A 72,089-nucleotide genomic window follows, 5' to 3' on the forward strand; every position below is an offset into this window, starting at 1 on the left:
GTTGAACTAGATGCTAATGTCAGCACGCTAACATTTTCACAATGTTAATGTTAACGTACTGATATTTAGCAGGTCATTTTTAATACGGTCGCCATCATTTAGCCTGTTCGAAATGCTAACATTTGCTAATCAGCAGGGGACACGCACAACAGCTAGGACTGACTGAAGTGTCATTATTTGACCATAAACCGAAGTACCGGACACGGTGAAGTTCGACTAGATGTTGGCACTGGATGGAACACCAGGGGACGGCTAGTATTTATCCCGACACCTGATCCTGGATTAAAGACGTGGACCAACTGGCCAAGCGACTAAGGTCACTAGTCCTAGAGCCACATTGCTAGTGCAGCTGAAATAATAGCCTGTATCTTTTCCGGTTTTAACCTGGACACGCAAAAGAGTAGAAAAATAAAAAAGAATTGACAGAACATCCCTTAGCAAACTACCCAGTGGGTAATTTGTCAGTGTTTTTGTGTGAGCAGCAGGGAATGAAATTATATGTTGTATATCTTTTTGACATTTTTGTGTGCACGCGTAGAGATGGCACTTTGGTCCTTTGATTCTCTGGTTTGCAGCGAGTTTCAATTAAGTGCACTCTTCCTCCCGTGTTTCGCTTCTATTTTAATGTTTTCTCGTACATCGTACAAATATTTTGATTAATGTTTCCCCCTGGTGAGTCAAGTCATATAAAATGGTGACTGTTCAGTAAAAAACTGATACAGAAAAAGGGCAAATAAAGAGAGATGTATCTCACAGAAATTACAGAGCAGCATTTGGCTGCTGTGTTGAGATAGTTCTGTAAAGCTTTATAGAGATAAGAGTGTGTGTGTGTGTGTGTGTGTGTGTGTGTGTGTGTGTGTGTGTGTGTGTGTGTGAGAGTGTGTGTGTGTGTGTGCAGTACCAGGACACAGTGATATGTGGAGACACGGTGTGATTTCCGATGAAACGACCTCAATTATCATTAAATTCCCCGGCTGCTTTTTATCAGACAATAGGTGAGGGAGAACTTGAAGGAGTGTGTGTGTGTGTGTGTGTGTGTGTGCGTTGTGTTTTTGTTTCAAGGCATCGTTGTGAGGTCCTCACAGCTTCAAAGGGCTGTCTGAGGGTTAAGACTTGGTCCTAGGGTTCAGGCTGGAACCAGGTTTAGGTTAGGGCTAAGGCAAGGGTTGAGGTTAGGCATTCAGTTGTGATGGTTGAGGTTAGGGTACGGGGATAGGGAATGCATTATGTCAATGAGTGTCCTCACAACAGCGGCAAGACAAGTGTGTGTGTGTGTGTCCGTGTGTGTGCATTTGATGGTCCCTTTTCAGGGAGGAAGTTGATGAGAAGCGATTCTTCACCCCCAACCTGCCTCCCATCCTTCGAGTCTTTTCTCAGTCATCTCTCTCCTCGTTGGAACCGATCAATAAACCACTTCAAGTCATTTCCATCTCTTCCTCTTTCTACATTGTATCCCAGCTCTCTCTGTGTCTCCTCCACGTCTTCCTCATTTCCCTCCCCCTTTTCTCCGTTCATTCTTCCTATTTTTTATTCATTCCTTTCTTTTTTTTCTCTCTCCTAACATCAACCGGAAAACATTACATGTCAAAAAACAACCTTTACCAGAAACCCCTGTAGTAGACCGGTACAGCATTGCGTCATTTTATTAAGCCAAAATTGCTTCGCAAAATCTCACAAAAACACTGAGCCCATTCTGAAAGTAAATGCATTTCCCCGATTTAGTCGGACACTTAAAATTTCAGATTACTTGGAAGGTACTGATAAGTTTTTTTTAAAAAAGGTTCCCATCTGGACGTGTTATTGACACGTCCAGATGGGAACATCAATCTTATTTGATTATCTGTGTCTTAGTATCTGTTCCTTCATGGCTCAAATTCATTGTCATAGCACTGCAGTGACACCGAATGTAGTTTTTTTTTTTTTTTTTTTTGGTTTTGCAGTGTGCGATGCTCTGTTAAAGAGCCGCAGACACGCTCAGTTACAAGGTTGCCGCTGACTTATTTTCATGTTTGCTGGATTTGCCTGCTGCATAGATTTAGAAATACACTCTCCAAATAAAAAAAACAAAAAAACCCCCAAACACACACAAACATTTACGCATGATGTTGTCATCAGGCTGCTTTGCCCTTTGTCGTACCGCCATGTTGCATCATCTGCATCGTGAGGTGAAAAAGCCAAGTGCGCTGCTGTGTGTGTGTGTTTGTGTGTGTGTGTGTTTGTACTTGGTCATGCTCATCTCTCCTCGTGAGCCACCACAAGCAACGCGTGTTTTTCCTTCGGATTTCCGTGCGGAGGCTAACGATGAGTGATGTCTCCGCAGAAATCGTGTCACTGGTCTTTCAGTGCAACACTGAAGCAGGTTTACATCCATCAGAAGTTGCCTGAGCGGTTGAGATGCTGTTACAGTGCCACAAAATGTTCTTGGGGAGCTGGGTCTCGGGGGGGGGGGGTTTAAGAGGTGGAGTCCTACTTCCCCCCAGGTGCAAGCCCACTACAGGCGCCAAACGAAGGCGACCCGCCGTGGGTAATTTGTGTGCAATTTGCACAATGCAAAGCCCCACATTCCCAGCAAAAACAAAACAAAACAGAGAATATGAACTTTGTGTCCTCAGTGATAGCAAGCTGTTAAACAGAGGGTTGGAGTTGATGGTTGAGCTCACAGGGAGAGCGAGACTCTGACTGCAGCCCCGTCTCTCACAGTCAGCGCTGGTTTCTGGTAACAGCAACACAAAAACAGAAATGAGTGGAACATGTTTTAGGAATGCTGGTGGTGTCCCACTTCATATTTCACAGTCGGTTAGACGACTGTTTTGAGATTGACAGTACTTCTGCTATTTGGTAGGCTTGGATTTTGAGTACCTTTGGTTTTGTTTCTTATAATTTACCAGCGTTATTACGTCATATTTCACACCAGTTGGGTATTGGTGATGATCATTCTTTGAACGGATGATTTTGTGTCTGTTTTTCATAATGACTTATTGAGAGATTGATTATTCGGTTGGTTTGTTGTTTTTTATTTTTTCAGGAACTTTCGCTACCGTTTGTAACTTGGGTTTTTTTTTTTTTTTTGACAATGCTTTGCCTCTGTCTGATTAATTGGTAGAAAGATCAAACATAGTACCCAAATGAAGAGGGTAAAGGTGGGTATCAGAGTAAAAGCACAACCTGGAGACCAATTCTTATCCAATCAGTGCCCTTGCTTATGAAGAAAAAAAGATGCGGAAGAATGTTTGTGTGTGTTAATTTTTGTGTTTGTCCTGAATAGCTGTGGACAGCAGCCTTCAACAGCAGCAGCAGCAGGGCCGATTCCAGTGGCATCCACGCATGAGTGGGCAGCTGCAGGGAGGACGCACACAGATACACGCATGTAAATACACTCACAAACCCACACACACACAGATTCAGACGCACACACGCGCACACACACACACACACACGGGTGCATACAGATGACTTGCATTTGTATAAAAACACACATACTGTACAGTCACACGCACACATTCGGTCACAACCAAATAGATCCAATTATACACAAAAAACCCACGTGCAAGTCCACACGCGCGCACACACACACACCGACATATACCGAGGCCCACACATACGGTTGCCTCTATGTTTTAACATGTGATGACATTAACGAACAGCGGCGTGCCAGACACTGAAAAGGCAAGGAGCGAGGGAGACAGAGAGAGAGAGGATGGAAAGCAAAGGATAACCACTATGCTGTGACAGGAAAGACACAACACACACCGTAGCACTGATGAGCGGGAAAGAGAAACAGAGAAAATGACCACTGAGATGTGGTACAGAGAGGGGGGAGGGAAAAGAGAGATGTGGCCCCGATGTAAACAGAGAGCGGAGGGAGAGAGTGAACCCAAGAGAAACAGGTCGGGGAGGACGGATAGAGAGAGGAGACAACCGGACAGAAGGGCATACTGTCGTTGTCGGACCGGGTACTAGCATTAACAGAAGAGGGTCTGCGTTCAAATCTTTGTTGGAAGGCGAAACCCGGAGCAACACCTGAACAGTGAAGTCTCAACCGGCCTCACGGGTTCCGCATTTCATAACGCTGCGTCTCGTTACAATGTGGTAGAACGTCTCTGAGAGGGGACTGACGATGTCAGTAAAGCTCGTGATGTGGCCCCTTGTCAGAAAACAGGAGCGTGTTTTAAGCTGCAAACTGAATGGGTGATAGCGCGCTAATATTAGCATTCTGCTCAAAGCGCACAAAGTGCAAAATAGACAACTGAAAAATGAGCGAAGTTGGACAACGTAAGGCTGAACCTGACGTGTGTGAGTCCGTGAATCAGTCCTGGCCTGATTGTTACTCTTAATAGTTACATCTATGGTTGCTAACATGCTAAACGTTACATACTAATTGTTTGAATCTCAGCATCCTAACTTAATATGCTAAAATTAGCACATGAGCTTAAAGGGCAGCCTAGCCTGATGCCTCGGTGTTTCCAAGTGTCTGGTAACCGCATGACATGAATGCTGTGTAAGCAGAGCTGAGGCAGAGCGACGGGCGATCAGAGTCTGACAATGCAGAGTGTGTGACATCCTGAAATGTCCCTAGTGCAGAAGATAAAAAAGTGGCCGTAGAAAGCTGTGCCGTGCTTCAAAATGGGACTCCGTTCATCCCCTTCATTTCTCTCCGGGCGCCAAAAATGATGAAAATGTTTCTCAGGCTTCTGCTTTTTTTGGGGGGCACATTCAGAGACTTCCCTCTGCCCAGCCGAGGGGCGTCCTGCTCACACATGAACAACGTGAAAACGGTGCAGCTCTCTGACCTGATCTCTCAAACGCCGATACGAAAAGTCCGTTTGTTAGACACACACAGATTGTTAATTCATTCATAATTATTCATTGTTTGACGGCCATTCCCTCAGTAATGATTGCGTTTTGTTTATCACTTGCCCCGGGCACGGTCTAGTGCTGTGAGGATCACGGTGCGGTGGCCACTAGAAAAAAGAGGGGCACAAGCGCTTAGAAATGTATTTTTGTATCATCACACATTATGAGCGGTAAAAAAAAAAAAAAATCTCAGAGTTGTGTCACTAGTTTTTATTACATTTAGCTGATTTTATTTGCTATTAACATGTATGGCGAGTCAGCAGGAAGTCAGCCAGTGAAGAACCATGTCCTCATGCTCTGTGGCGCTAAGTCTGGAGAGCGTATGGAGGGAAAAGGCCGCCAAGATGGCCCAGCCATGGACTAAACCCCCTTTGATTTATATAAAGACATGACCATTCTTCTGGTGCCGCCCCGGGCCAGACTTTTACATCGCCGCTCCACCTGCGGCAAAGGGGTGCAAGAATCGCAAAGTTGTCTCCTCACCTTGTCCACGTATCCAGCCAGTTTGTTTTCTGTGTTCTTTTGGTGTAATAACCCTCATGGGGCTTTTTTTAGTGCTTGTTTTTATCACACGTCTGAGTAGGCCTGGCCCAGAGGAGTAGCAGAGGCTTACAGCCACTTTATCAATACCATAGACAGAGAGACATTTTATTACATTTTAATAGGTTTTACATCATGTGGCAATTATGACATTATCAGCTGAGGGGAGAGAAAGAACTGCACTGGGGAAGAGAAAACAACCACACACACACACACATTTGTGATGTGCCTGTACTTCCTTGCTTTTTTTTATTTTATTTATTTATTTATTTATTTTTATCTGTATCCTCGCTGATCTCCGTAAAGCACCGTCTGACAAACCTGTCCGCTAAAAGCACATTAGGAATAAATCGGGCTTGGCTCGCAGATGAGGACAAGGAAAAGCGGGGAGAGCCAGAGAGGCAGATCGAGTGACGTGAGACGAGGACTGAAAGAGGAAGGATAAAACCATGAATCAGATGAACGGGAGAGGAGTGATGAGGGGAGAAGGGTTGGATGACTTTTTAGAAGACGCAACAAGTAGAGGAGGGGACCTCTCGTTTGTCCCCACAAATTGTTGTGCACCGCAGGTACTCAGTTTCTGCTATTTCATTACGTTACTGAACTCTGCAGTGTCCGCAGGCAGCACTGGAATATCAGAACTGACCCCTGGATGAGTCTTAGTGGCTCAGTGGTTTTCACGTGTGTCCTGTAACAAGGTGCGAGTCCCCGGGTGTAGAAACGATAGGCTGCATCCATGGCACCGGTGCGTTTTGGGAAAAAACAGCGGTACTTTGGCTCCACCCACAACGAGGTACAAAACGGGTTTAACCTACAGAGCAGCTCAGCCTCCGAGACGACATTTGTGGTCCTGAGACTCCCGTCTGTGGCCCTTAATGTAACGGTCCAAATGCTCCAGCGGAGCTGATCAGCGGCCGACAGCAGGAGACTGCAGCGGGACCAGTCAGCTCCCGGGTGTCAATGCTGTGTGAATGCGAAACCGGATGGTGCAAGAAAAAAAAAAAAACAGTCTTCCCTTGACCTAATGCTTTTTTTTTTTCTTCCTTTTTTTTTTTAAGGGAGAAGTGGGGAGAAAACGCGAGCGAAAACTTCATTAAAAATCCTCTGAGAGTTTTACTTTGATGTCAAAAATCGTTTTGTCAGAGTCTGAGCAGCAGTGTTCGGCTGCTGGATATCTCAGTTTTGAAGGGGAACCGCTTTTAAACACAGACGAGGCAGAAAATGATGCAACCGTGCGTCCGTGTGTGCGTCCGCGTGAGTTGGAGACTGTTTGTCGGGCTACAAAGATATTTGCGCGGCATATATCAGTCCGTCCGTGTTTATAGGAGCCGCACCAGCAGACCGGTGTGTGTGAGTGTGTGGAAGAGAGATACGGTGGATCCAAACACAAAGACGTGACAGGGATGACCCGCCATGAATGTTATAGCCAAGACAGAGGCAAACTCTGTGCTCTGTCTCTTCCTCTTTCTCCCTCGCTCTCTCAAACGCACACACACACACACACAGACAGACACGCTTGGTGTCACACAGCTAATTAAGTACCAGTGATCCGCCTGTTTTGTTCTTGCTAATGCATATTTTTTATTGCCGTCCTCTTTCCAAATCACATGCCTGGGCAATTTATTAGCACTTTAACCACAACCGCAGAGCCCATATGTTGTGATTAAAGTCCCCGGCAAATAAAGCACGTCCAGAGATCACAACGAAGCTAATAAATTACTCGTTGAGATGCTCGATTCATGGTAACATCATTCTTCTTCTCGTCAGAGGTGAGGAATTCTACAGGGGAAGATTGAACGGCACTTGATTTTGTGGAATTGCTTTATTACTGACGTACTGAAAAGAATGATTATGTAATATATGAAAAACACATTTACATATAAAAGGACCCAATATGCAGTATAGTTTGTGGCTGATGTTGTTCATGTACTGTGATCAGGACTGGGTGTTGTTTGAAATTTTCTGATAATAATACCAATATGATACCTGAGTCTTGTAATGATAACGAAATAAATCTTAATTTCAGGAAAGTAATCAGCACAAATTCGATTAAACTGTTTTAAAAAAAAAACAAACAAAAAAACAAGCCTATGAATGTGAGCAGACACGCAGTATGGTGACAGCTTTTGGTACAGGATAGTTTTCGAAAGTCCGCGTCTCAGGCCCATTTCAGTCGGTATGAAAAAATGTGGAAGTTCGAAACCCAGCTCAAACCGTGATCACCCGTTTTCTCTCTGGTTTCAGACAGTAAACGTCGGGTAAACACCCACGAAATATGTGCAGGTACATTGTTACGTTAGGACGAGAAACCCATCGTCCTAAGCCAAAATTCAGCATCCACCATTTCCGCGGTTACTGCGTCACTTTACAAAGCGGTGGTTTTTAGAAAAGAAGGCGTCGTTTTGTTGTTGGTGTCGGTGGTTATCTCAGCTTGGAACAACATTCTTCATAAGCTGTTCCTGTCAGCGGGGACAGTTTAGTCAATAAAAAGCCGGGACAGTTTGTCACTACCTGCCAGAACTGTCATCAGTAAACAAGTTTGTGCCCTCTCAAAAGGGAACCTGGTTGCTTTTTTTTTTTTAATGTCATTGTTGTCGTCTGTGAAATGTGAGGTCGGGTTTTCGTGCTTGAATTTTGTCCAGAGCATGTGATGTTCTTGTTCCTGCTTGCTTTTATCACCCCCGTACGCTCTCCTGTATTAGCTGTTTTTAATAAGGCCCTGTGTGGTGCGCTTCATTATTAGAAGGGCTGTGTTAATACGTCGGCTTACATCCTAGGATAAGGACACGAGAGAGCGAGGGAACGATCAAGTGAGACAGAATAGATGTTAAGTGAAGATGACAACACTTGAAAATCATGCTATAATAGTTATTCTGCAACGATTTTGAAACTCCAGCTCGAGATTTTTAGTTTCAACGGGAATTCATTCCCACTCCTTTTTCATGATCTTCAGGCTTAGCTTAATAGTTAACTTTAAGGGGTTCCCAACTGAGGGTTTTTGCATGCCAGCATCTGCGGTTTATTATTACATTTGATATTTGGACAATCTTTTATTCGAAGCTTATATGTAGAGACTAACATTTTCTTTTACCACCACGAGAAAGTGTCAGCTTTGCAGGGCTACCCTTAAGGCATATTAACACGAATGATTAATCTGGAGGATTGGGTTGCAGCTTCTTTCCAGGAAACGGTTTATATATGCAGATTGTGTTTTAGTGTGAATTGTCCCTTCTGGGCCTCTGTCTCCGGCCCATATGTTTCATCATCTGCTCCACTGTTGGTGTCAGATGAAACCATTAGCATATAGATTCATTGGCACTGGACTCTCTGTCCTTAAAGTGATATTTTAGTTTTGCAGGATATGCAGTATTGCTTTCAATTTCCTTTATTTTGCCACCACTGACATGTACAGATAATGTTTCCCGGCTACTGCTGATCGCATTGGAGGGCACATAACTGTCAGCACTTAGCTGCTCTTATTTTAAAAGAAGTCAAACGTCACACTTGTGTCCCATCGTCATACGGAGAGAGGCGTACGAAGCCGGTTGCGGAATGGCGGCGAAATCTTGATTGGGAAATTAATGAGCGATGCCTCGGGCAACGCTTTAATTTGACTCCAGCCGACTGCTGTTAAAATAAGAGTAGGAAGTAAAGCTAATGTAATTCTATGTTTAGACATTGATGGAAAACTGTGACTAAGTAATGAAACTTAAATATTTAAAACGACAGGGGAGTCTGAGATGTTGCTGTGTGTCTTTCAGACCGTCTTCAGTCCAACGCTGGAACAATTCTGTCCACCTGAAGATTTTTTTTTTTAATGTCAAATGCTGCTCTAATAGAAAAAAATACACGCTGTCTATTCTGTCCAGTATTCCTGCATGTACTACAAAGGGCTTTAGCACAAAGATGCAAACTCGCTATGTGTTTGAAAAGTTGCTCACCTAGAACAACCAGTCCTTATTGTCTGGGTTGTCTTGTTCTGTGGAGCTAGCGTGGGGCCAGTGGGTCGGGTTGGGACAGAGTTTGGAACATCTGCTCGTATCCGCCAGGCTTGCTGCTGATCCATTGCTGTACAGAGAGTCTTGAAAGTATGTTACAGCCGAGCCCAGAAATATGAGGATCCCTAAAGATGTTTATGTCCGCCATAGATGGCAAGAATCTCAGCGCCTGGGTGAGCTTGTCTTAAGTTCCCGGAGGCACAGAGGAGAACTTGGAAACCCTGTCAAATGGACTTTATTCTGAGGTAGAAAATAAACAAAACATCAGCAGTGTTAGACCCATTATGCACACTGCATCTTGTAGACGGAGCCTGCTGTCACTCAAAGTGAACCCCTGTCAAACTCTTCGACTAATTGTTTTGGTTTGGATCCAAGTGGGAGTGCTGTGTTGTCATGAGCCCAAACGGACTGAGCCGAGGGTGAAAAACACTGGGTGTAAATCAACTGCTCTAACAAGCATGGAAACAAGAAATGAAATGCGCTCAGTAAAGACAAAACTGGAGTTGTGAAGACGGCAACAAGGAACATTAGGCAATTCTCCATGGATGCAGCCATTTTTTTTATGAGTAAATAAGATTGATTGCTTCCTCAAAAGGAGGAAAAAGGGAAACTTATCAGCTTTTGTCATGTAAGTGACCCCGGTTAAAGATCTTGCAGATTAAAACAAAATTCATTCAAAATGTTCGTTAAAATAGCTCGTTGGCAGCTTTCATCATCGGCTTTTCCGCTCCGTAGGGATGCCATCACGTTACCATAAGAGCATTACTTGGCCCATTTTGGGGCTTAGGAGATTAGTTCAGTCATTTGCCATTTAAGTAAATAAAATCTTAATCATTTCCCAGTTAACTTTATCCAAATAAACTAAACGTACCTGGCCATAGAAGTAACATGATCTGAATGAAAAGAAGAAAATAAAAAAGACGACTTATAGATGATCCACTGTCAGTTTTTTTTCCTTGTCCATCTGCCGCACTGACCATTTCTTAGCCGACGCGGCGAAAGCACCCTGGACCGTCCAAGGCCGGGCGGCATCGACGTTTCCCCTCTGCTGCATGCTCCGCCGCTGTCGGAGCATATCGATGTGAATGGACACACACATTCTGTGCTTTCGCACATAACACGCGGACAAAAAGCGCTCAGACAGGAAGTGGTAGGAACGTGCAGAAAACCCTATTACATGCAAGCGCACTTCAAGAATACACAACCGGCACAGAAAAGACACACACACACACACACACTATGAGGTAGAGGATTCACCAATTGTACACACACACACACACACATTAGGTATAGTCAATGAATACACAAATTCTGAGCTGCCAAACATGTTGCAACATTGCACATTGCATCCACAGATGTACAAACCATGTGCACATAGAATAAATGCATACTGAACACAACCCCACACACAGACACACACACACAAACGCTGTTGATTGGCATTGGCTGCTCCATCGATGACAACCGCCACATCATTTGCATAAAGCACAGAGGCAACGCACCTTTCCCTCGCTCTGCTCCACAGGAGAATGATTGGCAGTGGCTCGTGCGCAGCCTGAGATGCGACTCTGCTATAACTGAATTCAAAACAGCCGCTGGCCTCGATGGCTCTGAGGGCTACAAAGCTCCCCTCAATTTCACCTTTTGCGTAGATCCAATTTTTTTTTGACTGGCATTTCTGAATGTGACCCACATCTGCTGTCAGTTTGATGGATGCATCCCGAGATAATCCTCTGTGTGCAAACTAATGCCAAACGCCTTTGAATTCGGACCTCTTGTTACGACGACCACTGTATTTACAGTCCGATCCACTGAAGCAACACAGTCGACATGCTTTCAGACTGCCTCTCGCGCAACCGTCTCCAAACTGATTTAACTGTGAGGTCAAACGGCAAAATTCGGCCTTTCACACTCAAACACCATCCCCCCGGGGAATGGGGTGTTGCGGCTATTTGACTGACCGACATGATGCGTTCCCAGATGGTGTTTCGTTGCACTGCAGCGATCTTTTTACTTCCGGATGACCCTGAGTTTCTTTGGAAGGGTCCTATGCGTTGGGACCCCTGCTGTGCCAACACAGCGAGCCGACTAAAATTACGTAGGGGGCTCCATTTATCTCACACAACGTTAATGTCAGTCTGAACACGGTCTTTGCCTGACGCATCACGTAAACACTCTCAAAAGCTTGCTGCTGGAATTATACCGCATACTCTACAAGTACAATAATGTACCTTGGTAAAGTACCCTTACCATTTGGACTTTCACGCCGTAAGTACAATTAAGATCCCAAATGATCGAAATATGTTTTTTTAAACATAACATGTCACGTTAAGGCAGACTGCGATGGAAAGTGTCAGAAGTGGGAATGTGAAAAATGCGAAGCAAAGAACATGCAGAGCACTTGGAGCGCTGCCCGGTTTCACGGCCGTGAACATCTGGCCAATCACAGTAAAATGCAGGCACGTGTATTGTATTGCCAGTTTTCTCGATTTACAAAAATTGGGTGACACGGTGCCGACCTTTCTCTGAATGTCAAAAAAGGGGCTTTGATGGTATCTGAACGGTGCATCTGAAGAGGCTTTGTGCCAGCTTTAGAAGGGCTTAGTTGTCAATACAGTTAAAAAAAAGACATGAAAAGATCAGTAAAGTGCACCTTTCCCCCTTTTTTTTCCCTTTTTTTTTTTTAAACACCGCTCGTATGCTTTGGTGACACAACCCATTGTAACTGCTACGTTTTTAGGACGTTTCGTATGCCAGGTCACAAGGAAGCAACTACGCACAGCCCCAATTTCACAGGGTATTTTACACCCAAAAATAGGAATTTAGGGGAAAAAATACACTTGAGTAATTAAAATAACCTGGTAGTCTGTTAATTCCCCCTAGTTTGAGAACATAAGATCATGATGATTTGTTTCTATGTTTAGCAATTAAGAAAGAATCGAGTTACTGCAAATTGGTCACACAGAGGTGGACTCTACTCATGTGTAAAGGGGGATTTCTACTGTGAGCCATAGTGTAAATAACAAAATATTAAAAACTATAGCTATTAATAAAACCCAGAATTTTCCCTGTCACTAAAAAACAAGACATTTTTCCCTCTGTAGTCAGGAGCCTGCAGCCCATTTCATCTCCCTCTTCCTGTCTCAACTGACTGCTGTCTGAGCATAAAAAAAACCCACCAGAAAAAACCCAATAATCCAATCAACTGAAAAAATCACATACTAATACATTGGAAATGGACTGAGAAGGTGTGAAAGTGCATTTATACTGTATATTTATTTCTCAACGTTACATCACTTCGTTGAGCCCTGTGGGCGGCTTGATTAGCATAATAATTAAGCCAGCGCTGTAATGCACTGTTTGTTCCTATATTGCTGCACACTGCAGTAGGTTTTGAAGTTTCACCCCCCCACACACACACACACACACACAGCTCACCCTCCCCTATCCAAGAAATTACCATGCTTTGAGACAATGGGAGTGAATTAACAGAGAGCTAATTTCTCCCGGACTCCTGTATGTGTAGCTGATTGTCGCGAGGAAACCTCTGAGGCTTCGGCCTATACTGTATGTGTGTGTTGGAGTGTGTGTGTGTGTGTGTGTGTGTGTGTGCGTACACTTCTCCTCACTTTCTCATTACATGCAGTGATTGACTCGGGCGGAGAGAGAGAGGGTAGTGCGATATAGAAAGTAGAAGGAGGGGGTAGATTAGGGAAACCTTCATTATGAAATTGAGAATGAGGATTCAATCAGCCTTCATTTAAAAACTCATGTTACTCCTCTCCTCCCTCTCCCTATCAGGTATGTTTGCGCGGATTGACATGATTTATAGAGACCTGCGACGAGAGCATAATGTTGTTCTCGGTAATGAATTGATTAGCATTTAAATAGTTGGGATGGTGCAGAGCAGTGGGGACTTGGATTTGTTAGGGGTGAAGGTGCAGAATGCATTTGCTTCTCAAACGGAGAAGGCGATGCACAGTCTTGTAGTTTTGGGGTCATATAGGAGTCACGGGCTTCTTATTTCTGCTCTCTTGTAATTTTGTTAATGTGGAAAAGAAAAAAGGTGATGTGAATGCTGTAAGCTACTGTGGATGAGTGGCTGGTACGGTTCACTCCCAAAATGTCGGCAGTGGAGTTCAGAGAAGTTGTAGAAAAAATAAAAATAAAAAAAAAGACAGGGCCAGATTGACAGACTGTCTTCTCTGAGTGGGACACGAGTCCAATCTTATAAAAGTTGAAAGTTTCCCTTGAAGTTGGAACTAATCAGAAATTCATTACTGTCACACGTGATCTGCCGATTTCTGATTAGTGTCTGATTAATCAGTCGGCCTGATTTATTGGTAAAGCCAAGCCATTAAATGTTTTCAGTTCTGCAGGGAACAAATGACGTTTCGCCAAACATAATTTAAGAGGAGACAATTAATCAACTCAACTCATTTTAAATGTGGCAGTGATCTACGATATATTTTATCAAAAATCTGACTAATCTGTATTAGTTTTTTTATAGTCACCTGATTATTAGTGCTGCCGGTTACTGCTACTGTTTGAGTTGATAATAGCACTGAAGAGAACCATTTTACTGCCACTGCTAATACTATGCGGCGTTTCCTCAAGTCATCATGTCACATGTGCTGCCTCTTATTAGGGATAATACAATTGTAGCTGCTAAGTTTGTACATCATTTGAATGAAAGGACTTAGAAAACAACACTAACAGCCAGATAACATAATTAAAAAAAAGGGCCTGCACTGCTGATTCCGCTAATGCAACGATCAGAGTTGACACTGAAGTGAAGACATTAAAAAAGCTAATGCAAAATAATTAGAGTAGCACAAAAGTATACATGTTAAAATACAATTTTAGGAAAATGAGTTTTCAGTTGCTTTAACGTGCACTTATTGCCCCCCAGTGTCCCTGGAGGTCTGCCCAGTAGAGACTTACATGAGCAGTGTAAAGTAGAAAGTAGCTGCGTTTTTTTTTTTTTTTTTTAAATAATAGCGTTTGGTGCAAGAGCACGAAGTAGTGTGATGCTTCTGTGACATGCTGAAAACCAGAGACCGGGGTTTGCGTTCCCGCCTAACAATCCACATCGCGTTCCGTGACTCCACCCCAGCCTCGACCAAATCATCTGAACTGCTAATACTCTCTCAGACCGGAACCAAAGAGGCCGGTCACGTTGAAAGGCAAACGCATGTTGTTGTGCAGGCTTCAGATGACCCACGAAAGGAGGGTGCAATGAAAGTAAACGTGCAGTGTTCATTCTGTTGTTCAGGTGATGTCAGACGAACGTTTCACAGCAGCAACTCTGACCACGTGACACGCGAGGCGACCAAAGCACGTCGGTTAAGGTTGGTTTTCAGCGTGTCTGAAGTCATTGTGAACCTTTCCTGTATTAAACCAGGATCTTTACCCAACTTCAACCAAGTGCTGTGAGAGTCTACACAGAACCATAAAAAATGTATCTGCAAGATCGGGTCGTTTGGGCGGGAAACAAATACGTCGTCTGTGAACATTTTACTCATACGTTCAGCATGAACTTAATCAATATGGAAATGAAAAACATGGCCTCCTTACGTTAACAGAAAACATAATCCGGTCGCAATTCAATTACTTTTCCTGCAAAACAAACTTGCTGCTGCAGAAATGTCATTTTTAGGAGACAGGGCTGGTGTGTGTGTGTGTGACGGGTTTCATCATTCCTAGACACAACAAACAACTGGATGATGCCGTTATACTTCCACGGGAAAGATGCGCGGGTGAACAGCACAACACGGACCTTCCACTGCCCAGAAGATGAAGAAGCAGCGACATACAGCCGCGGACTTTCAGCTGTTTTCTTGTCTCGATTCGGGCTCGTGCGTGGACTAACCTGATCGAGCGCTTGCGCATGGCTGCGTGTGGATTCCTTTAAGCAGAGCGGAAGACTGCTCAACTTGTAATTCTCTTTTAATAACAGTAATCTCGTCACAGCTCTGCTCCGCATCGATAGTCACTGAGCTATTATTCTGAAAAGCTCTGGCAGGAAAAGGAGGAAATGGCAGAAGAGGAGAGTTTGAAGAGAAGACGACAGGCGATGGCAGTTTACAGACACAATGAGCCGTCATTAAGTGTCCGCTTCTTTGTCATCCTTGTCAATACGGCCACGAGGCGGTTTTATTGACCAGCGATCTCACTCCCTCGCACCCGCTCGCACTCCTCTAACGCTCCCTTTCTTTCCCCTCTGCAACACAAAACTTCCTGTCGATGTCTTTCAGGCTCACGCACGCGGACGAGCGCGCATTCTCTCGTCTATTAATGAACTCATTTCCCCTTCTCCTCTGCCCATGCAGAAATGCACGCACAGCATTTAATGCCTCTACGCTTAACGTTTGCACGCAAACATACACACACAGGCTCTTAAACTCTTTCACACACTTTGACTTTCTCTCTTTGTGTTTCGATGCCCGCGTCGTATTTTTTTGTGTCTGTGAGTCATGCGTGCTTTTGTCACCGAAACCCGCTGTGCAGTTTTTTTTTTTTTTTATTTTCTATGGCGCTAAGCATCTTGACCTCCCTCCCCGGTCCAAAGGCCTCCGAAGTTTTCTGAGTGAGCCTCGCCCTCCGGACCCATCAGAGGAGGCCAAAGCGGGAGCTCGCCGCTGTCAGTCAATACGTGAAGGCGCCGCTGGTCTACTGCTCCCCTCGAGACCGAGGCTTCAGGGTAGTATTGGCTGCTGGGGGACAGACATGCAGTATATTATATGGCGACGTGAAATGCAGTCTTTTTGTTCTTGTTGTTGCTGTTATTCCGAACCGTGCAACATGCTTACGTACAACTGCAGTTTTCTCAGCGTTCGACTTGAGGAAAAGAGAATCCTGATACTGAATCAGTGTCAACACAGACGGCCACAGCGACGACGAGGAAGACGAAGGGTTCGGACAATACCGACATCTTTATTTCACATATCACAGAGAGAATATGGATGATTTTTAAACACGTCTTTTCCTCTCCTCTCCCCTCCTCTCGCTTATTCTGTTCTACTTTTCCATTATCCTCTTGACATTGTATTTTATAGCGAACCACATGACCACTCACACTCTTCTGATAACAATTAACTCGGTTTTAAAGAGTCAGCAAAGATTTTCCTTCTTTCCTCGTCAATGGACATTTCCTTCTTGCTGATGTGAGCACTCTCCCTCTGTGCGTGAGGGAAGCGAGCACTGATGTGATGTGTGTAATTCCGTGTATTTGTGTGTGTCTGTGTGCCCATCTATAACTCATATTTTGTGTATATGTGTGTGTGTGTGAGTGTGTGCTTTTGTGTGATAGCCAAGCAGCTGAGGGAGATGGCAGCCTGTCTGTCTCTGTTAGCATCTTTACTTTGCCAAGGCTGTCCTGGCTTAGAGCCCACAGCCCCAGACCCGCACGCACGCCCGCGCGCACGCACTCCAGCACACACTGACATGCATCGGTACACCCCTGCGCACACACAGAGACGTCGGCACACACACGCAGAGCCTCACTTTGACGTGAGCACACATCAGCACTCACCAGCAATTTACAGACTGTGCCATAAACGCGCGCACGCGCACGCTCAGCACACACACACACACAGACGCCCACACGTGCAGACAAGCATGAGACTAGCATCAGCGTACACACACACACACACACACACACACACACACACTCAGACACATATGCACACTCACATTATATGACTTATTTTTCTAGTTTTTCCCGCTGTTCCTACTAATTAGACAAAGGGCACTAAGTAAGACTGAGTAGTGAGAACCAGTTTTGAATTGGAACTAGTTAGTTCAGTGCCTTTCGGAGTTCTTGTGGCCGTGTCAGGCAATGACTTAAACCACTTCCCTCACATCTGACAAGCACGCCCACTTCATGCAGCGACTGGCCAGGTGTTCAGACATGAGATGGAGAGCAGGACTTGACGGCCCTCTTTTTCCAACTACATCTGTGCCTTTTTTCCTGCATAAAACCACGAATGCAGTTGAGAGGAAAGTACGCACCACGACCCCCGTTTGAGAAAATGATGGCATCTCGCCCCTCCGACGGCTGGCTTTCTTCGCGCCGCCTCCGAGCGTGGAACGCTTGAACTTCTTTCGGTTGGTCAACACTTTGTACAGACAACCGTGTTTTTCAAGCATAACCCTACCGTTACACTTTAGCGGAGTAGCGCCGGAGTTCAACCTTTCGGCCGACAGCTTCTTGGTCCGAGCTGCAAAAGAAATAGCGAAGAAGGTGTGGCTTATGTCGGTGATGTGACGTGGTGGAGGTTTTGGTGTTCGCCACATTTACAGGACGTTCCTATCACCTGACACATCGACATCTGCTCAGCTCACAGTGGCTGTTTTGTCTTTGAATAAAGAATCATGGTTGGATCGTGGACAGCTTTTAAGCTACAGGTAAACTGTCTTCTTTTACTTGCAGGCTCTAGGACGACAGAAGTAGCTTTATAAAAAAAAATAAATAAATAAATCTTCATTTAAAAGGTAGTGTTGGCTGCCCTGTAACTGAAATTACACATCGCTTCACTTAATGGAACATGATATGTTGAATTTTTGGGGCCTTTGATGTTCAGTTTCACTGTCAGCTCCAGATGATGTAGTCACCATAGTCTGGAATTGTTATAAAAACAGGGATTAGCTTCAGCAAAGCCTCTGTCTGGCTCTGAGAATGGACTGCAGCATTTGGAGTAAAGCAGCTGAGAACAGGCGGCAGCAGCACCAAACAGTCCACCGTGACCTGAACTGGATCCAATTCCGCCCACTCAGGTTCACAAAACCGGATCAGGGCTGTGTGGATGACAAAAGTCGTCGCTCCCACACACATGGAATGAGAAATGGATGGAAAATAACATTCGTGTTTTAGTCTATTTACACTTAAGTCTTAGGGCCTACCGTAAATTAACTGACATCCAAAGGGGCGAAATACAAATGTTGATCTCTCTTCACCTTTTGTTTATTTGGCATTTCTGTTAGTCCTTGTTATTGTCGGGTTTTTACCTTTTGCGTCCTCTTGCCTGATGCAGGACATCAGCCGGAGCTCTGGGCTTAGGGATGAAAACTTTTCGCAAATCGGTGAAGAACTGAGGGAACTTTTCACAGAGACCGGCTGAACGGGCGTCTCGCTAAAACATCACAGCAATCACGCTATGGCCGCAGAAAGTGCCTCGGTCTGATTGCCTGGCACGTGTCCCTTTCAGTCATATAACATAGAATTTCAAACATGGTTCAGTTGAATCACCCCTCTAAATCAGTGTGCACTAAAAACATTGTCGATACAGTGGTTACTTGCAGTACAAAACTGCAGGAAACCACTGCAACAATACCTGTACTTAATGTTGCATTACCAGAGTAATCCTCTAGTTTTGGGTACACTTATTAAAATTTATGTTCCATGGAGGAAACTGTTAAAAATTCGAAGTGGCATATGTTGACAGCTGTATGGTGCCTGTGGAGATACGCATTCCAGTGAATACAGGCTAGTTTTCAAGCTAGGTTAATCAATACGTTTGCTCTTGAAAAGTGTTGAATGATAAGTAGTAATTATTTCCAGCATTTGTTATAAAATTGACTGGTGTAAAATTGAATTTAGATATAAATCAGATGGAAATGACCAGGAAACTGCAGGACGGTGTGGAAGGGAAGTCAGAATTCAGGCAACAATACCTGCATTTCCCTGGCTTACATGTGTCAGCTGTGACGTCTGTGTGTCCGTGTGTGTGAGTGTGTGTGTGTGTGTGTGAGAGAGAGTGTGTCCGATGCTGACGGGGAATTTGGGTTGCAATGTGTGTCTCTCTTTGTCACGGCCGCTGCTGTTGCCCTGTTGGCTGTTGGAGGGTGAAATAGCAGGATCACCTTCAGGTAATCATAATGTTAGCTTCCTCCACTGCACCCAGTGCTGCAGTGGTCCTGCCAGGCTCGGTGTGTGTGTGTGTGTGTGTGTGTGTGTGTGTGTGTGTGTGTGTGTGTGTGTGTGTGTGTGTTTGTGCTCACGTGTCTGACTTGCAACCAAATCTGACTTCAGTGCCCTGGAACTGCGGTAGTAATTCCTGCCAAGCCGCAGCTTCGTGTGTGTCTGTGTGTTGGATCGTGTGTGTGTGTGTGTGGGCATGTGTGTGTGTGTGTGTGTGTGTGTGTGTGCGCATGTGTGAGAAAGTGAAGGAGGGAAAGACGGAGAAAACTAATTAGTGGAGAGGAAGATGAGGACGGGTTGTGCAGGCATGTAGTTTGTGTGTGTGATAGAGAGGGAGTCATGAGCTGTGTGTGAAACGCCGAAGGAAGAGAGTTCAAGTTCAGGAGAGAGAGGAGAGAGAGTGTGAGCGAGGAATGACAGAGAGGAAAAAAATGTGTACACAGTGCGTGTGTGTGTGTGTGTGTGTGTGTGTGTCTGTCCATGTGTGTGTGTAGCCTCTGCAGTAGAGGGATAACCTCCTCCTGCACTGCACTTCATCTTTCTTTCTGCCTCTTACACACACACACACACACACACACACACACACAGACACGCACACGTACACAAACACACCACACACTCACAGGTTGGCGGGAAACACTGCTGCGGTATCAAGCTGCTGGAGAAACAGAATCACACACACAGACAAATGCGCAGACACAATCCGTCTGATAGTCTGTCTCACATACTGTCTCTTTCTGTTAGACACACACACACAAACACACACACACACACACACACACACGGACAATTCTAATTGGTCACGTTTAATTCTACACCCTCACACTCACACACTTGCACACAAGTAAAATGCAAATGAGTGTGTATACATACGACACGTGCATAGACGACACAACACACATGCTATCACAAACGGGTGTATAATTGCAGACCATCTCTCTCCCTCTCTCTTTCTCTCTCTCACACACACACACACACACACACACACACACACACACACACACACACATACACACACACACACACTCACAGACAGAGAGAGAGAGCGAGAGGGTATAGAAAACCCTGCCTTTAGGATTAGTTGTGGTACTATCTCAACAAAGGCCTGGGAAATGGAAAGCTCTTCTGAGAGAGAGTTACCGTGAACCTTTTCCTCCCAGGAAAATCGCTCTTTCCCCAGCGAATGGAAAGTCAGGGCGGGGGAGGGAGACAAAGCGAGAGCGAGCCCTGGCTTCCCTTGTTCACATGCAAAGCCGCTAAACCGACACTTACAGTGGCCCTCATCACGGGGGGACACAAAATGCCACTTGATAAACGACTGAATGAGTCAAGGTGTGGATGAAAGGGAGTGACACAGCGCTGAAGGAGAAATACACCATGTGAGGGAATCTTTTCGTACAGTTACAGAACTAAATACTGTGTCGTGGTGGCAGCACACTCTTGGTCAGCATGTTGTCCTGATGAGCTTCATCTGGGTCCGGTCAGTTGCGCGAAAAAAGTCAAATGTTTGCGAACCGCGTGTCTGTGGCCTGTTTTGAAAGGACGAACTCACGTGTGAACAGTGTTTTAATTCTTATAGTTGATATATCTGAAGTCCACGGGTGCTAACGTTTGAATTTGTCACATCTGAAACTGTGTTTTCCATGTGAAATGTGTTTCACGTATGACAATACACCAACAGTAGTTCTTTCTTTAACCCCAGCTGACAAAGCAGTAAACGTAACACAGCCTAGAGCCTCCATTGTTGCCTGCATGTCGCTAGGGTACCGGTGAGAAGATAAACCAAACCAAAAACCCTCGCTCAAAAAAAAAAAAGTGCAGCTCAAAAGAAAATTAGCTGTAGTTATTATAGAAAAATATTATAAAGGAAGTGCACTCTCTCAAGGCCAAGACTGACATATCCGACTCGTTGCATTTGCAGCAGAAAAATTTTGCAGACCTCCGTGAAAGTGTCAGCTGTCACTGGTCACCATCTACGAAAAACAAAAATTGACTTTGGGCACAGCTTTGCCTTGCTAAGCTTAAGCGCTTTGACTGGTTGTAGTTCAACTATTTTTTTGTTTTTTTTTGCTTTTCACCTTTGTTGCATCCACAGCAGCCCAGCCTGAGCTAAACCGGCGTTTACGAGATTCATGTGAAAATAAAATATCTGAGCTGATGTCCGTTTTAGATGTCAGAGGTTTCTTTATCTCACGTTTTCTGGCACAAGTGTTCCGTTCCCCGTGCATTTTTCCATACAGCAGAAAGACCAGAGCAAGGCCCGAGATTCCTGGGATAAAAGCCTCCACCGCATTATCTCGAGTGGAGGTGGTGAAGGGAAGCAAATACGACAAATGTATTCCAGGGAAATAAGTTTTTGATCACTGCACCCAGAGACAGAGAGCGAGAGAAAGGAGAAGGAGAAAGGGAAAAAGGGGAAAAGAAAAGCTGAGGTTGGCCTAATTGAAATGCAAACCACCAAACAGACTGTAACCTCAATAAGGCTTCAGAATTAAAGCCGTGATGAGAGAATGAACGGGGGGAAAGGAATAAATAAACTGAAAGAGAAAGGGAATAACTTTTCCCTTTGGCGCATGTCCTTCATCACCATATAAAGAGAGCAAGATGGAGAGAGAAGCGAATGAAGAGCCAAGGGTTTAGCGTCATTGAAATGCAAAACCATGAAAGTTACAATAACCTAGTGCAGAATTTAAGACATTTCAAAAATAATTTCAGAAAAGGACAAATGAATAAATGAATGAATCAAAGGTGGGAGGCAGATGGACAGAAAATTGGCAAAAGTACTTCAGCTTATTAAAATGCAAAACCACTAAACAACCATAAAGATTATCAACAAGAGGCTGAGTAAACGAGCAAATGAAAGAACAGATGAAGGAGAAGGCGAGCCAGAGACAGAATGGGTCAGAGGCAGAGAGAGAAATATTACCACACTCTCCCTGGCCAATAATCCTCTCAACACTGAAACCCAGAGTTAAGTGAGAGAAGGAAGCCAGGAGCTCAGAACCTCATTGAAATGCAAAACTCTTAAAACATAACCTCTCTAATGAAACCAAATTCAAGACAGCGCTAATTCTGCTCGGCTGAAAGCCGGAGCAGTTGTACTAATTGGTCGCTAACTTATTTGGAGTTTTTGATCCTCAATTACGTCCCAGAGTTGATTTACCCACACATTTCATATTTTGACCAGGAAATTCTTCACGAACGTCCAATTTAAATTGTCCTAGCAATGGTCATAGAGTAGTCATAAAAAGGGAAATACGCTCGATGTGTCCAGTGTTTCCTGTGTCGGGAGTTTGGTTCAGATCGGTGATTTAGTAGCACTGGATAATTCCTTCGAAGACGCACTGTGTTGTTACACTGGACTTATCCTTACTATTCTTATGTAAATGTTTTCTCATAGCTGTATCATACTTTTCTTGTTTAACCCTGTTTCGAGCAAAGTGCTGCAAACAATCACTTTATTACAATAAAAAGTCTGGACCTAAGCGGATGTCATTTTGTGTTTCTGTGTTGCAAATTGCAACTAAGTGATTACTTGTGATACCACGATCCTTAAACACGCCTGATAAATCATCTCAATACCTCCGCGGATTTCCTGGTTGAACTTCCTGCGATTGCATTACCTCTCTGCACCCTTCACTGATTGCAAAATGCAATCGCATGAGCGTGGAGAGCAACGACGGCGAGGGGGGGGGCGAATGGGAGGGACGGGGGTTATCGTCGCTGCCGCGCAGGCTCACTATACAGCAAGAAAAAAAAAAAAAAAAAAGAGCCAAAGAGCAACGGGAAAATGAACAGATTAACAGACCAAATTAAAATCTAATTCATCAGCATAAATAGTGTTTCCACCTCCTTCTCAGCAGCTTCGCCGCCATCAGACCTTTCTCTCTCCCCCTCGGAAAAACTTCTAATATTTATCTGGCTTTTGCTCACAAAGCAGCTCCGTTGGGTTGGGAACCAATGGGACTGGAAACCAGAACATGACCACCGACAAGATGAGGAGTCATACAGAGTCCCCTACACCTTTCTGAAGCCGTGGCAAGGTAAAAAATTGATTATGTAGAGTCAAAGTGAAGGAAAACACAACAAAATATCCTGTGATGTTGACCTTTTCTTTGATTTACAACCCTGAAAAGGTGAATGAATTCCCGGAACCTTCCGTCTAACACATGTGAACTACAGTATCGCGGAACATCGTTTCGCTAAGGTATCAGAAGGGTTTCAGTGGCGAGGCTTAAAACCAGAACAGTGAGACACCGAGGAGCCGAGGGGAACCGCAGAGTCAGGTGGCGCATCACCGTGGGTTCGTCAAGATCTACATGCAGATATGCAATCGGTTGATATTATGGTGGTATTGATCAGAGTAACTTTAGCGATACAAAATCAAGTTTTTAAAAAGAATAATCTGTGACTATGTTTTTCGGTTTCTCGGTTTCAAGATTGTCTCTCTTTCACATCTGAGAAGAGCGATAAAGGAATATGTCGCCCGAAACGCAGCAGTGTGGCTCTGCCATGGGTTTTTTTGGTTTTTTAAATGTTTCTGGATGTCAGTGGAGATCTACAGTAGCGAGGCAGGCGCTCGAGAAGGCTGCGGTAGCGCAGACATTACCGCCTGGCAATCCAACCTGAGCGACCGTGTACCGTAGGTCTCGGATACGGTCCCCGTGCCGGAGAACCAGCGGCAGGCGTATCGGACCGCCGTCATCATGGTGACACTGACAAACACACACCGTTGAGGTTGCGGAATAGTCACGTTCCGGTTCAGCGTAGGCAAAAAAACTTCTCGGTTAGGTTTCGGAAAAGGCGGCGGTTCGGGTCAAAATGAGTACTTCCTTAAGGTCGTCACGGTTACACTCATGATCACGCGGTTAAAAGTTGTGGCGCGGTCGTGGATAAAAGACACAACGCTTTTGGTCTCACACGGCAGAAGGAAGAGCAGTCTCAGGTGTGAAACCCATCCATCCGCCACAGCCCTTCTCCTAATGCGGACTTCGTTGCTGTACATGCTGCGTCATTCGGCCTCCTCCTCGGCTCCCGTCATAATGACCACGGCCACCAGAGGTCGTCTGACAATGAAACGTACAGTAACTACGGGCGGCCACCAGCTGCTTGCACAGACACTTGCTGCTTGCCGTCCTTTGTTAATTGAATGCTACTAAAGTGTTTTTTGGAATCTCTCATCCTCTGCTACTGTTGTTGCAAATGGCAACTTCCTTCGCCGTTCTTGTGAATGAACTTGTCTGATGCAGAGAAACAGATCGTCCCGTTAAATATGGATACGCCGAGCGCAATGAGCCCTACGCCCCGTTGCCTCCGTTAACGCTTTGCATTGGATATCATCAGACAATCTGCACGTCGAGGTAAAGTCAATGAATAATGAACGGCAGGCGTCAGCGTGGGTCCTGGTTGTGTTTCGCCCGGCCTCCGCTGAGGGTCAGGCAGAGGCGGGGGGAGAAGTTTGCGCCCGCTTCCGTCCGTGTTTTGGATAAAGAACGACAGACGGCACATAGATCAAAAGTTTGTGATTTTCAGGGGAAATTGGGATTTAGTGGGTGCACAACAACATTTAGAAAAAAAAAAAGGAGAATGGAACATGTTCAGAATATCAGTTAAAGAAAAATCTATATATATATATTTTACTGGGAATAGTTCCAGTAAAATGTTCCTGTTCCCTTTAAAAAAAAAAAAAAAAAAGACTTCCTCCTACTATTTCTTAATCTACAATAGCACTTTTTATCACACATAAAAGATTTACTATTTATACTGTTGTCCAAAGCCAAAACAAACTGCATGGAAGTAGCGCTACGAGACCATATTTGGTGCTTTAACTAGGCATCAAATATTAGGCCTCGGTCCAATCAACCGCTTCCCTGCCTGAACATTTCTCCGTTCAACCCATCAGCCAGCGCGTCAGTCAGGAGCGGGAGCTTGTTTAATTATTAAAGAGTAGTATATAGAAAGGAAATGCAAATTGTCACACAAGTGCACGGTACCACCAGTGACGCAGTCGGTCAGTCTGTGCACTTTTTGCAGCCTGTTGCTATGGCTGATACGGATAGCCCGGGGGGCCAGAGACGGGGAAAAGGAAAGAAGGGAGGAGGGAATGAGTCGGAGCCATGGAAAGAAGAATGCACATACACCCAAATCCCTTCAGGGTCATGTGATCTATAAGGTACAGAGACAGGTAAGGTTAAATTTAGCCTGAGGTTGTATTCTAATGCTAGGAGGGATGGCGGGGTGCAGAAGAGTCGGGGGAGAGAAACAAGACACACGGAAAAAGAAGGGAGGGGGAGGAAAAGAAAGGGTAAGAGAGAGCGGAAGAAAAATGCTGAGGAGGGAGAAGAAAGTAAGGGAGGGGTTGGGATGGCGGAGGAAAAGTAAATAGAAGGGAAGATTCAGAAGAATAAATAAAGGCGGGGTGGAGAGTGGGAGAGAAGAAAGGTTAGAAGACAAAAGACATGAAAATAGCCTCGGCTTGTATGTTCAAGGAGAGAAGGATGAGAGAAGTGAGAGAAGGCAGGATGAGGGGTGGGGAGGGAGAGAGAGATGTTGGTAATTGCTGCAGATTCAGAACCAGAGAGACAAGAGAAAGGCAAGAAAGAAAAATGTAGGAAAGAAGGAAGACTGAAGGCTCTGCATGCTGCTCTTCTAACCTGGCGTGGTGCATATTGGAATAAGGCGGCGTCTCTATCTGTCAGTGCCCAAGGCTGCACTGGACATCACAGACGGAGGACGGAGATACAGTAGGACACAGACAGTGTTCATCGAGCCGAATGGAGCGGCACGGTGTAACTCTTTGTCCGTTTGTCTCCGGGGAATCTTTAAGTGCTCCGATTCAATCTGCCTCAAGCTGAGCCTCTGGGAAAACGCAGCACAAACACACACACACACACTTAAAAAGACAGAAAGCGTCCACACACGATTACGGTCAATATCGATTAGTGCGAAAATTATTCCTAAATTCATCAGATGGCAGAAAATGAGTAGCCAGTATTTTTGAATATCTTCTGGACTGTGTCTTTGATAGAAATTAACATTCTTAATAGCGAAGAATAATCGACAAATAAATTGCTAATGAAAGGGATCTAAGCAGCAGTACTTAGTAGCATTTCATTGATTTGTTTAACGCTAGATGAATAACAAAAACATTTTGTTTCATTATAAAAACTGTTGCTGTTATACCGTTCTGTTGATCTAATAATTGCTAAATCGAACATTCATCTCAGCGCTATTTAATAATTGAATAATTCGGGGTTCAAAATTCATTGTCGACCTTTGAAACGGAAATTGAGAGGAACGTCGCACCACGAGGTCCGTTTAGTAGCCGTTTCCCGCGATGTGATCAAAAGCTCGATATGATCAAAAGCCCCAGAACGGCTACACTTTGGCGAGATCGTTTTTGGCGACCCTTCGTTTCAAAGGTCAACACTGAAGTTTCAGCCGCGGCTCTTGCGCCGGCACAGACGAGGGGTCCCCGGCGACCAAGTGATACGAACAGAGAGGCTGCTAAGCTGACCTTTTGGTGAGAGGGGTGTGTGTGTGTGTGTGTGTGTGTGAAAATCTAGTCAAACATTATTGATTCATTTCAAATAATTTGCCACCAATCAAACAACTGTTCGGATGCCTACTATTGAAAAGCAGTATTCGCTCACTTTGATGTGACAATATCAAGACAATACTTTCCGTCAGCGTGATCTCTTGCACACACACACACACACGCGCACACCCGCTCACACACACGCGCACACACACACACACACACACACACACACACACACGGGGATTTTAATTACATCCTGCTAGGTGAAGAAGCGATCCATCACTGAAACATTTACCGAGCCCAGTACAGAGCGCCAGGGACCGATATTTCATAATGTGTGTTAGTACATATTGGGGTACCAGCTATGGGCCGGAGGACGATGCGCGTGTATGTGTGTAAGCGTGTGCCTGTGCTGAAGCAGTGATTAAGACGACTCCCCCATCTTTCCTTATCTCTCTCTCCCCCTAAGCACCCCCCCCCCCCCGGGTCTATTCCGTATCCTTCCGTCCATCTCTCTCCCTCGCCCTTTACAATCCCGCTGACGTGTGTTAAAACTGAGAAGCAGTCCTACTTTCACTTTATTTAATCCGGTGCAGATGCTGGTAAACTTGGAGCCTAATATGTTCCCATACTCGTCTTTGCGTTCTATTGTCACATGAACCTACATCCCTGCTGGAAGGCTCCGCTGGTTTGCGGCAGCACCTGAAACTTTCTCCCGAGGTTTCTTTTTTTTGGACTCTGAACGGACTGTTCTTTGAGAGTGTTTAGTCCAGCTTTCGGTGGATGAAGCTGAATGAACAGGTTTTTTCTCTGGTACACAGAATACAGTCAACATGGTAAAAAAAAAGCCTATGATATATTATTGAAGCACAGGGACTAGGAAGCCTACAACAAATTGCTCTACCTCCACTCCATGCATGTCCCAAACGGTTAGCATGTTCTGCCCTCTAGTTGCCTCAGAGGTGCATAGTGCGTGTTCAGCCACAGGACTCAGAAGCCTGAAAAACCCAGTAGACTCATGATTAAGGTGTAAACTTACACGTGCCGCGTAAACAGACGAATGGGACTTCATGTCACCGCTCAAGCTCCGAACTGTCACCTCCCCTGGGCGTGGCGGTAGTCACCATACTCGATCACAGAGCGCCATTTGTACACAAAGAGCTCCTTTTAATTTGGCGGGATTGTTCGCTTGTTTGTGTCATTCCTGGGTCGGTGTATGGGCCGTGGGGAATAATGGACCCTGCGCTGCGGAGTTTCCATTTCCATCGACTGCATTTAACCCAGACGTTGTTGTGGTTGATCCCCTTATGCTGTTGATGTAGTTAATTTAGTTGAACCTTGTTCCCGGATTCTTGCTGAGTGTGCCTTTGTGAGCTGTGAGCCATGATGGAGTCACCAGTGCGACGCGTCCTTTATATAAACGTGTCACCCGTCTTAAAAGCTGACACCGCTCTGTCGTAATGTTTTTCATTCGTTTATTGGAAATCCAATACGCTCTCCGAATTCCGGTGTTGTGCACAACGTGTCTTTATTATAACTAATTGTTTACTCATAAAATGGTATTGATTTTCATTTTAAAAGGAAAGGGGTCAACTGAAGTCATTAATTTTTATGACTAGTTTTCTCTTCTGTCACGACCTGCACTTGTTTCTGTGCACTTGCCAAAATAAAAGCTGACAACATTTTAGCTTTAGCTTTTTATGAACATCTGTTCCATTTCTTTGCATGATCTCATAATGAGAAAAGCTGACAGAGCACATTTACATGTATAATTAAATAACGGTTTAGACCTTTAAAAGTAAAGGTACTTACTGATACCATTAATTTTTATTTGCAGTATCCTCTCGGCTCGTGCTCTGCATATATTGTGTTGCAGTGCAGATGCCAAAATAAGAGCTTAAACAACAATCTCATTCACTGCAATGCCGGCACTACTTTTCCTTTTCAGTTTTATGAGTGTAACAGAACAGGGTCAACGTCACGCGATGAGTTGTGGAAGTTTTCAAAACTGCCGAGAGAAGCCAAACGATTCTAACATGCTAGTGTTTTTATCGGAATTTTTTTCGGCAGGTCAGGAGGTCATTGTCAGACTGATTTCGCGAAGTCGTGTTTTTTTTTTTTTTTAGAAATTTCATTCGTGCATTTTATGACTTTCTCCAGCAGCCGAATGAAAAGAGATGACAGGAGGTAAAAGTGGATCTGCACTGATTTGACACATCAGAGTCTCTGTAGAGGTCTTGGGGAGTATATGTGTATATGTGAAAAAAAACTTGTATTAAGCTTTTTCTGTCCCCAGAGGGAGCTGCACAAAAAAAAAGGGTATGTGGCGTTAGACAAAAGTGACCTTAGCAGACCTCTGAGCCTGCTCCTCATCGCTCCTCCATGCTAGCGGCTCGAGGCTACGCTAACCGCTACATACATTGAACAAGGTGCAGAGATTTCTTTTGTACTGACAAATGTGCTGACTATTTTCTTAAAATACAATGCACCGGTTTCATTCGTGAATTTTATGAGCCCGTCTCACTCGTGTCAAGCAAAGCTTTTTATACCGGTTTTCAAGTAGCAGCGAGATCCACTGGTAAATGTGAATAAACTGCGTTGGTCTGTGTGAGGTCCTACTGGAGGAGGTGGCTTCGGTTGCCGACTCCTATTCACATTTCTCCAGACAGTCTGATGGATGGCGGCTGTCTCCGCTTCATCAGGTATGAAACAGAGTGCGGAGAGCGGGCGGGCCAGGCCGCGCCGCTCTGTCAATCAGCCGAGTAACTGGGAGACAGCGGGGGCGGTGGCCGATGTCGCCCGCTGCCTCTGGGCTCGGTCCGGGGTTCAAGGGCCCGGGGTTCAGGGTCGACTTCATTACTCCTGCAGGGAAACTCTCTTGGCAGGAAAACACATCTAGGCAGTATTGTATATTGCAGTAATGAGTGCTCCCACCCAGTCGTACCTTGTCACCCCTAGAAAAGAGAGGTTGAGCGTAATTTAATGTGAGTGCTTTGACAACTGGATTTGATCATCTTTACACCTTTAAATACATCAGTGGTTGCTACATTTCCACTAAACACGGCTTTTATGACCGAAACATAAGCCAAGCTAAGATTGCCGCAGACAGAGCTCACTACAGTCGCGTTACTGTGAATACAAATGAGAATTGGTGGTTTCCCGTATGTCTCGACACTCTTAGGGTCCACGACACCGTCTGACGAACCCGTCTTATTTTCCTCCCCACATTTGTCACAGCTTTGAATGAACTCTCTCGTCACCATTCCCTCCTATTAATTCATTTCCCCCATCAGAGCTACGTTCATTCATTTAATTTCCATTTCAATTTCAGACCATCCATTTTCTTATTTGACCATTTCCCGTCATGTTAAGTGCAGTTCAGACACTGTGTGGTAAGACTAATTCATATCTCCTCTTTTGTTTGAGTTTATTCTCGGAATATTTGTTAAAACTAGCTGATCATAGAGACAAGGAATACAATAAGAAGGAATCAGGTAATCTGGGCAATCAATACAGCTGAGTGAAATCAGGAAAAAGCTCTTTGATAAAAGTATGTTTTAAGAAGAGATTTGAAAGACGTCACTGATTCTGTTGACCTGATTTCCTCGGAAAATGAGTTTCACTGGAAATATTCTTTGTTTGCTTAGAAGTAAAATAAAAATGCGCTTAAGGTTATCTGACATTGGGCTGGGTAGCGCCATTTTTGTACCAGCTGGTGCTTAAACCAGTGTTTTACATTGACATACCTCAGACCAATGGCTGGAGGGAAACTGCACACCAGCAAAACAACACAGGAAGTCGGGGCAGATGGATGGGTGTACAAAGCGTCGGCACCGATAGTGACGGCGGAGACGCTGATTCGCAAGGACAGTGTCAGTTGCCTAAACTTAGCCAGACCTTAAGAGGTGGGAGACTGTGGTTTAAAAGAACCCTCTCTCTCTCTCTCTCTCTTTCTTTCATTCACAGGCTGCCTCTCTCGCTCCCTCACTCTTACCCCGGACCTCTCCATATCTCTTTCTCTTTCTGTGTGGGTTTTGGTCTTCCTTCCTTCCGTCCCACTGCGGCTGTCCCGCAGACTCAGACCACCAGCTTCACCGTGGCTAACGTTATTTAGGTCTTCTATTTAATTCCTCCTTCCTCTTCCCGCCGTTAGTCGATCCGGACTTCGTGCAGACGTGACACACGTGTAACACTACATCCGCCTGGCTCTCGTTGAGAAGCTATTCATCCTTTTCTGCGGTCGTTGTCGGTGGTTACACAAATAACCCCGGTTCCAAGCTCTTTAGCTGAGGCTCAGCTGCTGCCGTCTTTACCCACAGTTCAACGCTGGTGGATTAATTTAGTACTTCAAACAAACTTGCGCATCATCATCGGTGTCTATTTAAATTGTCCGGCTGCTAAAAGTTAATCCAAGTCTCCCAGCCAATCAGAATGCCCCGCTAAACTCCCGGAGTGCCTTATGGGCTTAGTTTTACATTTCTGCTTTAAACTGTTCTCTCGTAAGAACGGGCACGAAAGACCAGTACAAAGAGCGGACTACAGCGTGTACTGGAACCGTATCTATACGTGGACCCTTGATATTTATTTCCTTTTTTACCGCGTCTCACTTGGTGATCCAAGGAAGAACCGTTTTAGGTTCATCTACAGCAGCTCCGCTCTCTCTAAAGTTACAAGGAACAGCCCAGTAACAACCAGGTTGGGGGAAAAAAAAAAGGTTATTTTTCGAGTATAATGACTTGACTTAACTGCAGACCTTCAACGTGGATAAAAAAAAAAAAAAAAGTAATTCTGATGTCTGCTGCATATTATTCGTGGGATTTTATTTTTGAGGGGAAAAAAAAAAGAGAGAAAAATTGCTTTCCACAGTCAAAGGAATTGTTTTTACTGTTTCTGTCCCTGGGGCCCGAGCTGAAATAGGCGCAGGGGCTTTCATGCCCTCTGCTCCGTCAGGGGCAAACTCTTTGGAGAAGGATTTTGAAATCGAAAAGGCTGAACTTTGTTTGGTTCCATCCATCGTTTTTTTGGTCTCTTCTCCTGAACTTTTCAATCAACTTATGTTTTTTTTTTTATACTATTACTGTACTGCTTTGTCATTTTATTATTGAATGGATTTGAGGAGCTCAGTCTGTTGCTCCTTTTGTCTGTGATTATACTGCTCCCCTGCTCTCAACTTACTAAAACATGTTCTCGTAGAACCAGTAAAACATGTTTAAATGAAACAAGTTTCGATCATTTAAAATCAATTAAGTAATCAGTGATCACGAACTCACCAAACAAGCCATAACTGCCATGAGCCACTCAAGGCCGTGCCCTCATCTTCCTTATGAACGTAAAGTGGTTTGTTACCTTCTCTTTGTTCTGAAAAAAAATGTTGGGATTATAAATCGACAGCATTGTGGAAGTACATGATTTTTTTTTTTTTTTTTAGTGAAACTATTTCAGCATTTTTCTTATTACCATTATTGGATTAGTGGCCTTTTGCTAATGCTTGACCTTTGTATAACTATCCTGAAAGTCTATATTAATGTCATGTGGTGACGGACTTGTTCTTGCGCCTGTTAATTTAGTGCTTTGTGAATAACGCTTTATGATCTTGGCTTTAGGAGTTGCCCTTAAGAGAAGGAGATTTAAACTCGAATTTCACGAGCTCCAGGGTTTCCAAAGGCTTAGCGTTCAGATAAAGTTGAGGAGTGATGAAGTAAATCAAAGGGACGATATTAGCAACGGTCAATGTGATTTGCATCGAAGTAACAAAGATAACATGATGTTGTCATTTCAGCGTTTCAGAGCTTTTTAAATTCACCTCTGGTGCTGAGAGAGCGAGTCAAAGTCACACACCTTTCCTACCTGCCCAGTGAGACCCAGAAACCCTCCAAAACAGGACTGAGCTTTTCACCTGAGGGTAAACTCATATTGGATTGTAAATTCCTTGATTAAAGACAAACTAACCGTATAATGAATGAAAAACAATGTTTCTAAATGTGTTTTTAAATGTGAAAAAATGCCGATTTGTCTTGTAGACACTCTAAACTGATGGGAAATTGCTAAAAAGTACGAAACATGCAATGCTTATCTTTAAATCTTCAGTGCCGTGACACGGGGCTGTTTGGTCTTTTCACTTGTTGAAGAGCTTCCAAACGCCAGTCCCAGCGGTGTGTGTGCCTCTGCTGGCCGCAGTTCGCCTCCGCAGTCTCCGGGCTCGGTCTCTGTTACTGACACTGACCGGGTGCCTGGACTCTGCTTTGGCTTCGAGAACACTGACTGCTTTCATGAATGAAAGTCTGTGTGTGTGTGTGTGTGAGTGTGTGTGTGTCGGCACCAAAGGCAGGATATAGAGTGATGCGGTGTGAGGAAATGGAGAGGAAAGACGGATGGAAGGAATGAGAAAAAACAGCTTATTGGTTCCGTCAACAGTTTTTTCGGTTTTGATAGCTGGTTTGTGTGAAATGGTTCCATGTTGTATAAGTGTGTGTGTGTGTGTGTGTGTGTGTGTGTGTGTGTGTGTGTGTGTGTGTGTGTGTGTGTGTGTGTGTGTGTGTGTGTGTAAAAGAGAAAGACACAAACAAAGATAAGGAAAAACATGAAGGACAGAGAAAGCTAGAGAAAAAGGAAAAAAAAAGAAAAGTAACCGATTTCTCCAATCACCTTGATTCTCTGCTGTCATTGCCACTTCCCTCTTCCTTTAATCTGCCGCCACTAAATGTCTAACTCATCTGTGCAATGTGCAATTTGTTTTGTCCCCCCGTTGCCATTACTGACCGTGAAATGTCTAAATCAAAGACATCTGGCCCATTCAGAAGCTGCTGCAGCCAATTCTACAGTAGTTTGGCCCGGCTTTCGACAAGGCACAGTCAAAGTACCATGAACACAGCAGGCGGAGACATACGTTTCCTACATAGCCAAGAAATGTAAGTATTATAGTGTGTATTAAGCCTTGCATTGTTTTAATACATGAAATCTAGAGACTACGTGCTACGCTGCTCTCCCTAACCCTTGTAGAAGACTGGGAGAGGTTGCTCCCTGCGTAGGAGCTAACAGGAGATGAGTGCGCAAAGCTCTATCAGGATGCCGCTTCCTGTTGGTATCACCAATTAGACCTTTCTCTGATATTCATATCACTTATTACTTATTTCAGTGGTCGTACCTGTTTCCACTGTCTGACGGCAAAACAAACGCGTACTCCCATTTACAATCCGAGTAGCTGCAGTAATGATACCGGCTAATGGAATGGAAAGCATCCTGCGCACTAAGTGCTTCTCTCCAGGTTAATGAAGTGTGTGTGTGTGTGTGTGTGTGTGAGTATGAGAGGGAACCAGTTAAACTCCATCCTCAGGGTACAATAGGAACATATTAAGATCAGAGCAGCCCATTGTTTTAGCAGTATGCATTATGTTGTAAATGTGCACTACTGCGGCTTTTTGCTAGTTCGGAGAGGTTGGTGGAGGGAAAGTAACGGAGGTTTGGAGGCAGCGAATAACAAAGGGGTAAGCTGAAGCCAGGAGCTGCCTCAAAGAAAGGTTACAGAATTGATCTATACCAGAGGTTCTCGAGCTTTTTCCGGCATGGTGCCCCCACCACCACCACCACCACAATTTTTATCCCTCAACAACAATGAAAGTGGAAGCAACTGATAAAAAAGAATCCAAGTTGAACTTCGGAGTTTAGTTTCACTCCAGCTGCCGGGTTTGATGTTGTGGCTGAATGGTGGATATATGCAGCATGCGCTGATCGATGTACAGCGTCTACATCCTCCACCGATCTGCTGGCTCCATATTTTCCCTTTTTTCTTCTTACTTTCCGCTCGTAGCAGAACTGAACAAAGCAGTGCTTCCCGTCTCTCTTTTGTCAGGCTGACTCTTAGGTGGGTCATACTACTTATGATGATAGTACATGGCAGACTCATTTTATTAGCACAGGCGGTGTAACTTGACACAGGATTCGGTTTGAAAAGAAACTCTGGGGACTCTTATGTTTATAATCTTGTCCTTGGGTGTATTATGCTTATCGTCAGAGATATTCTGAGTGAAGATATGAGCGAAGCACTGATAACAAAAATAGTATCTGCCTGAGGCATGCTATTTATTTCCAAAGCAAATGAACTTATGATGAAGTGACATTATCTTGACATTTACGTAGTGTTATGACTCAAGGTAGTGTTTCAAAAGTCCCCAAAACACGGGAAGCTGAATCAAAAGTATGTGACATCTCCCTCCAACATCCGTTTCTACAAAACAAGACTTTAAGCCCCTGTGCGGGTCGCATTGCTTCTGCTAGGGAGTTTTTCAGTCTGCTGATTTCACTGAACTTCAGCCGAGGCCCACCTTCTCAGACACGCCATGAATTCACCTCCCTCGTCCTCCTCTTCGGGGCTCCCTTGTCTGAAACGCTCCAGTCTTTCTCCCGGTGATACGGGAAGGAAACTCACTTTACCGCTGAGGCCATTCGAGAGTTGCTCCAGAGGTCTGCGTCAGCCGGGTGCGTTGCGAGTATATTGGCGAAGCATAGATATCTGTAGCGAATGTTGGAGAGATTAGGCGGTTTTTGCCCGATTACAGCCTCGCCACCGGCCACACGCGCGTCTTTGTGCTACTTGTGTGTGAACGATGAGGAGGAGGAGGTGTGTATGCAATCATCTCTGTGTTTTGTTTTTGTGTCTCTCTTTAGTCTGCGTGTTCTAATGTCTCTGCAATGTGGAATTGCTGACAATTTGTGACTGTATTCATGCCGACTGTGTGTGTGTGTGTGTGTGTGTGTGTGTGTGTGTGTGTGTGTGTGTGTTTTATCTGTTTTAAGTAGCTCTGGTCCATTAGTGAAAGCTGCTGTAAACAACTGTGTGTTTTGGTCTCAGGTGGACTGAGCAGTGGTTGCCAGGCTCTCCATCAAACCCCATGGAATATATTTTCTTTGTAATGAGTGTTTGTGTGCATCCTTCTCTCTCTCTCTCTCTTTCTCTCTCTCCCTCTCTTTATCTGTTTTTTTGTCTATTAACTTAAATTTCCTAAGCTCCAGGAAATATTTAACTTTCTATAAACGTAACCCTAATAGGATATACATGCGCAACCCTCTATTACTCCAGTCTAAGTTTTTTGTGATAGAATATTTACCTTTACTCTAGAGTTACTCTAGAGTTGTCCTTACGGGAATCCCTACCTTGATATCTGTAATTGTCTTCAATTCCGTTATTATCACACCCTGTTGACAAAGTCCTCACCGTAAGCCGCGGTTGTCCTCAGGCTGTGACGCTGGCGTTCTGTTCATAGACACATTTCCATTCATTCGTCTAGAATATGAAGCTGGTCCAGTTTTTCACATAACAGGATCGACGGTGCCGGATTTGGGACCTAAGTAAACTCGGAAAACCATCCCAACAGCCTGGACAGAGCTTTTGTCCCAAACTTAAGCTACCGTTTATCGCTTATTCACCTAAAGGTGCTGCAGCAAGAAAGGGGAAGAAGACAGGAGTGGCGAGAGAAAGCGGCGTGGGAGCAGTAATTGTGAACGTCTAATTTGATGCTTTCGGTCTTTATCTTCCCTCTGGCTGTGCTGAAAGAACGTTAGCCGGAAAACATGCGAAAGCTTTCTTCCAAACACGTACCTCCTGTCTCTTTGAAACCGTCCACAGAGTCGACCGAGCAGGCCGGCTTGCCGCAAGATCCAAATCTTTATCGACGATTTCCACCGCCGGCACATATCCTGAAAGCGTGGAAAACGGCAGCGCAGGGAGACCAGAAGGGCCAGCGTTTGTCAAAGACACCCTGGAAATGAGGTCTATGTACACACAACTCCATGGGATGAAATTGGAGGGTAGAGCAGACTGATGAGAGGAATATAATTCTGGTGACGGAGGACATCTACTATCTTTGTATCTGTTGATACGAGGACTTAAGCAACCTCAAAAGTACGCACGGCCCTGTTTTGAATGGCAACTTACCGGGTCAAATGGTGTGTTCGTGTTTTTCTGTATTGCTGTGAGAGGAAAAGAGGGAAAAGAGGCTCAGTGTGTGTCCGCCCAGGCTTTATTTGATTATTTTCTTTATGTTTACTTTGTAACTCCCACCGGGAATCACATGAACGAGGCCCCCTGGGGAGAAGAAGAAAAGACAATTATACCAGTTGCTTCTGTAGGAATATTAGTAGTAATAATATTAATAAGTGAATCAGCCTAGTGGGAAGAGCAAATTTACATCACCACAAGAGGGCACCACACTCACACCATATGTGACTAGGGAGAGCGCTTGAGGCTGGCGAGGGGGAGGGCAGTGACACAGATTGGAGAGGAGAGGGTGAGGAGAGAGGGAAGAGGATGGAGGGGCGGGGAAGTCAAAGCAGGCAGAAAGGATGGCGCAGTGGAAGACGCAGAGGGGACGAGGACGGGAGGGGAGAGACGGGCAAAGACAGAGGAGACATAAAGACGAGCTGAGGAGAGAAGGAAAGAGGGAGGGAGGACGATAAAGGCGGGAGGTGAAGGGACGATGAAGAAATTAGAAAGGTAAGAGAGGGAAAGGAAAATGAGGAGGAACTCAGATGTATTAAAAAGACTGAGAGAGACAGGCAGAAAGAAATAAAGAGATTTGTCCTACTCACCGTGAATAATTTCCTACGTATTTATCCTAACTGATGTGAATATGTTCTACTTATTTATCATGGCGTCCGAACTCGGTGCGGCAGCTCCACACACACGACCATGATTCCCTTGAATTTAACCTACCGTTAACCTGACTCCAACCTAAACTCTAAAACCAAATCTCAAACCTCCAACACACTGTGAAATAAGGACCAAATAAAATGTCCCCACTTCCGAGAGTGTCTTCTTAAAAGTTCCCCACTTTCCAAAATATTGTCCCTTTTTAAAAAAAAAAAAAAAAAAGTCAAAACTTTTCAAGAATGTCTTCGTTTTTCAAAATTTCTAAAAAAGCCCTCAATTTTCCCAAAACGTCCTGCCTTTTGGAATTTCTAAACCCCCCCGTGCTCACTCCCCTCCGTGCTGAGCCTGGTGCCTCCGTGTGCAGAGTGACAAGGTCAGAGCCCGGAGGCCAGTACATTATACATTTTTCTAAGTTCGCATCTTTCCCACAGTAGTTGGCTAAAAACCCTCCTTATTTTCTGAGATTCTTCTTTCACGCTTAAAGAAGAAAACTCATAATGGTCCTCTAAAAGCTAGCGCCACGGCGTGACCTAAAGGGGACAGAGTACTCTCACAGACACGCACACATGCACAGGGCTGTCTCCGTCCCTGAATCTTCCTTTGTGTCTGCTTTTCCCAAAACAACCATTTGTCATACTCTCATTACACCGTTCTCGACGCGTTTCCACCTCCTCCACCCCGTCCCATTATATATTTTTTTCGTCCGTTTTTTTATTATTTTCTGTCCATTTTTCTATTTGTACACAATGTGTTCCGCGGGTGTTTTGTATGTCAGTAAACTCTCCCATTCACCGATCACATTCTAATGCTTCAGACGACCTCTACTGTCTTTGCCGAGTCCTAAACTCTCAATGTTCCTCTGAATTCTTCTGCTCTGCAGCACAAAAATAAACGCAACGTTGTCCGCTAATCGGACCGATGCAGATGGAGTGTTAGCGGCCGTGTTATTTGTTTTATCAATCAAGAAAAAGTAAGAAAAATCAACTGATACGATCTGGTGTTTAGGACTAATCCGAACCAGGCTCTCATGACTTGAATCGTAGTTAACTGCATAGCCACTGGGGGGCGCTGTCCCGTTGGCGAGAATAAATCAACGAGGTCCCAACCCTACCGGTGTGTTCTGACGAGCCTTGTAATACAGCTTGTCGTGTTCTGCTTAGCCCGCCGGTGATTTGTTTATTCGACCCCATCGGTGCGTTTAAAGCCACAGTGTGTGGCGACATTAAGTCAGTGCGCTTACGTACAAGCACACACACGTGCAAGGGAGCACAGGCGTGCACCACTTCATGGCACAGCTTCACAAGTGGGGAGAAATGTATCGCGGTTTTATCGGCCAGGTGTGTTTTCAAAATGGATTAGGACTTCGATCGGAATTGGACTCGCTGCTGTGCGTAACGCTCCGTCAAACATTGTGTGCGCTTCTCCCTCTGATTAGATAAATCAGGACAACCAAGGAAAAAAAAACATCCAGATTGCAATCCGAACAACACATTACCGATATCCTAATACACACATCGATTTCTCATTGTCATACCAATGTTTGGCAGACGATGTGACTGATGCTAATTTGCTTCCGTGGCTTTTGGCCCCTGCTAAACTCGAAGTGATAAATGATGATTGCGCGGGAGAGTGTAATCTCCGCCGGTGATGAATGTGGACGCGTCTCTCCATTTTTTGCCACGGTCACAGTGAGCAGGGACGTACTACACACTCAGAGGACATCGACAGAATTACAGGCCACAGGTTTGACCTCCTGCGGGCTTCACTGACACAAACACAGGCTCAGTGATGACAGTTGCATGCACAGAGGTACTGTAAGGAGACAGACACATGGGGGGGTTAACACATTTCAATGGAAAGCCTTGATAAACTTGAATTTGAAGACCAAGCGGGGAGAGGGCCTAAAGAAAAAGATGCTTTTGAGCTGCATCGCTGAGGTTTTTGGAGCTTGAGGGAGTAAAAGTCAGGATACCTTGGTGGCTACTATACATCGAGTAGTATCTGCTCTTTATTTCTGCCTCTTGCAAAGTCCCTAACTGTATGGTAGTACAGTAATCACTAAACGGAGGCAGTCCCCCTTTGAAAACGATGTGGCCCGGCACAAAAAAAACATTGACCTGCCACAGCCGAATCTTTTGACCTGAAAAAAATCGTAACCCATCCTCTACATCTCCTGCGAACTAACAAGCGAGCAAGATGTTCTTCGGAGGAGGTAAGAAGTACATGCATGTAAATGTATTCATACAGGCAAAAAACACACCCCCCCAACGTACCTCAACTGGCCCTACAGTCTTTAAATCGGTTTGTGATTTGTAATAACCTAAAATGTCAGATTCTCATTTTACAATTTACACTCTGCAAATTATATCATTTAAATTATGTTTTGCTTCACCTCAGTTACTGCTGCTACTTGGTGCTAATATTCTCACTCTCTTTATCTGGAAAATCATAACTTTTCCTACATTTGTATATTACATTTCTGGTGTCTTTCGAGCATCAGTGGATGTTCATAAAACAGACATATACCTTAATTAAAACGTCACAAAAAAATATTGATTGAATGTACCTGGACTATGGCCGTGACTAGTAGGCTCGCATCAAACAATACTGGAGAACATCGCCAGTGGGACGTTAGTCCACGAGAAGTTTAAATGCATTAGGACACCACTATGAAGGGAAAACGTTTATGTCAACAAGTGGACACACGTTTGGTCCCTGCTTTCTGAGATATCTCAGTCTATACATCTCTACAGGAGGACACATCTCAGCTGTCCCGCTACGGGTCTGATGTGTTTGCCTGGCCGGGACTTTTTGCTTAACTAGCGCCTCCCTGACCCAAAAATGAAATGCTAAAAAAAGTAAAAGCTGACGCAGGGAGACAAGATAAAAATGTACGCTCCAAATTCTAAAGTTGTCCAGAGAATTGAACAACTTTCCCTTTTTCTGGATTTCCCCTCTCTCAGTTGGACAATGTTCCAGAAATTCTGGGTACAACAGGAATTCCGGTTTCAATCTCAAATGTACCAAAGTAATCACGGCGCAGCAGGAGGCTTAGTTGAAGCCAAGTGAAGCACTAGCTCTGTGGTTTAGTTTAATCGTCGCAGCACAGACTGACAAGCAGGGACCGGAGTGGTGAGGTCGAACAGAGGAGTGCCGGAGCGAGCATCAGTATTTGTGTGTGTGCATAGGAGTGGCGGAGCTCTCAAGGGAGACGAGGCGAGCCAAGACCTGGCGTGTGATCATCATCGCCACGGGACGGCAAGAGGAGCGCACTGCTTTTATCCCATTAGAGGGCGAGTTGATCCCCAGAGTCTGCTGGAGGGGTTTTTTTTTTTCCCCCTCAAAGCAGCTAGGAGCACAGAGAGAGCGAATGAGAGCAGGAGCCTGACATGGAAAACAGAGAGGTACTGACACAGGAAGAGTTGGAGGCAAACGCAGACAGTAATCTTAAAGAGTGGGATAGAAAAAGTCGGAGACGCAACTAGAGAAGTCAAATAGTTCAGGAAAATCATAAACTGCTGAGAAATTGACCTTCAAATGTTGTGTGGTAACAATACAAGACAACAATACCAGCCTAACAATGGCCCATTCCACCAAACACTGAAGCTAAGCGCGCGGAACACCATCCTTTTGTTTTGTCCTGTGTAACTTAGTGAGAAATTCCCAATCCAGAATGTCAAGGCCCCGACGGATAAACTTAGCATGTCAGATTCTTTTCCCCATTTCTTGCCCGGTTCAACTACTTTTATGATCTGAACTTTGACACCTAGGACACCGCCGCTGTTGACACGCTTGACCTCCAGTCCGTTCGCCTTTGCACATCATGCGGGCTGCGATTGATCACGGTTCGTTGAGTAGTCTGACCCATGTCTCGGACAAGTCACAGCAGGAATCCAAAGCGCTAGGATCACCTGATCTGACACAGTGACATTCTTGAAAGATGTAAATGTCGTGTCATCCCGGCATAATGCTGGAACAACGATTTGCAGACCTGTCGGGTCTCAGTTAGACTTTGTCCCGGATAATTTCATCGAGAAAGGATTTTGTGTTGATGGTTAAAAATGCGAGGCCTGTGGATTATGATTACTACGATTATTACGAATATTAGGACAACGCTTCGGGTACTTTTGAGCACCGCAAATGAAATGCTGACACTTACTATATTGGTGTGTTGGCAGAATTCTCCACCAATAAAAGCCAAGGAATCTCAACGTCTGCAAACCACTAGGGTGGATTTGGGAAAGGTTTTCAATTTTGTGTGTTTAGTTGTATGATTGTGACAGTGGAATGGCGGAGCTTTGCACCAACAAAACTGAAGCGGAAGAAGTCGCACTAGCGGTTAGATTGCACGTCACAAAGCACTCCTGAGTAATGGTGCCAGGTTCCTATCCTCTATAGTTATCAGCTCCTTGTAAGGACTCCCCAGATAGATATTCATTAGATTACGTAACCAAATCTTATGTGATTTTTTTTTTCTTCTTTATCCCATATGGATCCCATTATGAGTTGGACTGATTGGAGTGAACATTGTAATGGTGTAAGCTGTAGGCGAGGGGATCCCAATAGGATGATTTAAATAGCCATTCTAAGGTTTACAATATAAATCTAGCACGGTTTAAAAAAAAAAAAAAAAAGAAACTGATTATTAAATGGGAAATCCCCTCAAATTTCCTAGGGGACCCTGGTGGTACCGGGACGTTACATTTAGTCGTTTGGCAAACGCTTTTATTCAAAGCGACTTAAAAGTGAGGCACAACACTAAAGCCTCGGTGCAGTAGGAGACCTTGAAGTAAGTGCTAAGTACTAAATCTGTTCAATAAGACAAAGTGCAAGGAGATTAGGTAAAGAAGTGCACCGAAAAAGTGCACAGTAAGTGCGGGACGTGTTAGGGGTGTTTGAAGTGTTAGGAGAGGAGGTGCTCTCAGATGAGATTAGTCTTCAAGAGATTCTTGAAGATAGAGAGGGGACGCCCCTGCTCTGAAAACATTCGATAGCTCGTTCCGCAGACGAGCACAGTCTGGGCTGGGATTGCCTTGTGTGTAGGGATGGCAATGCCAGACGGCGTTCCTCGGACAACCATAGGTGGGATTCTTTGTAGTGATGTTCAAAAAATCTTTTGCATACAGGTCCCTGTGAATGTTCAGCCCCGGTGTAACTAATCCCATTAATACTGGCTGCACCTCATTCAGGTCGTCCAGCTATAGAGCCCTGGCATTGCGCTTCTGAGGTCACCTGCAAAACAAATGGGACCGTTGTCAGTGTTTTCAGTTACGCCTGCCTTGTTATGGCTGAGACAGGTGAAGATGTTTACACGGGTTCCCAGTGTCGGTCTCCAGTTGTGTTGGATCTAATAATTTTAAGAGTGTGTCACCTGAATTTGGTTATGTTTAATATTTACTTTCATATAAATAGTTGTTTCTTTCGTTTTATCTTTTCTTGAAATTCTTTCTTTTAAAACTGAGATGTACAGGAACAACACCAACATTATGAAGCCAACTTAGACTGGCAAAACCCAACATCTGGACTTTCACTTCTCTCTTGCTGTGAGATCGACGACCACCAGATTCAGTTTCATCCGGGTGATGAATGCTGTTTACAAGGTTAGGCATGCTCCGGTACACACACACACACACACACACACACACACACACACGCACACACACACACACGCACACACACACACACATGCCATTTCTATATCCTCCATGGCTTTTACGTTTGGATTTGACTTTTTCTAGGTGGTTTTTTTTGCACTCACCCTCAGCATTCCACTGAGTACACAGTATTTCATTGTGAAGCAGCTTATAACTACATGTTGAACAATAGTTTGATTTCGATTTTGTAGACATTTAACCTAGACATTTCTTTTGACCTGAAAATCACCAAATTACGTTCACTGGGATAATTTATGATGAAAGACTAACTCCGCCCTAGAGCTTCTATGAAAGCAAAGCAAAATTGAACCGGCTCTTATGGGTTTGAAAAGTATACAGCAAGTCTGTTGATATCCCTCACCCACGATGACAACTGAGTGTGATCTAAGTGTGATCTGTTGTACCTTTGAACACACCCAGCTAAGATGCGGTGAGACGCCACCGTGCTTCAGAACACTGGAACTCTAAAAGAGCCAAAAAAAACCATAACAAATGGTTTTTCTCATGTTGCACGATTTCTCCTCGGTATTCAGTGAAATAATGGTGACAGGAATCCTTTTGTTTCTGGTAAGATCAACTTGTACCATTGACACACACACAAGCAAATGCAGTGCTGCATATAAAAAGACAAAAGAGCCCCAAGACCCCCTCCGATGAAAATCAGGTTTTTTTAACCTTGTTAAAGTGTCCATATAGTGGTTTTCATATGATACGAGACATAGCAGGAGCAAAATAAGCAGTCGGCGCCATGGCTGAGTAGTTCCACCTTGGACCTGCAGCTCACCAGTGACCAGTGTCTCAAAAACATAGATCAGGACCGCCGGGGTTTCATGCGTCACCTACATGAGGAACCAATCCCGTCCATCTCCGGGGCGGGTTTTTCCACATCGTTTCACCGCTCTGGAAAAGCATACCTCATAGCACACCTCCTACACCCCTGGTTTCACCGTGACATAATGCTGCGTGCCCGGTGTAGCCAATTATCTGTGTTTTGCAAGCTAAGCTAGCCAAGGTAGCTAAGCCAGAGCCGCCGATTGGGGCCAAGGTTTATCTAACATTAGAAACATATTATTAGCTGTTTGACAACGAAGTCAAGACAAAAGGCTCGTGTTGTCTGCGTTACTTTTATGTTTGTAACGCTGTAGGGAGCGATACATAAGATAGGTTACCATTCTGATACAACGACTTCAGGCGACCCTGCAAAATTCGCTGCTCTTCTTCTCTGGCTGAGCGTTGGGTGGAGGAAGAGGCGGGGCTGATTTACATCCAAGCCCTCTCAAGGCCGTGAAGGGATTTTTTTTTAAATGGAAACAAAACTTTCTAAATGTGTTATTTTGAGGAACAGAGATGAGTTTTTGGGGGTTTCGTCAATGCCAGGGGAGGAACTTTAACACATACACCCATACACAACTTCTCGCACACACACGTGTGTACGCACACACACACATACACACACACACACACACACACACACACACACACACACACACACACCCACACACAGAAACACTCAAAGTCCTTAGGTCATTGTGTTAATTAATTGGCCTGTACAACAACCCAGCATGGAGTTAATTAGAAAGCCTGTCACCTCCTGCAAGGCTCACAGATATCCCTTTTGTCCTCGGGCCGCATTCAGCCACTATCACACAAAACACAGGCACACGCGCGCACACACACAAACACATCCACGGGTGGTCTTTGACACGGCGCCCGAGCGAATGATGCAAGTGAATCTTTTCATTGTGTCTGTCTGCCGACTGTGCAGGTAAGCAGGAATTTTGGACTCCTAGTCTGGTTAAAAAGTGAATTTGCTTTTTGGATTAAAAGGAATTCTTTTGTTACTTGGTTTTAAATTTTTTTATTTTTCCGTTTTTAGGCATTAGCAGTTGCTGTCATCCTTGGTAATTTCACAAAAAAGAAAAAAAAAAAAAAAAGAGTCTAACGTCAGAGCAGGTTGTTGCTGTATTAAAAACCAATCAAATAAACCTATGGAGCACTTTTTTGTGCCAAAAGTCAAAACTGTTTGGGGAGAAAGGGTTTTTAAATTCGCAGACGATCAAATGAGTGCCTTGTATTTTCCAAACGTCCTCTGTGAACTTGACAAGATGGAGGTCTAGCGAGATTATGTAGGGTTGTAAAGACAAAACCTCAAATCCTGAACCAGATCAGATGAAACAGCTTTAATATAAAAATACATTTGATTGTTGACAACTTTTACTCTTTTTATTTTTGTTGCTTTAAACCTTTAATCGAATCAACTTTACTTCTGCTGAAATCAAATGGTGGAAAAGCAAAATGAAGCTACGGTACTTCCCCTTGAGCAGTTTATTTTGGTGCTACAGTATTTTACGTTTGCTCTCCTGTTTCTGCTGAGGTACCTGCTCCACAAAGACACACACACACACACACACACACACACACACACACACACACACACACGCACACACACACACAGTCACCAAAACATGCGCACACACGCATTCTGCTGTTTGTGACGAGCTGCCGAGGCTCACACCATATTGTTTCTTCGCAATATAAAACAGAAGGAAACACATGGGTCTGCAAAAGGTCTGGTGCATGTACAACACTCCATAAACCCTCCCTCAAACACAGCCACATTCGCTCTCTGTTGAGTGTAAGTAAGGAGCTGTTCATGGCCTGTGGGATTTTTGTTTGAAATTCTCATCTCAGGCTCGGTGGGACTAATTTGAATTTAGCGAACAGTGTGTTCCGTCTTTGATTGCAAGTAGAATGAGCCTAGGTATCACACTCTGGGTTCAGCTCTAAGAGTCGGGCCACAAGCTACTCCTGTTACGTTGGACGTTAACAGTGATTTGTCCTTTTAAGTTTACATTTTAGGTAGGTGTGCCATGGCTCCTATCTGGAGTGATTTACAGTGTGCAGCAGTCCAATACTCTCCCCGGATTAGTAAAGTCAAAACTACAAGCACCCTGACAATAGATGGATCCAAATATTCCTGTGGTCCTAGAATCATTATGTGAGAGACGCAGAAAAGATGGTAGCTGGGAAAAAAAATAATTTCTGTTACCCACAATAAATGATATTGTGGTTTCAGTCTCCATTGTTATATATCCAGTTATTCCATTATTTAGAGCTGTTAGAATTGATTTTTGTGGCCATTAGGGAACAGAAGAACTCCACAATATAAAAAAAAAACACAAAGGTCTGTTATAGTATTGACTAATGAAGTAACTATGGCTAATGTATCATCATAGAGTTGACTATTTATGATGATTTATGAGCCGTACAACCAAAACAATGAGGTAAAAAAAGTCTCAAAAGATCCATAAAGCTGCAGAATTGGTCGATAATTCTGTCTGACGCGTCCATTTGTCACCACGACTCAAGCCTCTCATCACATCACATGTGGTTATTTAATCAGTTGGCGAAATAGACAGTATTGATTGGGGGAGTTTCATAGGTAACATTTAAGACACGTTTAGTTTTACTAGAATTCGTGTACAATTGGAGCAATACTAGAAGAAAAAGTAACACTTTCTGAAGAACGGTCGACCAAAATAAGCAAGCAGCAGCGGCACTTAGACATTTCAAACATCACAAAATATGGTATCATTGCTGACCACCCCTGATTTTTATATTTAGCATTAGCCACAGCATGCCCAACTGATCAGTTGGTGTTGTAAAGGCCGTGCATCGCGTTGTCGGGAGACTCCTGGATGCAGCCTCGCAGAGACGCGCAGGCAGGTGAGCTGCAGGGTCTGATGTCAGGGAATGTGCCGCCGTCAGGTGAACCACAAAAACGCTTGGCTGAATGGAAGGACTGGGAGATGAAAGTATTATAAAAGTGGCATAAAATAGAGTGAAACTCTATAAATTGCACATACTGGAATAGAAGTCCCGTTTTGGGCAATTTATATTAGAAAATACATATTTCATGAAGCAAACTTGTTGCAGAACCGAGCTATTTCTGTGTGTGTGTGTGTGTGTGTGTGTGTGTGTGTGTGTGTGCGTGTGTGTGAGTGCACGTGCACAAATCTGCATATTGACCGAGCAACAAGAAAAGTTCAAACCTTCGTCCTTGATTTTAACGATAGAGTCTGGGAAAGACGTTTTCTCCTCGAATCGACATAAACAGTTCGAGACAGGCTGTTATCCACTCGGCGTAAGAGGTTTCATTAATGTCCTCGGGAAAACCATAATCTGTGGCTTTTAAGCTTCTTAAAGTTCCTCGAAATTACTCATCTGGAAACTCTTTGAATGATTTCTTGGAAAAACTATTTACAGGTTGAACTATTTGTAAATTTACATGGAAATGCTCCGAGAAATGTATTATTACGTTTTCAAATAGCATCTGAAAAAAAAAAAGGCCTCAACATGAGTGGCAGCACCATTTAATGTCACTTGGGTGAATAAGTTATCTTGTCATTTATTATAGTTTCCATATTCATTTTATACACAATGTACTTGTGAAATGATTAATAAGAAAGGTTTTGAGATAATATTTCAAAATCAATCTAATTTGTAGGTATTAGTGCATTTTAATACCAGATGTCACCCTATTCTTTCAAAATCTGTGATAGCAAAGCGTATTGTTCTTTTATAAGGTGCAGTTCACCGGACTGGTTCCCTTTGCGATTTATGAATGTGGAATTAAGAGAGATCATCAAAATATGATTGTGGTTGGTCAGAGATATACAGCGAGCAGGGACGTGACGGTGAGTAACAAAAACTGAAAAGCCGGGGGAGTGACTGAAACTGAGCGACACAGCAGGTGAGAGAAAGAAAAAACAGGGCTGCGAAGATAAGGCGGGGATGAAGGAGAGAGCGGATGCCGAGGGAATGAGAGTTGGCAAGGAAACCATATGTTAATCCTGCGAAAAGTATTGTAATATATGTTCGTAGCCCGAAGCTGATGAATTTGGCAGTGAGAGGTAACGGAGCTGGCAGCAACTCAGCCCCTGTGATATTTTTAGTGTGCTACCGTCAGGGCGTGGGTATTTAATATTCCCATACCTTTACTCGTGACCGACAAACATAACTTTTCTGGTGTAGATCTCCTGTGCAGCACGCATTGCGTAATTTGATGCGCACCTCGTGACGCAGCTAGCGCGCACGGCTGCGCAAATCATACAGACGGAATAAGTGGTGCGGGCACAGTAGCCAGAAGGGTAGCTGAAACAAAGGTGGTAACATCGGTGCTTATGTTGTGAGCTAATTCGGACGCCGTCGCCGGGAAATGGACAGTGGTGTATCGCGATGAGTTGTCGAGCCAATGATTCAATTTTTATTCATTTCGATTTTATTTACCTAGCGCCGAATCATAACAGAGGATATCTAAGGGCACTTTTCATGTAGAGGGGGTCTAGACCAGGACTCTTTGTAGTTGTATTTACGGAGACCCAACATTCACCCATGAGCAGGCACTTGGCGGCAGCGGCGAGGAAAAACTCCCTTTTAACAGGTAGAAACCTTGAACAGAACCTACAAAATAAAGATGTATAATAATAATGAGTTTAATAATAAAACTAATAATTATACTAATAAGACCAAATTAAACAATAATAATGATAATTATGATAATGGAGGCAGTGGGTGTTGAGCAGGATCATAGGGGCAGTAGGTGGTTTGCAGCCACAGATCCAGACTCTGCAGCACCAGGGGCGGAAATACCTGCAGAAAGCGACAGGAGGAGAGAGGAGAGAGACGAGAAAGCACAAAGCTGAGCATTGATCACTATGAATGTCCACAGATGGAGAGGGAGAGGAGGAGAGAGGACCTTGGTGCATCATGGGAAGTCCCCCGGTAGTTTAGGCCTAAGGCACCATGACTAGGGGATGGTTCAAGCCAAACCTGAGCCAGACATAACTATAGTCTTTATCAAAAAGGAAGGTTTTAAGACTATTCTTACACGTAGAGAGGGTTTCTGCCTCCAGGACCCAAACTGGAAGATGGTTCCACGGTAGAGGATCCTGATAACCAAAGGCTCTGCGTCCTATTCTACCTTTGGAGACTCTAGGAACCACAAGTAAGCCTGCATTCAGGGGGCACAGTGTTCTAGTGGGGTAATAGGGTACTATGAGCTCTTTAAGATATGTAAACCGTCAGTGTGGTGGCTTACAGAGAAAACAAAAGGTGTAGGTGTTTTGTTTATCGGTTGAACAAAGCTGTATACTTCTGACTCATTAAAGGGGAATATTTCACAATGTGTTCTAGGTAAATTCAGACTTTTTTTCAGACTAAAAAACATGGCTGACTGAGCTAATCAGGCAAATAACTGAAAACACCTGTGTGGGCTGATTATGGGGTGTGTATGGGGGTTGAAAGCCGGCGCAATCCTTGATAATTAGATTCAGTTAACAGCTGTAAGAATGTGCTGTGAAGATTTTGTATCAAATACACAAACATCACTACCGCTCTCATTGGTAACCCAGGTTATGTAGGACTCAACTGATCTGGATTTTAACAAATGCAGTTTGGTACCAATAGACCTCACATTGTTCTAGAGTTTTCCAGCACTCGGCTCGGTCCCTCAGAAATGCGTTTGTTGCTTAAAATGACCCATGCTTTACACTGCTGGCGGAAGAAGCGTAAAACCGCGAAAACCTCTTCGGGTGGAGCTCAGGACGGTCGGGTGGGTGACGTGAGCGCTGGAGATGGTGGTTTGCGTCCTCTGCCTCAAACCCGCTGGTCAACATTCGGTCTGAATTGATCATGAATGTAATCTCCACCTGACTGTAACCGAGCCGTTGTCATTTTCATTTCGTCATTCCTGAAGGGTTACGTCGAACGCATTTTGAAAATCTCTCTGCTGCTGATTCCTGGCGTTCGGCACTCATGGCACTCAGCTTATCCATCCATTACTCTCTGTGCACCCGTTTTGCACCGCTGGGCTATGCGCCCATCAGCCACAACAGTACAGCCAGCTACCAGTTTTTATTGTTGTGGCCGATCGGCGTATGACTCACCTTTTGGGTATCCAGCGCGTGTACGTCTGTGTGTGCGCGCTCAGGGGATGCCGCAGTGTGGGACAGACTGCTCAACATTATCCTCTGCCGCACACACCGCTCGGCTCCCCTCCCGTGACCCATTTAACTTCCGCTGTACGCCACTGACACGCTCCCGTTACCCATGGCTACGCCGGCTCGCACACACGTGCTAAAGAGGGAGTTAGTGTGTGTAGTTTTGTTAGAGCGTGGGGTTTTTTCTTAGAGTGTGTCTTGAGAGATTTTTGCATGATTAGTAGAGAAAGTTTACCGTGTGTTTGCGCATGAGTATTGAAGTGTGTGTGTACTTGAATGAGACGTTCTGTGTGTTTGACAGTTTCTTTATGTTTGCATGTACTTTATCGGTGTATTTACTGTATTTTTTGGGGGAAATTAGCTGCGTTCGCCTGAGAGAGAAGCTCTGAAACTCCAGTGTATCAGATTACTTAATGAATAACCATGACTGCAGCTCCAGGTGCCATATGTTGCTCAGAAATGCATTACTAGGAACGCCATCTTCATCTCTTTGCATTTACAATAGGATGGTCCTTATCCCCAAAACTATAGCCACCTACGTTTATATTTTTTAATTTTTTATTGCCTTCTCTCAGTGGAAAAAGCAGAGGTTGTGTGATGTTATACTGCTTCAAAAAGTCTTGGAGTGGAGGTCGGGGTAGGTAGTTGGACATGCAGAGCTTGTAACTTGGACAACAGAGAAGGTGCTTTGTGTCCTCTTTCAACTGTCAGTCAAAGGTTGATTCTTTCAACCGCAGAGTCAGTCTTTCTCCAACCTTGGCTAAGCAGTTTTAAACCTAATGTGACTAAACCGTGGTTCGGTTCAGTTACACCCAAGCGACGTCTTTTGTTGTTCAGCTTTAAGCACTTTATTTTTAGGGGTTCAAATGGGAGCTGCGCACTTGGGCATTCTGTTTTTGGGTACAGGAGGAGAAGAAAAACTATATATTGCAAATGAAGCGTATGAATGAAGGCAATGAAGCGTAGTGAATTCTGTAAAGGTCTAGCCTCTTCAGCGCCTAAAGGTTCAACTCTCTCCCAAAAGTTCAAACACTGAACAGTGGAAATTTGTTTGTCTTGTTATTCAGAGTTCCAATTTCTCCGTGCAGTTGAATTAGAGTTGCACAACCTGTTGGGCAAGCGTGCCATAATACACAGGACTGAGCACGCGGGCTTAGCGATGCTAACACCTGCGGCAGCTTAAATGGCGGATTGTTGGTTTCGTTGTAGTCGTCAGTATTCAATTATCAGTCATATTGCCTCCTCAAAAAAAGCTTTCCATTTCACTCCGGAGGTTTTCAGTTTTTATTCTGGGACTTGTTATATTCTCATTCTGTTCCCGTACAGTACCAATGAGTGTCTCTTGCCAGTCATATCAAAAACCTGCTGGAAAACATTTAAAAAAAAGTGTTTCCCCAACCTGCTGCTTTTCATTTACCAGGCATAGTTATCTCCTTGATTTCTTTTTTTTTTAAGTCCCTGTCTTTATCGCTCGCTCCCCTATAGGCTTCAATCTCATTTTATGTCTTTCTCCCCGTGTGCCACATTTTTTCTCAAGCACTGCCCCCCCCCTCCAGTGTCGGCAGAAGTTTTTCAGTCAAACTGAGAGAAGAACTCATTGAAATTTCTGGAACACGTCCTGGTTTTTACGTCCTCCTTGGTTTACACTAACATGGTGTGTGTGTGTGTGTGTGTGTGTGTGTGTGTGTGTGTGTGTGTGTGTGTGTGTGTGTGTGTGTGTGTGTGTGTGTGTGTGTCTGTGTGCTCATTTTTCTCCTGAATTTACTTGTATGTCACTCAGGGAAAAGGAGCCAGAAAATCTTCAGAAACATTCTGAGAATATGTGTGTGTGTGTGTGTGTGTGTGTGTGTGTGTGTGTGTGTGTGTGTGTGTGTGTGTGTGTGTGTGTGTGTGTGTGTGTGTGTTTGTTTGTGTGCGTGTTTTTGTGTTTGTGTGGGTAACCCAGAAGAATTAAGAGCGACCAGTGGAAAGAGAGTGTTTGCACTGCAGTTCGCAGCTATAATTTTTCTTCCTCCCCTGTTCCCTCCCTCCCTGGCTCTACCTCTCTTCTTCCTCACTTTACCATTCCCTTCCCATTTCATTTCCTATTCCCACCTTCTCTCCATCTGCCTCTGTTCCTCTCTTTGTAAAAAAAAAAATACCTATACTGGAAAGCGTGTTCGTCCATGTGTCTGTGACTAATCGTCTCCATATTCTCAGTGATGCAGTGCAGAGGTAGACTCTCGTCCAAGTCACCTCAGCTCTGATTTGACTCCTCAACACTACAAAGCTCTATTAGAGCCAAGTGCAGAGGCACTGCTACATGCATCTATACAGAATCCCTCCTGCAGCAGCTCCGCAGAAAGTATTTCACTGTGGAATTGGTTTGAAACCAATGTCTAATATCTTTGAACTAATGAGTCATTTTCAGACTCTGGAAAACTAACAGGAGAGCAAAATGTGATACATCCTGTGGCAGAGGGTGGGAGAGTTTGCAGCAGAGGGGTGCATCTGCATCACTGGACCAGTCTCAAATTACCCAATATGTAAGTGGCAGTGGAGGGTAGCTGGTCTGGCTGGAGAGTGATTAAACAGGGCCTGTTAGGGTTCTCAACCTTAACAATGACAAAGTGCCCCTGAGCAACTCACAGCTGCTCCAGTAGAGCGTGCCGACGAGATTAGCTTCCAATTAGCTGTTTTAGCACCCAAAAAATTGATTTACTGCATTCGTGACCTTGATTCATTATTATTGATCGTTAATGAAATCTTTTACTGTGACACAACATTTTCAGAAAATACAGTGCAGCAACAGCACCGGGATAGGCCTCGTTCCAGTGGTCTGCTAGACCACATCCAAAGGGGGTCTGGATCACATTGCACTCATAGATCAGTATGTACAAGCGGCTTAAGAGAATTTGTGTCATTCACCAACTTTCGTGTACTTAGAATTTTCTCCTCGGTATGAAAAAGGTTCATGCGTGGCTCAGTCCTGTTAAACAAAACATTTTTTGTCATTTACTTATTATTTGTTCAGATTCTGAGAAATCTTCTTCTGAGATTTATGCCTCCATCCAAATATCTCGATCCCAACGGATGAGAATGGAGCCTTGAAAAAATCCCTTTTAAAAACTAGAAAGCAGCTTCAGTAAAAAAACGGTCCGCCAAGGGAAAGGGTCAGTGGGTTATCCAGACTAAGAAGGCCCGTGTTTCTGGGAAGACACTCTGCTGTCCGGTGCAGTTTTTGAAAGAGTATAATGAACAAAATCCAATTCACTTCCACTGTATTGGTGTGGCCCCAGAACTTTTAGAGGCAGAAATCTGAAAACCTGAACAAAAATACCCAAAATGATCTTCGTGGTTGGATACCACAAGGGCTAAGTTTGACAATACGTTTAGTTTGTTTGAGTTAACTGACCCTTTAATCTGACGCTGTTCATTTTGTCTGCATGTACACACACACACCTTTGCCAACCCCTCTGAATCACCCATCGAGTCTACAGTCACATTCACAAAGCCAGTGCCAAGATATTCACTGCAGGTAAGATGTTTGACACTAATTAGCGCTACAGACGTAATCTGCCTCAGGAAACATCGTACAAATTTATCCAGTGTGCCTATAGAAACCTGCTAGGTTGCTGCAGGAGCTACATTATAAGTTAGCACCTAGAGTACAAGCATACTTTTTAGACTTAGATCATTGCTTGACGAGACAGCCAAGGCTGGGGGCAGGAAAACAAAAGCTAAGGCAGGGAGTGGGAGAGATTGATGGACAAGGGAGAGAAGAGACAGTGATTCAGACCCAGTAGAGCCCTATGAGAAAAAGTAGGCCTTTTGTTAGGCCTCATGTTATGATGTGTTTTTAAAGATTGGGAAAACAGCGGAGACTCTTAGTTATGACACTTGTACTTTAGTTAGTTTTCTTTTAGTCCAAATCAAAGACCTTTTTGGGGGAAACTTAAGTTTTATCCACTGTGGACTAAGATCATGTGTTTGGTGACATCTTGTAGGTAATTTGCAGTGTTGCGTTGACATGTTATGCACACGGGGTGACTGGCATGAAAACTGGCTGTGCAATGTTTAAGCGTTACAGAAGGAAGATATTTACAAGATTATAGATTTTTCTGTAATATTGGGAAATATTTTTATTATTAAGTTTCTTTCTGCGAGTAAGATGAGAAGATTGACACCGCTCTCATGTCCGTATGGTAAACAGGAAGCAGCTTGGCATGGTACAAAAACTGGAAACAGGGCAAACTGGCTTGCCAGGACATAGCTACCCCGGCTCTGTGCTGGTAAACCTGCCTGCCAGCACCTCTAAAGTACACTGGGTGACGCGTTAAATATTGTCTGTTTAATCTATAAAAGAAAAGGGAAAGTGTAAAAATGAAACACGGTTCTACGGGGGGTTATGTGCCAGGAATTTCTCGAGCAGTACCTACCTTTGGACAGAGCCAGGCTAAACGGTTCCCTAGCTGTTTCCCGTCTTCGTGCTAAATAAGCTAACCCGGCTGCTCGCAGTAGCTTCGTATATGGAAGACATATCGATCTTCTTGTCTAATTCTGTAAGCGAGCGAATAACACGAGCTATTCCTTTAAGAACCCTATTGACTGGCGTGTTAGTCTTGCACATTGTAAGCCGGCCATCCACCCCAACCACCTCCTCGCGACTGCGCCGTCATTAATAAATGGAGCGCTTCATTCATTTAAAAAAACAAAAAACAAAAAACATGCTGCCTCTGAACATAATTCAGCTAGACAGAGAGCAGACACACACCCGGCTCTCTTTGTGCAGCGAGTGTCTGCAAACACAGACAGTTTTATATCTGGAAACTGTCTGTGCATCCTAATTTTGGGGCTGAACGCGCAGACGCCCGTCGGATATGTGCAGAATCAGAAAATTTACATCAGGCTGACCGGCATGGTTACCTGTGCGAGAAAAGTGTAATTTTCTGATCTGCGTGTGCACCACCAACCTACGAACCAATGACAGCACGGATCACAGTTGCTTCCTTCGTTAGACAGAGTTACATTAAGCTGTCATCCTGCAAGCTCACAGATTTTCACAGTGGAAGGAGAGTTAATATTTGCTCCACTGTTATTTGAAATCCCTTTTCATTTTTTGATGTATGGCTTTAATATTTTATTATTCCCGTAAATGGTTCTAAGGATTAACAAAAATCTGCTCCTCAGCATTTGCCTAGATTTGCCTCAGTAGCTTCTACTTTGCCCTCCGCATATGAGAAACTGCTGGCTATTAGGTGTCCTCATTTATCTCTTTATACCCAAAACTCTTGCATATTGCATGCTGAAGTGCTATAATTGGCTGAAGTCACATTTTCCGTAGTAATTCCGCTCTTGGAGGAGGACCGTCTTCAGGTGTCTCTTTGCCCCGTCAGGAGTCGGCGTTGCCAGTTGGCATCGTCCTCACCCAGCCGAATGGCCCGTTACTGTGTGAAACCATTCCAGTCAGTCAGTCAGTTCACCATCCGAGGCAGAGAAAAGAAAAGTTTGAGGGAATTTAGAGCCGAATGGCACCAAAAAATGGGTCACAAGCCAGTTCCTTTTGGTTTGCCAACATGACACAAGGCTGTTTTGATGAGCCTGGTTCCCTGGGTGTCACACCAAAGTGCTTTGCACCAAATGCAAAGTGAATATGCAATCAGAAATATGACATGTTCAGTTTCAAAGCTAATCAGAAGGTGCCCCATTGACATGGGCTCAATTCCACAAAAATCCATATACTTGTGAATGCCCTTTGTTTTTTTGTTTTTTTGTTTGGTTTTTTTTGCTTTTCACTCTGTGGCAGTACATAGAAACACCGGGAATCATAGAGGATCCAAACACAGAAAATCATCATCTGTGTTAAAAAGGCCTCTTGTTATCACAAAGTTGGGACCTGGCCGAGTCAGAGAAAACTGCAGCCTTCAAATGTTTTACATGTTTTTGAATAATCACCTTTTTTTTTTTTCATGTCTTAGATTGCCTTTTCTTTACTTTGTTGTTTAATATGCATGTGTCCTGAATGCTGTGCTCTTGACTTTCATAAATATCTGCATCAGTGCATGTGTCTCTGCGTCAGTGTTAAGTCGGTTTGTGTGTCTGTGTGTGTGTGTGTGTGTGTGTGTGGGAGGCATGAATTGGGACACGTTAATACTCTAATTGTACTATTAGGAGGAGGAAATGGTGGAAAGACCAGGCATTAATAACAGATTTGTGTCCCATAAAAATTCATGTTTTATGGACACTGCATCCTTTGGGTTTTATCATTCATGATACAGCCAGTCCACCAACTCATCATAATGTGTCCTCCTCTGACCTTTGTTGGTATCACTTTAGCAGGGGGATTATGGCGGAGCAGGTTGGCTGCTGATACCTGGCTTGGTGGTTCAATCCCTGGCTCCCCTGACCCCAGGGTTGTGTCGGGGGGGGGGCGGGGTATCTGGCGTGAAATCCGATTCCCGTTTAGGATTCTGACTCGTTTGTTGTCGCGATCACAAATAGATCCTCTCATGAGTTTTTTTATTCAGATGCATCTGACAAACCATTTGTCACTTGTATATATTTAGATGTTTTAGTCATTTGTGCAAAACAAATATGTAAATAACTATTTAGCTACAGTTTGAACTGCATGCATGAATGTGGTTGCAGCAGTAAGTGTGTTACGGTGCTTTCGGCATGCTGATGCATGAGGCAAAGGACAAGATACCATTAAATTGATGCTATAACAAAAATGTATCTGGTGATTATTAAATACTCACCCCGAAGGACGAAAGGTGGTGGTTAAAAGTTCCCCAGTCCGGTCCCTCAGTTTAGGTGATTACAACCGATTGCAACAGATTCCGGTGGTGACGAGGGGTGAGCTGGACTCTATCGTTATGTCGGAGCTGAAACGAACAGACCCTTCGGTTAGGCTTCAAACACACTTCCTCCCGCTCTTAACTTGGTCCGCGGTAGAGTGACGGAGGTCCGTTGTGCCCTGCTGCTTTTGAACAGTTCCTCGTTAAAAAAGTGAGTCAGACACAGCGACGCCACAGTAAATGCAATCACCCCTGTAGTATAATAGCACAAGAACCTTACTTTTGTCATGATCTCTTACCGTCCACGATTATTTGTGAAGTATGAGGTCCAGTCGCAGTTCTCGACTGTTATTGCCTATAATCACTCGCTTCCCTCCTGTGCTCTCCTGTGTCCTGCCTGACTCGCTGTGGGTCGGTGGAATTTCATTGGCTCCCAGCGAGTCCACGTCGCCTGATGACTCTCCAAGGACATGATGTATGTAGATATAGATATATATGATCCACATATGTACCCCTAACAATTCCACTAGACTTTGTAAAGGGCTATTCCTCATTCTCCAAGGAAACCCTGACTAAGTAGGCACTTCGCCTTCTCTTCTCTCTTTTCTACATATTCCCAGCTGGGAGCTTCCCAGTGCAACCAGTCTTTTATTACTAGACAACTATCATCTTCACTGGACCAGCTCAAACTCAAGTGCCTTGCTCTAGATTACCACAACAGCATTTCCCAGGGGAGGGGAGGCCTTTTAACGCCACTGACACACTGCACCTTTCAAGGGGATAATAAGAATTCAGAGTGCTTCTTATTGTACATTGTGTTTAAATCGACCACAAATGGGTACGCATGTGTGTGTGTGTGTGCAAAGTTTAAGTCACTGGAAGTTTAACAGCTGTGATTAATTCACACCCCCACTCGGTGAGACTGTTTCATAACCAGTTCATGTAGAGTACTGGTGACGCACACTCGTACACAGACACGCGCACACACACACTGTATATAGCTTGTTATGAAACTTTGAACACCCTCTTGGCATCAGAAAATCATCCGTTTAAACCCCTCAAAGTAAATTAATGAAACAAGGCCAAGTTTGCAGAAGCCTGAGCGTGTGTGGCAGCAGTGGGTGGGTGGGTGCCTTTTTTTTATTTTGCGTTTCTCTCCTCGTGACGATCAAATAAAACAGACGAAGGACGTCAACATTTTTTAGCATTATTACAATGTTATCTTATAGAGGTCGCCATCATGTATTTAACAAGGTTATTTTTTATTAGTTTTGGTTTTGTAAAAATCTAAATGGCTACATTTCACTGAGAAATGATCATCAGAAATGACTTTTGGTATTTTTACTAAAATAAGATGTGTTGGAGCCGTGCTCCTTTCATCATCAGGTCTGAGGGGAAGTTATTTAAAACTACAACAGTTATACAGAAAATATACGATATAAAAAGTAACTCATGTGCTTGTAGGCTATTGAATGGATCCTCAACTGTGGTTTTCAAAACATTTATAATATATGAAATATGTGGAAAAACAGGATTTTATCACGACCAGTCTTCAAATGCCTCCGAGAGCAGGGTCCGTAGTCGGCCTGTCTCCGGACTGTGTGGCGGTCAACCAACCTTTGTGCTGTTGGTGGAACGACACAGACGCTCGCAGGTGGCAACTCTGTGTACCGGAGGGCACGTCTCTTTGTGGCGCACAATCCTTATGTTCTGCGTGTTACTGAACATCCAACACGTACCTGCCGGTTAAAGAGATAATACTGAAAAATACACGACATACATGTGTATATATTTATATCCATGCCTCTGCTTGGTAGAGCTTAATTTCCCCCTAGGAAACAACTGGTTTTAAGCTTTGTAGGTTTTCGCTGACAAAGCCAAATGCTGAATTGAGTCTATTTCTGTCTTTCTGACTCCTGCAGAGCCTATAATACTTTGAAAGTTGTTATACTGTGAGCCGGGGACAGCCCTTTTACCGCTCAGGAGGTCTGCCAGTCTACAGCTGACCTCCTTTTCCAAACTTGGAGCTCAGTTTCACTTCTATTCTTGTTGAGGAGTTTCAGAAGGCAACTGTGTCTGAGAAAGTAAAAGTCTGCCACAGTTTGTTGTTTTCAGGTATATTGAATCCAGATTCGATGGATATAACGCGACAATGTAAATGGACGGAGTCTTTATCCCTCACATGACTAACTCTATTTTCATAAATCCGTCTTGGGTTTGCCGCTGACATAAACGCTCGCTAATCACAAACCTGGGGATCTTTGCCATCTCTACCAGCCATCCTATGTGACATGAATGGAGCATTAGGGGACATGACATGAAAAAGTCACAGTTGGTGCACGGTTTACACTGCCACGACCACGGCCATCCCAACCACCCCCAGCTAGTTTTATAATCTGCTAATGCCACAACTTTTCGTTTATTAATGCAAATTTATACCTCAGGTTTACACCCCGAGCGCGACTTATTTTCCTTTCCTGACCTTTCTCATGTCAAAATGAAATTCCATTTCAGAGAATATTTCAGCTCGGCGTCCTTTGATCAATGCCGAAAACCCGCAGATGGTCCCGTCCTCTGTGGCGCTACTCTTTCAGAGGCATCCGGCTCAAGACGCTCACCCCCCCCAGTAAACGCAGCGGTGTGACCGTTAGTTTCCCGCCAGCAATCAATTTCGTCGGGTGTCGCGCTTTCCAAAGAGCGAAAACTTCACTGCAGGATCAGACTGCCCGCGTGGTCCGTCTCGGGTCAGTGATTAAAAAGCATGTCCTGAAGCCCCGGGCGAGCTTTCGTCATAGGTACCTGGAGCTCACACCCTCATCCCTGCAGTGTGTGCGTCTGTGTGTTTGGGGGTGAGCAACCGCAAAAGTCTGAGTGTAATAGAGGGTTTATACGTCCGTTTGTGTGTGTGTGTGTGTGTGTGTGTCTGAGGGTGTGCGTGTGTGTGACCCTCCGCCAGAAGAGATGATGAGCTTATTATGGAGAGACACGAAATAGAGATTAAAGAGCCAATGAGAACAGGCCGTCGGATAGAGGGAAAGAAGAGCGGAATGGGAGAAAGATAGACAGAAGGAGAGGGTTTGTTGAGAGAGAGAGAGAGAGACTAAGAGGGTCGGGTGAGACGGAGGTCTTAAGAGAGGCGAAGGGGAGGACGGATTGTGTTAGGGTCAAGAACATAGGTGGAGTGGGGGGGGTGGATAGAGGGAGGGTAGCAAAGAAAGAGGTGTGTAGGGATGAAGGAAGTATGAAAGAGAGGTAATATCAAAGGAGAGGATAGATAAGATAGAAGATGAGGGAGGGAAAAGGGAAGAAGGGGAACAATGACGAAATGAAGGAAATCAAGAGGATTGATTGAAGAGCTGTTGTGGAAAGAGACAAACTGTGTGTCTGTTAAGTGACAGAAGTGTGTGTGTGTGTGTGTGTGTGTGCGTGTGTATGAGAGAGAGAGAGAGGCAGAGATAATGAAGCACTGAACTGCAGAGAGACAAAAAAAAATAGCACCATGCTGAGCCTTTTTTTTAAAACGTTGCCTTTTCTCTGGAAGCACTGGCGGAGAGTTTTGAAGGTTGGATGTGGGGGATGGCGAGAGGTGGGATTGGGGGCTGGGGGTACAGCGAGAGAGAGAGAGAGGAGGGGAAAAGTAAATGCGCTGCCTCTCCATTTCACCCTCTCCTCTCTTTTCCCTCAGTGTCTCACTTCTATAGTCGCTTCGTTCATTGGATTTTCTGTATGCTGAAGAAAAGGGAGGAAAGAGAAAGAGAAGAAGAAGAAAAAATAAGATAAGGGGGATGGCTGAACTGTTTTTGGGACTAAACCTGAGCCATTAAGAACTGCATTGGAGAGGGAGAGATATATTGGAGGTGAAAAAAAAAAGACCTGACCGGGGAGAGGAGGGAAAGCAAGTGAGCCACTGTGCTGGAAAGACGAGAGAAGAGAGAGACAGACAAGAAATAAGTAGAGAGGGGCAAAAGTTATCAGGGTAAAACCCAAAAGATAAAAACAAAGATAAAAAAGACAAGAGAGAGTTAAAAAAGAAGAGGTAGTGGGAGGTGAAGAAGAAGCAAAACAGTGGAAAGAAGAAAGAGAAAATAAGTGGGATAAGGAGGACGTCCAGGTACAGAGACCACATCTGCAGCTGACAGGTGAACCTTGTTTAGCCAGGATGGACAAAGTGGAGCGAGTGATGAAGATGGTGAAGAGGATGTCGCCGAGGAAGAAGAGGAGAGAAGGAGGAGGAGCTGGAAGAGGTGGAGGACCCGGAGAGCTGGAGAGCCCGGACACCCTCTGTGACGAACTCTGCCGCTTCAGCCTCTGCATTAGTGGTGAGAGGTCACACTGCCCTGTGTGTGTGTGTGTGTGTGTGTGTGTGTGTGTGTGTGTGTGTGTGTGTGTGTAGTTGTTGCTGGTGAGTGGTATCAAGGCAGCGGATGTGTTTGTGTTCGCGTGAGTATACGTGTGATTGTGTGTGAGTTTCAGAGACTGGTTTGCATTTCTTCTGAGAGCGACCTGCTCATGTTTCGTTTGCTCTTTCGGCTGCTGTGGTTGAATATGACTTTGTACACAACAGCGTGTTGTGTGTGTGTGTGTGTGTGTGTGTGTGTGTGCGAGGGGGGTCTTCTAAAGAAGGGGATTGGGTTTTTTTCACACATAAAATAAAATGCTCCCACTTTTGAGTGAAAAATGAACACTGTGTATATTAGCCAAGTTTCCCTTCCAGAAAAATAGCAACATTCAGTTGTTTGGTCAAATGACGTAAAACGAGCCCTACACTCTCTTCACACGTGAATAATGACTCTCCAGCATTGGTTGAGTGGTCGAACGGACTGGTCAGACGCTCGTATACATACGGTACATCTAAACCGTCTTTCCTCCCGTCGGCTGATGTGTCGACACCACCTAAGTAGTGTTAGGAGTGTTAGTACTTGTCACTGGCTGACGGAGGCGTTCTGCTGTCTGGTATTTTTAAACCTCGAAAAAACACGGTCACCGTGACTTCGCTGTTACTCGCACTGTAGGTCAGTGAAAGGAGTGGCTTTAGAAGAGGTGCACGAAGAAGCACAGCAAAACACCCCAAAAGGTCTTTTCTATACGGGCTTGTTGGGTTCTGACTCAAACTGAGCCTCGAATTACTAGACTGGTCTTGGAGACCAACTGCACTGTATCTTCGTACATTACATTCAAATGGAACTACTTTGCATCAGCAGTGATTTTTTCGCCCAGCGTTGCCCAGATTATGGCCACTGTCAACATTTCTCAGGGGCCTTTTCAATAACATCCACTCACGAACACCAAAGCGTAACACTAAGGTGTGTTTTTGTTCAAAGGGCTAATGGTGCTGTGGGCTCCCGCCCTGCTGGTGACGGTACCGCGTGTGTTCCCTGAGTAAAATGTTATAACAGCCGATGCCCAAATTGGTCACGATTAAGAAATATGTCAGGACAACTTTTGAAGGCAGACGCCGATCCACCTCCTTGACCTCGCCACGTATGAGCGTTAGACTTGTCTCCGCGATGCTGGCTTGAAATGTAATTGCCAACGCAGAAGTGCTGCATATTCAATTCCTGAGAGACTGGAGGAAACCGGCACTGCTCACATGTCCGAGGCATTTTTTTCTCCCGCAGGGACAGGAAAGTTTGCCTATCAAGTTTTCTCCTGCGACACTGTCTTGTTTTGTGTTTGCCAGTGTTCCCTGCGTTGCCGCTCGGCTGACTTAATTAGTTAGCGCTACCATTTAATTAGCTCTGAGCTGGTTAGCGCTGATGCTATAATTTGTTAGATACAGTACCTCATGTTCTTCAAAGACTTTGGAAGGCATTTCACAGAGAGTTCAGATTTTTTTTTTTTTTGTGGGATTTATTTTTTAACTTGTTTTGATCGTACACAAACATCTCAGTAACAAGAGAGAGAGAGTTGGTGGGAAATGTATATAGAAAAGTGTACGGCAGTAACTGTACTGTACAAGTGTGAGAGAGGGAGGTGTGAGTCTGCTTATTTTCCACTCTCCGTCCCATATATCCTTTCATCAAACAATCTTTCTAATCACTCAGCAGAAACAGCAGCGGCCGGACTTCAAACGGCATCAAACAACCATGAGAGGACCAGCCATTACGCTGGGGGCCCGAGAAAGGTCACTTTGAAAACCGGAGGAAACACGAGCATATCAAGGCAAACATCCCATTATCCCCCTCTGCTCCAACACACCCGATGATGTTGTTTCTTTTTGTTTTGTGGGGGGTTTTTTTTTCACGCATGACTACACTTTTATCATCTAACATCTAACAGCAACAGGAGATCATAAATGTTTAGTGTGCCCGGCGTGCATGCAGAAGGGTTAGACCAATGGAATTCTTCACCAGTATGTGGTATTGATATTTGCCTCTTATTCCAGTGCTGGATATGAGTCGGTGAATCATCTTTACCAGTGATCTAAACTCTGGTTTGCTCTCAGACTCGTTTACCGTCTTTCAGTTTGCATTCCACTTGGATAATCCTTACGCCGAACGTTTTTGTGCGGCCGTTTACCACCGTTGCCGGGAAAGTAGGATTGGCAACCATTTTGACATTGCAGCCGTGAAGTGAGAGGTGGAGTTAGGGGAGGGTAAAAAGACAAAATAGTGAAAAACAACCACTTTTCTTTCCACGCCCTCTCTAGTAGGAAGAGCCACCGGGCACAGAGTAGGCCATAAAACTTATTCTCTGCTCATACTGTATACTGTATCTTCCCCATTTGCTGGCTAATACCTGGTTCTAATATGCCTTTCTTACCATTTTTTTGTTGTTGTTTTTTTTGTTTAACAGTTCCCGGATCAGAGCAGTGTCGGTGTTAAAATACCATTATTAGTTTTGGTTTCGCTGGACAATTTTAGCATCCTATGCTGGTCTGTATTTTTAGATGGTTTTTCACCCTGACAAATATAACAGCATGAAATAGGTAAACTTTTAATACCTGCTATTTTTGACACAAGGCACTGGCCCGTCTGTGCTGTGGAAATATCTGTCAGCCTTCCCCAGTCCTATCGGTCAAAGACACACACCTTTGACAGTACAATTCAGTCTTCCTTCTTAAATGCAGGTATTATGGCCCATCTCCTCCCCAACTAGGTGCATTACCTGACAGATGGTGATAGGCACAGCCCACAGTAATCTGAGAGGGGGGAAAAAAAGCATGAAGCAATTTGCCCGTACATGTTTGTGTGTAAACACCGAGTGTGTGTGTTGGGTAAGGAATTACCGGGTGGAGTGCAATTATGGGATCCTGGAAAAATATTCACCTCGCTTTGATGATCAGGCCGGACCATCATATCTGTCTCTTACCAGAACGGCTCTGTGCCACAAGCGAGCGACGGTAGCACTACCAGCTGTTACCCTGTGCTAAATTTGAATGAGCACAGTGGATGTGCCCTGCAACGAAAATTCAGATGTACCCCAGGCAATTTGCTTGAAAGCCAGGGTAAGGCACAGGTAGAAAGCGAGCGGCACATCAGAGGAAAACGGCGGCCGACATATGCACGGAAAGCGACGTGCTCAAGCGAAGACGCATATTAAGTAGCTGCAAACACTTCAGTCTACAAGTGTGCTAGGAAATCTTAGTTTATATAAAGACAATAGTGTACAAAGGTATTACATTTTGTCATTTTTTGGATCAGGTTTGTGTCTGTGTGTGTGTGTGTGTGTGTGTCAGTGTAAGCCATCCTCTGATGCTGTATGTCGAACGCTTTCAGCTCGGCTCCGTGCACACGTTTTTCTGTAGCCTGAAAATACCCCAGAGCTGCTGAGCCTCGGCATCATTTCCACGAGAGCCAATTTTCATCTCAAATCTGCATCTTATAAATTGCGCCTCACGCACTGAAACGATCGCTTCCACTGCGAAACCCCGGCCGTACTCCGCACTCCAGTAGCCGACAGATAATGCAAACTAAATGTGCGATGGGGTCAGGAAATTACCATCAGCCGCCAACTAAATCCTGCTCCGGGAGCCAGACCTTCACCTTTACCGGAGCAACACCTGCAGCGTATCGAAAGCGACAGAGAGAGAGAGACGGTAAAATATGGACGACGCAGCTAAATGAGCCTGAGCTTGTTGCACAGGGTTGATTTATTCCATGTTGTACGATATCTCCGTATTTAACTTCACCATTTACATTGAAAATAAATGAGACATTTTTATGACCGAACTTCAAAGTGTTGCTTTCAACCAAACTTCAGTCACTGTGTGTTTTTGAAGGCGCTGACACACTGCAGTTCTGCCCATATTGATAAGAAAAACAGTGGCAAAATACAAATTGTTTGTTTGTTAGTTTAGTTTAGTCTAGTTTGGCAGACAACACCGTCTGAAATTATTGTGTGAAATGAGCAGAAACTTAACAAAAACTAATAATTTGTTAAAATGTGGTTTCTTTGTCAATACAAATAGGTTTTATTTTTTGGTTGTTTGGTTTTTTACCAATTTTCACTCTTTCCATATACGATAACAGTTTGTGGTGGGGAAAAAGTCTCTTACTTATTGTATTTGGAACAGGTGCTTTTGCATTTTTAGAAATAATGTTTGCGTCACAAAACTTCTAAAGGCTTGACCGGCAGAAATATCTCTCTGAAACAGCAGGAGCCAGGTTACAAAGACAATGATAAATAATTATTAACCGCAAGACAAATGTCTATAAATACTGTATTCGGCTTTGGCTGGTGTGTTGCTTACAACCCACACTGGCAGCCAATAACTGCCATTTGGAAGTCCATTTTCATTCTAACTATCTTATCATTTGTTAAAAATAATGAACCTTGCAGGTGAATTTGTGGATGAAGTTGCTCTCGCTGCAACTGTGGATAAAATAAATTAGTTTCCTGGCTTGATTACAACAACCGAAGTGGTTGAACGGCCTAGCGGGAAAAATAAGTGGATGCACATCCTGATGCAAAAAAAATTCAATCAGCCTGTTGAAAGCTGCTCACAAAGACTAAAGAGGCTGAACGGCATCCACAACTAGCTAAATGGCTACATCGGCATCAGAAGCCGTCAGAGAAGGGGGGGTAATTGAATATCTTGGGGGGGTGGGGGGGGCACCGAACAGGGCAGGTAATGAAGGCCACACTCGAGAAACCTTAATGGTAAAGTAAGACTGTGCAGTATAACTTTGGGACCAAGCAGCACATTGTGTGTCCTGGAAAGTGAAAGTCTGTTTCACGGTCATTTGAACGCTCAGTATGGTGAAGCCGGTTCGCTGCCACAGTCTTACTTGGTCTGTTATAACCAGTAGCATCCGGTGGCTAATGTCAGAGAACTTTGTTGTTGTTTTCTTCTTTTTGGCAGTTTTTAGGTGCAATGTAGCAGGTGTTACCGAGTCAGTTTGCTGACTTTTTTTGACTATTCTAAACTTGTGCTACTGTAGCACTATGTTTTAGCATTTACCATTTTGCCATAATTCCTCAAAAAAAATAACACGACACAAATACAATACTTAGTTACATCTTAACTGCGAAGCCCTAGGGGTTGTTACAAGAGGAGGGTTTCACCCTCAGTCACTAATGACATCTAACACGGGTGGTTGATGTTAATCCTCTTTAATTTACTGTGTGTCTACAAAGAAGGCTCTCAATCTTTTTGAGATTAAATGATGGAAGAGATACACTTCTATTTTAATCACTCCAAATGTCTAGACTATGTACTACAATAGCTCTTTATATATTACACCAGCTCGTTTCCGGATTTGAGGGGTTCTGGTGGTAGCAACGCATTTCATTAATTCCCCGTATGTCCGTGCGCGTATAGAAGTCAATTTTTTATAGAAAACTGCTCATGTGGAAAACCAGCTCTGTATGCAAGTCTGTTACATTCACTGCCTCAATCACTTAAAGGCTTGTCTCCCTCGTGGTTTGGTCAGCGAGGGTTTGTCACGGAATCAATCTAAAGTAAAACTCGCCTCCTTCGAGGCTAGAGTTCATTAATGGTTCTCATAGCAGCATTTAGGGAAATTGGAGTACAGCACAGAGTGGGTGAAATCTAGGGTTTTTACAAATCTTGTCTGCAAGATAGGAAAATCTCTAACTAACTGACGCTATTCCCGGCGCAGGAAGCCATCATTAAGAGGTTCTAAATCGCCGGAGTTGTACTGAATAAAAGGTCAGGCGAAATTTTAAATGCCTACACAGCGGGAAATTACTATCAGGCAGTTTCCCCTCCGTTCTTCAGAGAGCATACTGAAAGCAGCCGGAAAAACTTTGGAAGTTAGATGAAGGTTTAGTTTCATTGTGTGCCCCCACACACTCTTGAATATTAAGGTTTTCATTTAAGAAACGCTTTACGTGCGCTGTAGGAAGAAAGACTGATACCTGAGTGTTGTGGCTCAATTTTTTAAGAACCCACCACCGACAGGAATGAAACCCTTCACATTTCCTCCGTTGAACAAGATCCAGCACAGAGTCGCTGATTCCACACTGTGCTCAGACGCTGACTTTTTCATAATGCATGAGAGTCTTTTTACTGCATTAATACATACACCAATCAGCCAGCCACATTAAAACCGGTCACCGGTTTTAATGTGGCTGGCCGACCTCCTGAAACTTGAGGAGAAAGAGCCGCGGTTGCCTTGCTTCAAGTTTGCTCTCATACATTTGCCCTGCGTCTGACATTGATGCGTTATTCGACATTACCCAGCAGCACCAGATCAATACACGTATGGAAGCACCGGTTTTCTTAATCAAGTTGTGTTTAGTGACGTCTGATAAATACAAAGAGAGCAAAAGTGATTGCTTGGGATACTGATGATACGGGCATTGAATCTTTCCTCTGTAATCTGCAAGGAGTCGCTCCTAGAGCCGCCTAAAGCTGCCCGTCTTATGCAGATAATGAATTATCCTGTACAGTGCGAACAACGTGAAACATCTATTGCACGTGCCCCTCACTGCAAACCACAGTTGACAAGAAACATGCATTGCTGAAGCCAGGATGCCGCATCTTTAGTCTTTCATTTTCGGGGGCCTGCTTTTGCAGCTGGAGTGACCCAGTTCTGCCTCAGGGATCAACACAGCTCATCGTATCTTCTTTCTTATCTTATTGGCTACATCTGAAACTAGACTGATAGTAGCGTTATCATGTCATCTCTTCAGCGAGAAAGTAGCGGATTATACAGCATTATAGGAGCACTCGCAATCTGTACTGACAGTGGTTATAAAGATACACACAACTTCATTACCTCTGTGTGAAAATGGATGTTTCTGTGGCCAGTTTCATCTGGATTTCCTAGATATGTCACTCCACCCCAGCCTCAAAATGATACCCCGTGAATCATACAGACTGGGTTGCGCATCTATGTTGTTTGCCATCCTGGTAATGTGTCAAAAATTTAAATGATTAGATACACAGATTCGTTATAATCTGCTTTTATGTCTTTTAAAGTTCATGTTGTAAGTGATGAAGCCTAAGACACCTTCCGCACTGTTAGCATACAGGTTCACTGAAAGCACTGTTATTACACCAGCCTACTGCAACCAACTGTACTTTGCAGAACCTAGTTCAACCTAGCCTAGCTTAACCCCGCTCTTGCTCTACTTTCAGCTAATCTTAACCTGCTGTATCCAAAACTAACCTCATGTGTCAGTCTAACCTAAACAGGGTTTAATTACATGCCAGGTAGGGATGTGAGCACGAATTCAGGCCGAAAAACGAGCACCAAAATTTCACGGCACCGCCTGATATGCCTCAGAACAACGTCAGTGTCCACACTCCGGTGATCCAAGTGCTGTTGGTCTGGAGCAATAGAATTACCAAACAGGTGTCAGCATAAAACAGTCGATTTTTTTCCCTACGAAAATGGCATTGTAGCTGAGTTAGCTCTGCAGAAGTACAGGACTAGTGCACAGTAGGTGCTGATATCTAAATGTGACAACTAGCCACTTGCTACTGTAGTCATTCACTTCTATTAAATATATACAATAGTTTCTTGGCACAAAAAAAAAAAAAAAAAAACAGCAATGATTTGCTGGTAGGATCATTGTATGTGATGGGGGGACAAAGTCCACGGTCTTCATTCTGTGCAAGAGTGTGTTCCAGATTCAGCCAGAGCTAGTATGGGGCTTCAGCAGGCAGCTACAGTCTTTGGAGTACCACAATCTTCCTTTGTGTTACTACCCCAGCTCAGCAAGAAGCACTCTCTGTGGACGCGCAAGAGGGAATTTCATACTGAAAAAAAACAAAAAAACCCAGCGACTTTGAAGGGTACCCTCCTGATTTGTCTAACTCGGGATGCTGAAGCCTCGCGTCGCTTCGGCTGAACTCTAGAAATCCCTTTTTGCCCAGAACAAGGACTGTGGGTTTTGTCCCCCTCCACTTAGATTGAAAACACTTCTGGGAGGGATTTCTTAGCACCCAGTATGGACAGGAAGAACAATTACAACAACCAGTCACCCCTTTCCGTATACATATACGGCATGTCAGTGCGGTTTAACGACAGACGTACAGAAAATGTAAGCCTATACTTTAAATCCGGAATCTCCTGTAACCTCTGGACCAGGTGTCTGCAGTGGATGTCCGGCCAGATTGACAGGGGCGATACGCGGCGTCTTCTGGATTTGATAAATGTCTCGGAAGTTTTAAATTAGGAAAATCCTCCCGGTACTCAGCCCTGGGTATCAGATGCTGTGGTTGCTGTGTCTGTCTGTGAGTGCGTTCATAGGACACATTTAGCAGCTAAATTTAGGTGTGAAATCCCCCTTTTCTTCCGCTCTCTCATCTCTCCACCCCCAGTCCTCTCTCTCTCTACTCTCTCATATCTTTCTGCTTCTCCCTTTGCTCTCACCATCACTTTCTCTCCCCCTCATGAACGCTGCCCTCAATCTCTCTCTCTCTCTCTCTCTCTGGGTGATACACCGTCATGTGGGTGAATGTTTCATTCCTTCCCCTCTCTTCCTCCAGCACTAGAACCTTCTAACCTGCTATCACTGACTGCAGCTCTGCTTGTCATTTATCCTGCTGCTGCTGCTTTTGTCTTAATTTTGTTTTTTATTAAGTGAGTGAAGCCCATTTGCCATGTGTTGATTGCTAATCTTGATGTATTAATATAACATGGCTAAATATATAATTAAACACACTTATAAATGATTATATTAAGAGTAAATTATTTTTGGTCCAGTTTTAGATGTTTAGTTAATTTGGGAGGTTAATTATTTTCTGTGATTAGTTCAGTGCTGTCCAAGCTAGCCGTTATACCATCGGTCTGAAGCTAATTTGTTGCTAATACAACGTTATAGGCTTTTTAGGCTGCTGTTGAGCTAATGTTGCATCTGTAATACTCATTTTTTAATTTATTTTTTTTTAATCGTTTTATTTTTTGACTTATCTGGCAGAGAACCAGAAAAACTTATTCAATGGAAATAAAGAAAAAAAAAGAAAACAATAAGTTAACTGAATCAAAAAAATAAAACAGGATTCAAACTCTGGTCTTCTGGGTGAAAGGAATCTACTTTACCCATTTCTGACTGTGTCCTTCTTCATGCTATCTCATCTGACTTCCTCTCTGGCTGAATGTATTCGCTAATTCAAACACATGTCCAGCCAAAAGCAAAGACATGACAGTATTGTTACGTAACTTGCTAGCAAACAATACCTGTAATTTGTGTTTAGTGCGCATGGAGACACTAGAGGTCACCTAGAGGAAAACATGAATGCTTTTAATCCTACGTAGACCGGGGTCGTGGCGCACTTCAGCCTCTTGTGGCCGAAACGAGTATTAGGAAAAAAACTTCCAGACAAAAACAAAGAAAAAAAAAGAAAAAAGTCACTTGCCTCTCAGGGCTTCCTCAGGACTCTGTGTTAACATTTACAAGATTAATTAGTGTGTTGTACTTTATATGGCGACTTAATATTGTTCTTTTACTGGGGGAACATGGTACATGTTCCAGTACACATACATATACTAAGTAGATAACACACTGCTACTACTACCACCTCTGCTAATGCTCCATAAGACTATTACATGGCCACAAATCTAAGTGTTAGCCATTATAGGCCTTTTTTGCTTCCATATATAGTGTTGTTTTTTTAAGCAATTTGGGGCAAGGAAAAATGGCCTTGTCATTAATGGTTAGTGCTTTGTGTTTTTCTGCCTCTTTTAACCAGTAGGCCCAGGTGCAGTTCTCTACACAATCCCCCCCCCCCGTGAAAAATGACTGTTACCTGCGAGGTGCAAAGGCAAAATTAGTATGACGTTGTTATCAGCATTTTGTGGGGACGGTCGGGTTGCGTGGTTGGACAAACAAAGTGTGGGACTTCTGTTTGCACCACATTAACCACGACCACAATCCTTGACAAACTTCAGTCAAGTAATATTTGTGTCTCTGCCACACCTTAACCACAGTGGAGGCAGTTTAGAAAACAGCCATATGAATTCTTTTTGTGCAAAAGGTCATTGGTAATGTTTTTTTTGCAGGCAGTAGGGATTGGTGTCATCCCGTGGATAGGGATGCAGGATCAGAAAATGCTGATGTTGTTTTAGAAGACAGGGGGAGAGACTACAGGTTTTGTCGCGCGGGTTGGATGACTTGTTGCCTCCAAAGTGTGCGCGCCTCCACCCCAGGGAGATTTCAACCTCTAAACAATCAAACAAGTTGATAAAAACTAACTTGTGTCAAAAAGTCCAGATTTTCTCTTTATCACCTCGGGGTTTCACCACTCTGTTTGACAAGCCTGTCCTCTTTTGCCAGTCACAGTCATCTATCATCCTAATACCCGTTAAGAGCGGCATAACTCCCAGTTTTCTGTCACAGGTTGAAAACTTGTCTTAGCAAAGCGTACCTCACATCTGCCTCTCCCCACTGATTCACATATTCCCATCTCCTGCCCTCAGTGCACTTGATCTCAAAAAAAAATCCCGTCTACCTGTCTATTTTACTCCTTTTCTGAGCATTGAGTATTGAGCACTGTCATTTTGTTGAATGTAGAAAGCGGAGCTCATTCCACTTTTGCTCAAAGTTGAAGTCAGAACCCATACTGTGAGAGCATCAAAAATGTCTAAAATGTAACTATGTCTTGTTCTTTTCCGTGTGAATTGTTATTTCTAAAAGCGGTCGATTCCAGCTCCCTTGCCTGTCTAGAGATTATTAGAGTGGTGTGCTTCAGCTTGTCACATATTAGCTATCTTGCTCATCAAGAAGCAATGTAATGACCAGTCG

Source organism: Xiphias gladius, chromosome 21 (assembly GCF_016859285.1).
Source record: "Xiphias gladius isolate SHS-SW01 ecotype Sanya breed wild chromosome 21, ASM1685928v1, whole genome shotgun sequence".
Lineage (NCBI taxonomy): Eukaryota > Metazoa > Chordata > Actinopteri > Istiophoriformes > Xiphiidae > Xiphias > Xiphias gladius.